The sequence below is a fragment of the Lactuca serriola genome, chromosome 5 (assembly GCF_051521515.1).
Source record: "Lactuca serriola cultivar US96UC23 chromosome 5, Lser_US96UC23_V15, whole genome shotgun sequence".
Taxonomy (NCBI): domain Eukaryota; kingdom Viridiplantae; phylum Streptophyta; class Magnoliopsida; order Asterales; family Asteraceae; genus Lactuca; species Lactuca serriola.
Window position 1 is genome coordinate 259,878,408 of NC_136412.1, and position 72,089 is coordinate 259,950,496.

Here is a 72,089-nt window from a genome sequence, read left to right on the forward strand (position 1 = left end):
ACGTTCATGGATTTGATGAATAGGGTTTGTAACCCGTTCCTTGATAAATCCGTGATAGTGTTCATAGACGACATTCTGATTTACTCGAAAAGCCAGGAGGAGCATGGCAGACACTTGCGAGAAGTGTTAGAAGTCTTGAAGAAGGAGAAGTTGTATGCAAAGTTCTCCAAATGTGATTTTTGGATTCGTGAAGTCCAATTCTTGGGTCACGTGGTCAACCAAGAAGGGATAATGGTTGATCCAGCGAAGATCGAAGCTGTGACGAAGTGGGAACAACCGAAAAGTCCCACGGAGATTCGAAGTTTTTTTAGGATTAGCCGGATATTACCGAAGGTTTATCCAAGGTTTTTCTTCGATTGCTACTCCATTAACAGCTTTGACCCACAAAGGAGCTACTTATGCTTGGAGTGATAAGCATAAAGAAGCATTCGAGAAGCTAAAGAAGAAGCTATGCGAGGCACCGATACTTTCTCTACCCGATGGAGTTGAAGACTTCGCTGTTTATAGCGATGCGTCTGGTGTTGGATTGGGTTGTGTTTTGACCCAAAGAGAAAATGTGATAGCATATGCGTCTCGACAGCTGAAAGAGCATGAAAAGAATTACCCGACTCATGATTTGGAGTTGGCAGCGGTAGTTTTCGCTCTAAAAATATGGGGGCATTACCTCTATGGCACGAAGTGCAAACTTTTCACTGATCATAAGAGTCTCCAATACCTCTTTAATCAGAAAGAATTGAATATGAGGCAACGACGCTGGCTAGAATTACTTAAAGACTACGACTGCGAGATACTTTACCACCCCGGTAAAGCTAATGTTGTTGCTGATGCTCTCAGTCGGAAAGTCAATATTGAAAGGAAGAGGCCAAGAGCGTTGAGAATTGAAGTTGTCTCGACTATTGTGGAAAGTATAAAGAAAGCTCAAGAGGAAGCTTCTGAGAAAATGACCGAAAGGAGGAACGTTTGGGTAAAACGTTGGTGTTTGGTACTAACGGTCATGGACTGAAGGTATTCCAAGATCGTATTTGGGTACCTAAGTCAGGAGGAATTAGGGACCTTCTGATGGAAGAAGCTCACAAAACCATGTACTCAATTCATCCAGGTAGCACTAAAATGTATAGGGACCTGAAACCCTACTACTGGTGGCCGACGATGAAGCTTGATGTTGCAAAGTATGTGGCCGAGTGTGTGACTTGTGCGAGAGTCAAGACACAAGATCAGAAACCTTACGGGAGTTTAGAACCATTGCCTGTGCCTATGGGTAAGTGGGAAGACATTGCTATGGATTTTGTCACTAAACTGCCCAGAACAAAGAATGGTCACGACATGATTTGGGTGGTCGTTGATCGATTCACTAAGAGTGCGCATTTCATAGCGGCCAGGGAGAAATGGTCTATGGAAAAGCTTGCGAATTCTTACGTGAAGGAAATTGTGAGGCTTCACGGTGTTCCGTTAACGATTGTATCGGATCGTGATAGCCGTTTCACCTCAAGGTTTTGGAAAAGTCTACAAGAGGAAATGGGTACCAAGTTATGTTTAAGCACAGCTTACCATCCGCAGACTGATGGTCAGAGTGAAAGAACAATACAAACACTTGAAGATATGCTGAGAGCATGTACCTTGGAATTCCTAGGTAATTGGGATGAACATTTACCGTTGGTAGAATTTTCCTATAATAATAGTTTTCACTCGAGCATTAAGATGGCACCTTTTCAAGCTTTGTATGGACAGAAGTGTCGTACGCCGTCTTGTTGGCTTGAGGCTGGGGAAAAGCAGTTTATGGGACCGGAGATGGTTCATCAAACTGCTGAAAAGTTGAAAATAATTAGGGAAAGAATGTTAGCAGCTCAAGATCGTCAAAAGAGCTATGCTGACAAGAAGCGAAGACCGATGACTTTTGAGGTTGGAGATTCGGTTTTGCTTAAAGTCTCGCCGTGGAAGGGACTTATAAGATTTGGAAAAAGGGGAAAGTTGAGTCCAAGGTTTATTGGACCGTTTAAAGTTCTTCAGAGGGTTGGGAACCAAGCTTACAAGCTCGAATTACCCGAAGAGCTGAATGGAATTCACAACACTTTTCATGTGTGTTATTTGAGGAAGTTCACGGGAGAAGTTCCCGATATAATTCCAATTTCTGAATTGAGAATTGATGAGAACAAAAGGTTGATTGAAGAACCAGAGGCAATTGTTGACCGAAAGACTAAGAAGTTGCGACGCAAAATGGTTGGGTTAGTGCTTGTCCGATGGAAACACACGAATGGGCCGAATCTCACCTGGGAGACGGAGAGTGACATGTTGAGTCGCTATCCGCATTTGTTTGTTGATGCGTGATTCCGGGGACGGAATCATTCTAAGGTGGGGAGAATTGTAACGCCTGTGTTTCCGGGCTTGCCACTTTTAGCAATGTAATAGTCTAGGTTAACTTTTGTAACCCGTTTTGAAATAATGAGATTTTATTATTTGAGTATTATGTGTTTTGTGCTTAATTGCTTAATTATGTGGTTTGATTAATTAAGAATAAAAACAAGCGTAAAAATTTAAGTGTAAAATAAACTTAATATATTTGGTTAATGTTGTAGTAATTGAAACGAGGTTTCCGAATATATATAGAACGCCCAAATCTGACTTCGTATGAAGAAGTTATGATTTATCGAAGTTCCGGTTTAGCGGTATACAACCTGTTTTACTCGATTTGAGATCGAGCGGTTGTTAGCTGAAGCAATCTAAATGAGAATCGAAGATCTCATTGTTGGAATCGAAACGATAAAAAGTTAGGCGAGAACGGACGTCAAACGAAGAAGTTATGAATTTATAACGAAAGTTTCTGTCCCGGCCTATTAAAAATAATTAATAAAAATAAATTCAAAATTAGCCAACGGAGTCTAAACGAAAGTCGTAGAGCGTGGTCTCACCTTTCCGTGGATATAAAGAACGTCGAAAACGGAGTTCGTATGAAGAAGTTATGAATTTCCGAAGTTTATTAATCATTTTGTATTTATATTTAAATCAAAATTCGGAAGCATTATCCGAAACGAGTCATTGATCTGATCCGAGGTACGCGCCGCGTACTCGAGTACGCCCCGCGTACTCCGAGGGTGTCGACATCACAGCAAGTGGCTTCGGATGACGCATGCGCTTACGAACTTGAAGCAGTACGCGCTGCGTACTGCTGTACACCCCGCGTAATTGAGGCTTCCAGCCTCCTATAAATAGGATGCGAGGGTTCCGGGTTCTTTTGCCAATTTCCTCTCATTTTCGTGTCGAAGCTCTGCGCAAAAACCCCCGAAGCTATCCCGAAGTCCCGGTATCATACTCTAGCCCCGAGGCAAGTCCCGAGATCCCGAAGATCCCGAGAAGTGCGGTTCCCGAGTCGAAGCTCTGCCCGCGAGAAGTTCGATTTTCGAGGAGATCTTCCAGATCTGCTGAGGAATACTACTTCTATAAGCCGTAGTGCTGTCGGATCATCTTCTGATCAAGTGAGTGTGTAGTTATTTTCTTTCTAATACAATAATACGAAGTATTTTATATAAAATACGTGCTATGTGTATATATTTGGTTGTGTTATGTGTGAATGTGTATTCATTCTCTTCTATCTTATAGATCTGATCATTTCTCTATGAGATATGTGTTATGTGTGTGTGCGCCTCATCTGTTATGTGATATATGTGTTGATTAAAGCATGCTATACAGTTTTTTTTAAAACTATGTATACAAATGTATATTTTTATCTACTAATATGTTGGGTAGAACATGGGTAGACAGTTGGTGTGTAATAAACAGATGAGAGGCCTCGTTGTTGTTTGATTGAGTCATCTAGCGGAGTTTAGATGACGACCACTGGCTATTCTAGACAGTCTTGTGGAAACATTAGCAGGTTCGCCACCTGTAGGTGTTAATGAACTTGGGTGTTCATTCGTTGTACTCCATCCCCCTCATGGTTGCCTTATTTGACTTATATTGCTGAGGTACCCCCGAAGCATGTGTTGTCGCCCCGATGAAATATTCTTAGACTAGGTCCCTTATGTTAGTTGTTTTAGGGACATTAAAGTGAGAATAACGGGAATGGGTAATTGGGTTATTGTTGGTTGGTGAAAATTAAATATGATATTTATTGTGGGTTGAAAACCCTATATGCTCACCAGGCTCCCAAGCCTGACCCACTCAGTTTTAAATTGTATTACAGGTAGTGGCGGAAGGGCATGAGATGGATGAACCATCAAGTTGTTTTGTTTACAAGTCTGCATATGTTTATATTTGTTATATGACTTGTAATGTATTCGTTTATGCTTATTGGTCTGTATCGGAACATGACACCCCGAGTTTTGATTATAATGAAAATACATTTCTTTTATGAAATGCTTCGATAAACAATGTTTTATCATGTTTTGTTTTGGGAACAAATTCCGCAACTCTTTCAAATCAAAAGGATTTACTTTGAAAATATTTAAAAGCATAAATGAAAATCGGTCTTTTCTGGCCGAGATTTTGGGGATGTCACATCTTTGGTCTTCATTCTCAAGATCAACAAAATCTTCTGGTGGTGGTTGTGTTTCACTATCTTCTGTGCGGTTAAAAGATTTGCCAAATACCATTTTCACACCAAGCAAATCAATAAAGAAAGAATATATTGGAAAGGGTCTGTGATGAAGACGTGTAACAGAAGAAGAACCGAGAGAGAGTGGGTGAACCGGTGAGTAGTGATGTGGGATAAGAAGCATCTTAAATAATTATTGGAATCAAGATTCACTGGACGAATTAGATGTAGGAATCGAAGAAACGTACCAGGAATCGATGAGATCGATACTTTATCGTAGCGTCACGGTTTTTACAAGTTCCCGCTCAAACCAAAATTGGCGATTCCAAGTCCAAAATTGGCGATCCTAATCGTGTTTCTGTGCAATCCGGATCGCCGATTTCATGGTTCCATGACCGAATTGAAGATTAAACGGGATCGCAGGGTACCCGTATCGGACAACGACTCGGCCGCCGACTGGAACGAAAACGAATCCCGTTTGGGAACGGGACGTTCGGAACGGAGATCGTGACTACCTTGGCGATCTATGTGACTATGGATTTGACTAAACATTTTTACAATTATTTGACATACCCATTGCTATATATTGTTTATATCAGTAAAAAAAAAGAAGCAAAGTACGTTGTTATTTTCTATGCCCTTTACTAAACAAAAGTTTTTAAACAAATATTCAAACTCAATATCCCTAAATTGAAACATTAATTACATCTCTAACTATAATAAATTATAAGAATACAACATTTCATTTCATTACATCTTGAACAATCTGTGGTTGCCACACCTTCAAGTCATCAATAACAACTTTTGATCTTATCATTCTCTTCAACCAATGCAAGTTGAATCTCAATGCTACAATCAACATATCCCCCTCTCTTCTTGCATGAATTCATTCTAATTGCAAAATCTTGAATGTTTCAATACACAAAGTTGTTTTTCCAGAATTCATTCCAATGCTACCCTTTTGGATATCTACCACTAAAAGCAAGGATTGATGTACATGAAAGCAAGGATTGATGTACATGAAACCATTTCACCATTGGCAACATTTATGTCATATTTTCCTTTTAACACCATTTTCACATCATTACCCCCAACATTTTCCATCCTTGAACACTCCTACATAGGAGATGTCTGAGCAAGAATCCAACATAAAATGTGACAAATTAAATACTCAATCTAAGAACAAAAGCAAACATCAAATTTAAGGTCTTAAGTGACAACTGAATTGATCAAATTTTAGGTCTGATTTCGAGAAGTACCAACATATTGATATACATAAATCCAACTTTTCAAAAAAAAAACAAAGAAATTAAAAGATCATCCGATTTCTGAAAACAAATCCGAGAAATACATGTACCTGAAGTGTGGTTGAAGGCGCTGGTTGAAGGCGTTGGCTTAGGAGCGGCGGAGGTCGATGGTTGTGCTTGAGGCGTCGGCCGCAACGAACGTGGAGATGGTGTCGCAAAAGAACGTGGAGGACTGAAGGTGGTGTCGCAGTTGAAATTGATACAATCGACAGATTTGATTTTGTGATACAGTCGGCACATTTGATTTTGTGAGATCGAGACAATTGAAATTGATAGAATCAGAAAAAAAATCGACAATCAATGGATTGCAATTGAAAAGAAATTGATGGAGGTGGTGCAGAAGAACGTCCAGAGAAAGGCGTGAGAAACAGTGTGGGCAAGGAGAAGGAGAAGGGAAAATAAGGGAGAATGAGATTTTGTTTCCAGTCAGCGACATTTTTTTGAACGACCGAGTCAGGAGTGTATGGACCGAGTCAGTGGCTTAAATGGTTGTATCAAACAAGCCGACCGGACCGAGTCAGCCAAAATAGTCTGACCGGACCGGGTCAGACTCAAATCAAACAGCCTCTTAGTGTATAACTCTTTAAGTAATGTTTTGAAGAGAGAAGTAGTACACTCATACTCTTTAAGTAATGTTTTGAAGAGAGAAGTAGTACCAGAATAATATTACCATAGTACTAACAATGTATTTTAGAGATCTTAACAAAATTAAAGAAGGTAATATGATATATCTTTCTATCCCAAAATCAAGGATCAAATCTAGTTTCTAAACTATCTGAATCACATTACCAAAATATTAGGAAACAACGTAGTGGGGCGGGGATTGTTGACCCTGCATGGAGGGTTTGGGTACCGTACTGGGGCAGAGTACGACATATTCTGATGGATGAAGCCCATAAGTCTAGGTTCTCCATCCATCCCAGGGCGACGAAGATATATAAAGATCTTCGTCCTGACTACTGGTGGCCCTGCATGAAACATGATGTACTTGGTATGTGGAGAGATGTTTGACCTGCAGGAAGGTCAAGACAGAGTACCAGAGGCCTTACGACAAGATGTAGCTATTAGACATTCCCGTGTGGAAATGAGAAGGTATCACCATGAATTTCATCACCAAGCTTCTCAGGACCGCACGTGGGGTTGATTTTATATGAGTCATAGTGGATCAGTTCACCAGAGTGCTTATTTTATCACGATTCAAGAAAGTATATCAGCCGAGATTTACGTGCGAAAGATAGTGGCACGACATGGAGTGCTTGTCTTGGTGGTGTCAGACCGAGATGTCCGTTTCACTTCCATATTCTGGAAGCGGTTTAATGACGAGATGAGTACTCGTCTCCACTTTAGCACTGCTTTCCACCCCCGGACGGACGGATAGAGCGAGAGGACGTTACAGACTCTCGAGGACATGCTTCGTGCATGTGTTTTGGATTTCGGTGGCAGTTGGGATACATATCGTCCATTAGCGGAATTTTCGTATGACAACAGTTACCACACTAGCATAGATCGACCAACTTTCGAAATGCTTTACGAGAAGAAGTGTAGGACCCCAATCTGTTGGGGTGAGGTTGGTCAGAGAGTCATGGGGAGTACTGAGGTAGTACTCAAGATTACAGAGCTGATCCAGCAGGTCCGGAGCAGGCTTCAGACTGCTCAGAGTCGACAGAAGAGCTATGCCGACAAGCGACGTTCAAAATTGGAGTTTCAGGTGGGCGATATGGTCCCCCTGAAGGTGTCACCTTGGAAAAGTGTCATCCGGTTCCAGAAGTGGGGCAAGTTGGGCCCCAGGTACATTGGTCCTTTCAGTGTTATAACCCGAGTGGGCAAAGTGACATATCGGTTGGACCTTCCAACAGAGCTCAGTCAGATTCACAACATTTTCCATGTTTCCCAGTTATGGAAGTGCTTAGTGGATGATTCAACGATTGTGTCCTTAGAGGATATTCAGGTTGACGACAACCTGAACTACATTGAGAGACCGGTGACGATTCTAAATCGCAAGACGAAAACCTTGAGGAACAAGTTTGTTCAGTTAGTGAAAGTGCAGTGGCAGCACCATAAGGGTTCTGAGTGGACTTGGGAGCCCGAGGAAGAGATGAGGGAGCACTACCCGAAGTTGTTTTCAGACGCAACAGACTTCGAGGACGAAATCTAAGACAAGTGGGGGAGAATTGTAACGCCTGGTTCCTGGTATGCATTTAACTCATTACTTTATTTATTTTGAAAGGATAACTCGACGAGTTGGTGGCCATAACTCGTCGAGTAGAGGGCATATTATACGTGGGGTTTAAGCTACCTACTCGACGATTCAAGAGCCCTCGACTCGGCGAGTAGATCGGCCAGAGTGAAACCCTAATTTCGGGGTTTTGCACCCTCTTTAAGCACCTTAACCCCCACCCCTTGGCCTCATTTCCAGCCTCCCTGTCCCAAACCCTAATCCACGAAACCCTAGAGTGTTATTTGAGAGGGTGAGCCATTTTTAGTGATCTTTGTGTACTTTTGAAGCTTATGGTAGAAGAAGAAGATAGAGGGCTCAAGAAGGGAAGAGTATATCTAGAAACTACACGCATTTGCTACATTTTCTGGTAATCAAGTTTCTGTATTGGCTATTAGTTCATTAGATTTCTTTATGTCCATCTTTATGAGGGTTTTTGGTCCAAGAATGATAACTTTTGGAGAATGATCGACCCAAGTGGGTATTCTTCAAGATCTAGGACCTAGAGGGGCTGATATGACATAAAGGTGCAAACTTTATGCCATTGGAGCCCCTATGCAAACCTTAGAGTGTAATATTGGCCTTTTTAGCCCCCAAAGGCCATGCATGTGGAAAAGGTGGGAACTTTACCTGTCCATTTAGTGTTAGGGGTGTAGATCTGAGGTTTTGTAAGCTTTATTTGGGTGTAAGGATGGCATAAGGACCAATTTCTAGGTCCTAAGGAATTAGGGTTTAAGCTAAACCTTTTAAGAAGAGGTACTAATGGGTAAAGTTATAAACTTTACCCTTAAAAGGGAATTGTAAGGGTTTTTCTAAAGTGTGAAGCTTGGATCTGAAGTGTAGGGGCTTAATCCATTAAGCTTGGATCTGTGAATGTGACAACCCAAAATTTCTATCTTGTACAACCATTCACTTCAATCAAAGTCAGACTTGTTTCTGCTAACTTTTAGCACTGTTTAGAGTCTGTTTGAGTGTTCTAAAGCCTAGTACCTTCAAAATATAATTATAGGAAGTATACTCTAGAGTTCAATGTGCAACATTCAAGTCTCAAAACTCCAAGAATTGGAGTTTACGGCCATAAAATGGAGTTTACGGCCGTAAACTCTATGGTGTATATATATATATATATATATATATATATATATATATATATATATATATATATGACACTTAGTCATTTTTAGTCACTTTTACCGTTTTGAGCCAAAGAACTCATTCTATCTGAAGTATCATTCGATTTTTCACTAAGATCTTCAAGATTGTAACTGTTTCTTCCCTTGATTTGTTGATATCCTTCAATATCTAGTGATTTTACATGATTTCATCCATGAAATCTCTTCATTTTGATAGATCTTCAAGTGTTCTTCATTTCACCAAGAACACCAAGAACACACACTAGTGTTCTTGGACCTTAATCACTCTTACACGCTTCTATATTGTAAGTACCTACCTCCTATACTTGTTAGTTAGTTAGGATGTTGAATTAAGGACTTGAAAACATCAAGAACTCAAGAACAAAATGTGTTTACGGCCAAGGCAATCTCCTTGGGCCGTAAACCCTAATTAGTGGTGCAATGTTGCCACAACTCCTTCCTAAGCCTTGGAACTAAGTATAGAACACTTCAAGGAAGAACATAGGACCTTAACACACAAAATGGTACAAGTTACCATGAGTTTACGACCGTAAACTCATTGGGCCGTAAACCCATGGGCCGTAAACTCCTATGTGAGGCCCTACACCCCTTATATGCAACCCTATGTGGTTTAACACTTCATAACAAGTGTTTCCTAGTCCCTAAGGTTGTTACATTTCATGATTAGATGTTATAAAAACTAATTAGATACACATATGTGTCATTATATGCTAAATATGATCCGTGTGTGATCAAGCCTTCACTTGACACTTAGCAATCCTTGTCGATCTTACATTCGAGTTACTCACTATAGGTGAGTTCATACCCCTTAACATATCTTTTATGTGATTTTAAATGCTTTTATGGAGGGGGGGGGATACAAGTAGAAAACATCTTAGTTATATAATCAATCACATGTGATTTATAACTATGTTTCAAATAAAGGATTTCATTTACTTCAAACTGTGTTTCAAACAAAGGATTTCTTATACTTTAAAATTGTATTATCAAACAAACTGCTTTTAAATCGTTTTATAAACTGACATCAAGCCATTAATATTTATTGTTAAACTCTTTAAATGTATTACAAAACCTTTTTTAAACTTATATGTTGTCAAAAGCATGTCTATATATGTATAGTTATATAAATAGTGTTTAAAGGACTTCGGACTGCTAACTCGCCTTATTTCCTTTTCCTTGTTTGGATGTGGACTTAGAGTATTGGTTATTTGTCTGAAGGTCGTCTAAATATTAGATATATATTATGTATACATATGTAGCTATAAAAGTACTATCAATCAGTTCAGTACCTTTGGGTAGCAAAGGTATACATTCAGTTATTTATTTAATTACAGAAATCACTAGTAAACTATAATAGGTATAGCTTAGGAGAATACTATCATATACAATTACTATAACAGAGAATATTAGACAGAAAATACTATACAAAGGATACTATACAGAGAATACTATAGATAAAATACTATTACTATAACAAGTATACTATAACATGGTTCAGAAATAACTTAATGTGAGATACTACTTCATGACACAATGACGATTTCGTTGTGTCACGTTTTGTAACCAGAATCTCCTGGAGGGAGGGCGTGAGTTTGCGTATAGATCTATACTGGATTGACTATCCTACACCTTGTTGTTTGCTATAGTGGGACTTGCAAGTCTACGGATGCCAAATGTCATTTCTTCCGACATCTTACATCGTCGTGTTATAGTCGGTTTAGTATGGTAAGAACCTCATCACATTTTACCTGATATAAGCCTTTTGGTTAAGGTAGTTATTACTACAGTAGTTACTACATGTAATATTGCAGTACACGTACAACTTCCCATGATATCCAAATTGTGATCTTCTCACATAAAGGGTAATATAAAACTATATTTTAGTAATGATAGTCATACTTGGGAAAAACATCCACTTTTACAGAGAAACAAACATACAAAACAGTCGGGTCTTGGTAGAAGACTACTTTTTATACTAGTAGAAAATATAGGATTTTCTAGGAGTTTTCAAACTTATACAAACATTTACATTGAACATTTACAAACATTTTTCATCAAACTTATACGAAAATTGACACTAAATACTTATGAACTCACCAACTTAAATGCTGATCTACGCTTTCAAAATATCTTGTATTCTCAGGTCATCAGCAGACAGATACAATCGACCAGGTTTTGAGAAGACAGAGCATGTTCAAGACTCGTCTCTTAATTTGATTATTCATTTTTGGTGTCTTACTACTTTCAAAGAACACACTTGTATTAAATTATCCTATTAATGCAATGGATGATGTTGTTGCTTGTTTACTACTTTGCATTGTTATGATACTGTACATGACGTCCTCCGCCCCTGAACGTTTCTGCCGTTTCGGTTTTAGGGTGTGACAGTGAAGGGACTCGATGAGTTGACTCGGTTGATCACGAGTCTGAGTAGTATAGGAACACGTCGAGTTAGGAGGTAACTTGACGAGTTGAGTCGACTCGGAATTGACCTTGACTTTGACTTTGACCAGGACGTTGACTTTGACCAGGGGTAAAATGACCATTTTACCCTAAGAAGGATTATCAGATTTTAATTAAGTGTTATTGTAAAATTGATTGTCGGGGAGTTGTTGAAGCAGCCGTTGGAGATTCCTCACACGAGATTTCACAACTAGTATACAAGGCAAGTTTCCTCCAGTAGGAATAGGTCTACGGCACCAAGGCCGACCCGTTTAGCTAGTAGTAGTTCCGGACTACGATCCGATGCCGGGTGGGGCTCGATGTAGGTTTATATGTTTTTCCGGATTTTGATCCGATGAAGGGGCGATCCTGAGGAATATTGCTTATATGCTTGATGTCTTTGTGATTCTTTCATGTGTTTGTACTTGTATGTTTCCAGACTTCGATCCGATGCCGGGGCGGTCCCGAGGAATTTTAGCATGTTTCCGGACTATGGTAAGATGTCGGGTGGGGCCCGAGGAATGTTTAAATGTTAATGATATATGCTTAGGTTTATGTGTATTATTTGACTGTTTTCTCATGTATTCCGAGATATGCTCGATGTCGGGCGAGGCCCGATGCTGGGAAAGCCGATGCCGAGCCTGACTCGATGTAGCAGGGGCAGGGCCCAATATATGTTTATGTGATATATGTATGGTATGTGGTAGTTGTGGAGACCCACTAAGCTTCGTGCTTACAGTTTTCAGTTTTGGTTTCAGGTACTCCCATTAGCAATGGGAAGAGCTCGGGATGACTGAATGACACACACCACAACTTTTAGCCTGGGAGGATTCACTCTGATATTTGACATATGATTTTGATGCATTGATACATGATATGAGATTTTTGAGATACATGATTTATGACATTTTGATACGTGTGGTTTTGTTGTTATGATGTTTGACAAATATGGTTTTTCTTAAATGATTTAAAACGAAATTTTCGGACTGTATTTTTAGGATGTTTCATATACACATAATAGCAACCAACTTTAGCAATGATTGTCAATAATAACAACCAACTCTTTCCTGCATAAAAAACAAACACCAAGATGTGCTCCATATATTTCAGATTTAAAAGTAAACCATGATTGGTATTCAAGAATAAAAATTAATACCAAATGATATGTTTAATCATTGAATACTTGGTTAGCTCCAATCAACTATAACACACAAACTAACATCATCATGGCACCAAGATAAAAAAACAACTACAAATATCCATATGTGCAAACACCAAAGGTATCAAACAATACACCATCTTATACGTGCATAACAAATATGTTATTAACAAAAACAACATAAGACGCATAATATATTTGTAAACGAAACACCGACCATAATACACAAATCACAATACAATACACCGAAAACATAAGTAACATCATCATGGCAACTTCATACGAAATAACTACAAATACCCATGCATGCAAACACCAAAGGCATGAAACAAATCTTACACATACATAACACATAACATATTGAGTTAGGCATCGAAGAGTGTTCCCAAAGTTTTTCTGGGGATGCCATGTCAGCTATAAATACACATGATGTGACAATTTTTGCTAACGTGGCAAGCATAGTCGATATGACACATAACTATAATCTATCGGTAACCGACCAAAGGCTAAAAGTCTAAAACTTATGAATTTTATGATATTAACCCAAGCAAATTAGATAACATCTGGGAAAAGATTCAAACACAACACGTCTTTGTTTTTCTAGACTGCACATAATTAGATAATTATCACTAAACCAACCATGTCTGATGTCTATTCATGGTTCCCAATATTCATTCATCAAGAACATCCGTATGATACAACGGTTTCAATTATATTACAATTTATCGATTATCGATTATATTCTTGAGACTTACAAAAAATGGGTCAATCTCGATAGTCCTAATGAATAAACTGTAGACAGCTTTCCACAGATTCTCATCCTATTCGTTTGGTTTTGTTATATACAGACACATTATGCCGGCCTAATCTCTGAATGCCTTATATGCGTTGTGCTTATTGTTCCTGCTTCCCATCGCCATTAATATCTAACCTCACCACACCTCGCAAACACAACAAATCTATCAACTTTTCTACAAATTCTCTTATTCAAAATGAACCCCGACTCAATCTTCGACGATCAGTTTCCGGCGCCAGAAATAGGGAACTTGGCCGTTGACGAAGAACTCCCTCCATTGGAAGACGTAGACCACACCATCAATAATTACTGCAATCCATTTGATGCGCAAGGATTGTCAGAGCAGGTCCAAGATCTTGATAACCATGATCAAACACCGTTTTCCATACCGGATTTCGACATTTCAACCATCGGAATATCATATTCAAAGTTAAAGTCAAAACTAGCGTATCCGGAGCAGAATTCTCCGGCGTCGCTAGAGCTTCTTAGTTACCGGAGAAAATTTAAAGGTTTACCAGAAGTTTCTACAGACGGAATTGTACTGGATTGTGTCGGAAAACTGTCGACGGTGGAAATCATCGAACTGGCGGCGGAGAAGTTTATAAAGTTTTCAACCCAACGGGGCAATGCGTACACCATGTTCACTCATCCGTATGGGTCGTCGGCGTTCACGAGCTTATCGATTGACGAGACCAGGGAGGTGGAGCTTGTTTTCCAGCTTTTGACCGCCGCCGAGAAAGTTGGCCGGAAGCAGTTTGATATCGCCAGCAAATACATAGCACGGTGTGGGAGCGTGGCGTGCGACAGCGGCTCTCCGGTTGAACGGCTGGTGTATCACTTATGTGAAGCATTACAGAAAAGAATCGGAAAAGAAATTGGTATACCCTTTGCTACGAAACTGGAAAAACAGGTGAGTGATTATGATTGGTCAAAAATAGATCTGTGAGGGTTGGAATGTTGGATTCATCAGTCAACTTCTTTTTTCTTTGAAATTAATAATTAACCAGTAAATTAAATATGAATACACAAACTACGAAAACCAAGTTTTAAATAACTGAAGGAGTGTCTTGGTGACGAGAAGAAAAAGTTAAGTCACGACAAGTCTTGATGAGTCATGATGTTTTTCAAAGCGTGACTTATATACATTAAAAGATATAAATTATATAATTATTGAATTTTATCAAATATATGAAGTTTTTAGAAGTGTTATATTAATATCTAATAGAAAAAGTTAACAAAAACTCATTTATTTTAGGGTCGATAAAAAGAATAAAACTAAAAAACAAAAAAACTTGCGCTTTGAAAAAAAACTCGCACCATAACGCGATAAGGTGCGCTTTGATACGTTATTTGGACGTCACGCTTAACAAACCCGCTTTGGAAGTTTTTGTAACGGTTACACCATGCCTCACGCTATGGCACGCCTTGAGGCACGCCATGACGCGCGTTTTAGAACCATGACAAAAACCAAACCTTTAATAAACTAATAATCAGGCTTTGTTTGAATAAAATTATCTAAACATTTAATTCTATAGACCGCGTTTTTGAATATTTGAATCGATTTTTGTTTTAATATTTCGGTTACTCATTTTACTCGGATTATGTGTCTTAAATTATCATATTGAAAAATAATGTATCTAGTAACTTTAAACGTTTTGTAACCTTTGTCATTAGTATTTCTTCGTATGTCTTATGTATTTGCGTAAACAAAGTACTTTGGTTAAAAAAGAAGAATTTTAATTTTTGAGGCCAAACTTATTATATGTAGGGTATAAAAAACGAAAATCCTATGGCATTGGGAACAAATATGACATTCTTGGCCGTTTATCAAGCCCTTCCGTTCAATCAAGTGTTGCATTTCACAGGCATACAAGCGATCCTCGATCAAGTTGGGACATCAAGCAAAGTGCATTTGATCGACATCCACATTAGGTGTGGCGTACAATGGACGGCTATGATGCAAGCATTTGCAGAACAAAGTCCACAACCCGAGCTTTTGAAACTAACCGCATTTGCAACAACCTTAGACTTTCAAAAAGTAGAGGAAACTGGAAGAAGATTGAAGAATTTCGCAAAAACTTTAAGTTTGCCTTTCTTGTTCAAAACACTCGTGCTATCAGACATCACCGAAGTGGAAAAACATCAGTTTGAGGTTCAGGATGGTGAAGCAATCGCAATCTACTGTAATATGATTCTAAGAGCTATGATTTCCAGACCCCAAAGGCTGGAAAATATGATGAGAGCTATCAAAACAATCAACCCTGCTATTATTGTTGTCGCCGAGGTTGAAGCCAACCACACTTCAACTTCTTTCGTGAAGCGGTTTACTGAGACATTATTCTTTTATGGTGCTTTTTTTGATTGTATTAACGTGTGTATGAGTCAAGATAATGCTCATAGAGCAGTGATGGAAGGTGTACATTTTGCTGGTGGGATGCAAAACCTAGTGGCGGCTGAGGAGGGTGAGCCGATGAGTAGAAGTGTAAAATTGGATACTTGGAGGTCATTTTTTGCAAGGTTTGGGATGGTGGAGTACGAGCTTAGTGATTCGTGTATATATCAAGCAAAGCTCGTGTTGCAACAATTTCCATGTGTGAGTTCTTGCATGCTTGAGAATAATGACAAGTTTTTGATTGTTGGGTGGAAAGGGACCCCATTGGTTTCCTTGTCAACATGGAAGTTCATTTAGTTTCAACCAACATGTTGTAATGCATTGGACGTCATAAGGACATAACTAGTTTAGGAACATGTACGTCTTTGTTTGTTATGATGATGTAATAGTTATGATGATATCATAGGACATAACAGGTTGTATTGCATTTAATATGTATTGAATATTTGGATTGATACATAAACTAATGTTAATAAGACAAAGATTGTAAAATTTTGTCCCTCAAAAAGGTTAAACTAGATAGAACAATGAATATCTTATGTTTCATTTGTACAAAAGACACAAATATCATCTTATTCATATGCCAACACCAAAAAAAAAATAGTAATGAACATTTTCTCTCTTCGTGTACTATATGTTGTGTTAGGCTAAAGGATGTTAGGTGGGCGTATTTCTTCGATGACGTCATTATCATCATTAAGATCAACGCCAATGTGACCATCCGATGATATTTGTTGTGAGCTCGAATATGAAAATGTTCGACTTCATTTTAGTGGATTAGCAATGTCTTCATATGTTGCAATCTCCTTCCACCTAATGCTTCTTTTCACAACTTCTTGCACAAGAATGAACTTAAAAGGCTTCAACATGTCATCTTGGAATGTCGCGTGCGTTTTTTTCAACAAACTTGCTTCACTTTCGCAGCTAGCCCATTGTTTTTCAAAGTTTATGTAAATTCCGTTCCATTGTGTCATGAGTTTGTTTACAAGATTCCATTTCAAGTTACATTGGTCGGACGTATGGTAATCTGGGTCTCGACCCATACCACTACAAAACCGCTCCATAACACGTAACCAAAATTGATCATGCGATTGGCCCTTTCCCATGCTGCAATCTTCAGATATGTCGACCTATGTCCTTGCTAATTTTGTCTCTTCTTTTTTAGTCCATCTTCTCGGATCGACATTTCCTTTTTTTTTGGTTGAGGTTGTTCTTCGGGCTCGAAATCAGAAAGAGTTTCGGTTGCGGGTGTGAAAGGCGGTTGAGATTGAAATTGGAATTAGGTTTGTGTTTGGGTTTAGGATGTTGTTCGGGGTAGTGGTGATTGAAATAGAAATTGTTGGGGCATTTGGAATTGTAAATAATAGCCTTGAACACCGCCTACAAAGTCTTGGTTTTGAGATGAATCCATTTGTGACCAGTAAGGTGGTGATGATGCCAGATCGTAACCAAAAAGTGCAAATGGGTTGGAAGCATTTTGGTTGTAATAGTTTTGGGTGTTGGAAGACATATTGATTATGTGTGTGTTTTGAAATATGTGTGTTTTCAAATGAATAGTAAAATGAATATATATATATATATATATATATATATATATATATATATATATATTGGTAAATTTGTAGATTAAAAAAATAAAAGTTAAAAGAAACGGTAATAAAACTGTTTGCCAAAATATGCTTAAAACACCACTCCATAATTGTTTGATTAAAAATCCAGGATCCTCGGAACACAACTCTTTCTCTCGTGTGTACAATCGAGCCACCGCCTTCCCAATATCCTAAAAAGTACATGAAACACATATCACATAACACGGTAAGCACGAAGCTTAGTGAGTTCTCCAAAATACGACACACATCACATTAGCCACTCGAGGCTAACTCAATACGATCCTCCGGTCAATGTGTCTCAGTGGAGACCCTCCGGTCCCACAACTCGGGTGGACCTTCCAGTCCTAACTCAGTAAGCTCAAAATAATACACGACATAAATCACAAAGACAATATGCAGGATATCACAATAGTCAATATAAACACATAAGACATCTCGGTCACACAAAGATACCAATGATGGTAAGTATAGTGAGAAGACTCACCTCGTAAGCAAGCAAGCAAATAATCTCGTACACAAATCTTCGAATTAGCCTCCGCCTAACACATAGGATAATTATTTCCAATTAATACTCTATTCACAACTCTAATAAACTAAAGGTTACTCTCTCTCTCTCTCTCACTCTAACTCTCGGAATGGTTAAAAGACCATTTTACCCCTCTATTGTCCCCATAATCCTTGTCTTGACCAAACCCTAAAGTCGACAGAAGTCAACAATCCATGTTGACCTGACACACCGAGTGCATCTATGTGACTCGTCGAGTCCCCTTGTTTCCTCTGAACATCACGATAACCCAACTTAACTCGTTGAGTTGTCTCATCAACTTGCCGAGTTACCCTTGCCCAGACTCATCGGGGGAAAACCCTAGCCGACTCGTCGAGTCAGCTCATTGATTCGACGAGTCCATTCAGTCTGTATTCTTATTCAGACGTTTTAAGGCAGATCCACCACTCCAAAATCTAGATCTAGTCTCCTAAGGCTCGAATGTCACGTAAAGCTTCGATCTTTATGTTCATGCATGACATATTTGCTCCATAATGCCAATATAAGCTCTAACAAGGGTTTGGTACTCATAGGCTTGCCTCTAACTCCATAAAGCTTGGGTCTTTGGGCTCCCAAGACCTCCTACAATCCAGATCTGAGGTTTCAACCTCAAGATCTACTCAAGGGACTCAATAACACAAGAAGGATAGGGAAAAACCCTAGAACTCCTCAAACTAAGATCTCACAAGAAAAATGATAAAGATAACATCTTTTTACCTCAAATAGTAGCTATCCACTAAGAACCTCTAGATCCAAACGTTCATCCTTGCTTCAAGCCTTGATGCATTCCTCTTCTTCTCTTAAAGTGCACCAAAATGCTCTAAATGCCCTCTCCTTCTCACACAACAAGCTAAAATTCGATTAGGGTTCTTCACAGTACTCAAGGGTGATGAGGGAGGCGGAAATGAGGGCTTAAGATCCTTTAAATAGGACTCAAACCCGGAAAATTAAGGTTTCCTCGCACAACCCCTACTCGTCGAGTCGGGGTCCTCCGACTCGTCGAGTAGACTCTAAAAGTCCCACGTCCAAATAGTCTCTACTCGGCGAGTTGGTGCTCCTCAAATCATCGAGTCGCCCTGTTCTCATGAATAAAATACATTAAATAAGACACATGAGAGTCGGGATGTTACAAAATTAAAGTTTTTATTTAAAATAATTTTTTTAAAAATAAAGTGGGGCACCACTCCTTGGGTGTGGCAAGGAACCACACTTTTGTGGTAAAAAGTGATGACTCCTATGTGACAGTGAAGGAAGTACGCTTTCAGTAGTGCCACTCCCTCCAAACTTATAGATTGATCAATAAACAAAGATAACGTCACCTCTGAACCACATACCCATTTGAATTCCCTACGAATGAATATTCACAAAAGTGATTAAACCTTTATTCTTATTTCTACAAGTAAATTATGGGCTTAAAATAGGGATAATGACTTACAAGGATAATATATTTTTCGATGTGTATACATATGGTCACTGAGTTTTTTTTTCGTCCACATTTACCCATTCAACTTGTTTAACTGTACACATTTAATCCTTATAACCGCCTACTCTAGGCAAGCCGAAAAAATGACTTAAAAGGGTAATATATTTCTCATTATGTACAAATTTAGTTCTTAATATATTTTTTGCACATTTAGTCCTTAATATTTTTTTTGTTGCAAAATAAGTTTTTGTTGTTTTTGTACACATTGAGTACTTATGATCAGGTTTTTTTTTAGGTTTTTCTCACGACATCCTATGCTGGACAATCATTAGTAAGGTGTTCGAGGTTGTTCATGTTTATGGTCACCGCAACCTCAGTTGATTGGTTATGAATGTATGTATGAATGTTTTTTTTATAAAATTGTAATATAAAATTGTAGTAAACTCAAATACAAACGTGTGAATATGAAAATCATTAAAATATGTGATCGTATAAAGTTCTCACGATGTCCAAAACAAAAGACCTAAGTCAAACGAACACAGGAATATAAAGATCATAAGTAATATATATATATATATATATATATATATATATATATATATATTGCTTTTTAATGAAAGTCATCTAAACGACTTAAATATGGACGTGTGGATATAAAAATCGTTAAAATTTGTGATCGTATGAAGAAGTTACGACGTTCAGAACATAACACCTAAGCCAAACCACAAGAACTAAGCAACCAAGCAGTTAAGGCCGCGATGATCATAACCACGAACAGTCTCGAACACCTTATTAATGATTGTGCCGTGAAAGATGACATGAGAAAACCCTAAAAAAACTTGTCATAAGTACTAAATGTGTACAAAAACAAGGACTTATTTTGCAACAAAAAAATACTAAGGACTAAATTTGCAGAAAAATATTAAGGACTAAATGTGTATAAAATGAGAAATATATTACCCTTTAAAGTCATTTTTTCCGGCTTACCAGGAGTAGCCGGTCATAAGGACTAAATGTGTACTGTTAAACAAGTTGAAGGGGTAAATGTGGATGAAAAAAACTCAATGACCAAATATATACAAATTAAAAAATATATTACTCTTTTAAGTCATTATCCCCTTAAAATTGTAACATCCATAAAATTTAAACTTTTCAAAACAACCCTTTTTCTATAGAAGTGTTTAGAAAAACCGTTGTTCCCAAAACATTATTTAAAAATCAGAATCTCTTTCAACATAGTTTTCAAAACATTCACATTATCAGAGTTTCCCAGAAATCATAAGTCCAAAATGCGAGGATGTGTACGGTCACGCCTTCACCTTGCCACGATCCATTTGAAGTACCTGAAACCATAAATCAAAACTGTAAGCATGAAGCTTAGTGACTTCCCCCGAAATTCCAACACCCAAACATATAACATATACAAATCTAAGCATGCATACAGTCCTTTAGCATGACTGGAACGCCCCACCGGTCTATAGTCCATCTTGTACACCACAGAGCCTTCAGTCTAACTGGAATGCCCCACCGGCCTACAGTCTATCTGGTATGCTCACAGAACCTTCAGCATGACTGGTACGCCTCATCGAGCCTTCAGCCTATCTGGACCATTCTACGGGCCTTTGGCCTAACTGTATGCCCCACTGGCCTTCAGTCTATCCGGGACGCCCTGGGTCTATTGGCCTTCATCACAAAGCAGGTCCGCCTCCACCCAACCACACACACAAAACATGTCGACATATACATAACAGATAAGCATACATATAATGTACCAATATAAACATTACCGGGTTTGTTGACTGGCAGCACTAAGCAGTATAGTCTCAACCCAACCTCACTACATCAACACATGCTACTGGAAAACATATAGCCAGAACAGATATCAGACAGATCTAACAGATAACTAAACATAGCAACTTCCAATCTACCAGGATACAAATATAACAGGTCATAACAGCATAACAACATCCTATCTACCAGGATACCGATCTAACAGATCGTAACAATACATGTCACAACTAGCAAAATTAAGGTTAAGATGGTGACTCTTGTACAAGATAATCTCCTTGTTTAATCTTACAACACTCCATTTAGTGAAATTCAAACTTCAATGCTATTAAGTTCATACTTTCGTACATTGTCATTCAAGTCGAAACAACCACGTATAAGCCCAAAACTCGATCTAATAAGCCAAATCCAATCATTTTTGGGCCTTAGCCCAAGAATTTTCGATCCAAATCCCCTATTGGACCAAGACATCCTTATTGGGCCGATAACTTCTCCTTTTGGTCTTTTTGGGCCGAAAACCCCTCCTTGGGCCCTAATGGGCCGAAAACTTCCATTAGACATTATGTTGGGCCAAAAACTCCTCTAATAGGCCTTTTTGGGCCGAAAGCTTCTAGTTAGCCTTTATATGGGCCGAAAACCCATACTAGGGCCTTAGTTGGGTCGAGAACCCTCATTTTTGGGCCCCTTGAACCGAAAACCCCTATTAAGCACCATTGGGCCAAAAATCTTCATTGGCCAAGCCAAATCAAAGGCCATGACATTTTTTTTGTGCTAACCCTGGGCCGAGACCCCTCTTGGGCCGGTTAGGGTTTGGGTTATTTAAAAAAAGAAAATAAAAAAAAGATAAGAAAAGAGATTAAGGGGATAATAGAGTTGACACCTCATCTTTAACCAACATATCTCCAAGTCCTTTAACTCCCATGTATCTAGATACTTCACATCATCTTTAAGAAGTCAACTCCTACTCTCTCCTCTCTCCTTCTCTACCTCTCGACCTATCTCTCTCACTCCACCCTCATTCAAACTTCACTTCCAACACATTATCCTCTCAAACACTCAAGAGTTCTCTCATCTCCTTTCACCAAGAATTCGTGTGTGTGTGTGTTCTTCAAGGAAGTCTTCATCCAAGGATCATAAACTTCGTAAGTCCATGTTTAACTCAAGTGTTTTTGCTTCATGTTAATGATTAGAACATTCATTTACACACTTTATTGTGTGTTAAACTCCTTAGAACACCCACATTTTCAAGAATATCCTCAAGAAGGCAAGCTAGGCTCGAAATCCTTTTTGGGGGAGAATACAAGTTAAGTCTTGTTGAAATCCTTGGATATTTGCATGTACTTGTATGTTTATATGTTTATGTGTGTTGAAATGTTGTTATTTCATGTTAGAACTCCTTAAACTCGAGATTTTTACAAAGTCTCAAGTTGTTGGAACAAAGTTATATTTGTGTAGTTTCACATATTTTGGTGTCATGTTGAAAATGAAACATGTTGCTAAGTGAAAGTGGTCTCTTTGAAATGTGTGTTAAAAATCACAAATAATGTCAAAGAAATGTTAAAGCATTTATGGTTATGAAAGCTTGAAAATGGTAAATATGAGAGTTTACACTAAAAAATGGTAAATTTTTGGTTATATAAACTTTTACCACTAACACTTGTAAAATTGTGGAAACATAATAAATCTCAAGGTTTTATGAAATTTTGTGTAAATTGTGACAAGTTCTAGCCACAACAAAATTAAAGTACTTTTAACTTTTGGTGCTACAAAACACTTTTAACAAAAATTTTGGTGTGTTAAAAACTCACCACAACATTTGAATATTTTACTAAATATAGTTTTTGTTAGTAAAATAATCGTAAAAGTTTGTACTATTTCAAAGGTATAAACCTAGAATATTTTGTTACGCTTACATCATATATGGTGAGTTGACAAGTTAATTGTAATTATTTGTAAATATCATTATAAATAATTTAATATAACCGATAATCAAAAGAGAGTTTTAGGACAGGAATATTCGCGTACCATAATCTGTCGATCATAAAGCTTCTAATACTACAAATATTAAGTTTGTATGTCATAAAGCTGTAAAACGCGTGTCATAAAACCACAGTCATGAATTTAACCTAGGAACGTCGTATGCATTATTCGATAAATTCGCGTAAATTTTATTGAGGCTCTTGTGAGACACTCCTTCACCGTATCTACCTAGCGTACACCGTAAGCCTTATAGTTGTAACTAGAGTCTCCTGGAGGGAGAGTGAGGTAATTGTGTATAGATCTATATGGGGTTGACACCCCTACACCTGAGTTGTTCGCTATAACTAGATGTGCCAGTCTAGGCTGGCAAATATCTTTTAGAAACCGATGCCTGAAGAACGTTAAGACAGTCGAGTTAGTCATATTAGCATGGTTGTAACGAATCGCATAGAGAATAAAAATATTATTGAATTTACGAAGGATATACACTCTACCAGTTTTATAAAATACACAACTATGTTTCGTCTATTTTGTAAACTAATTTCACCACTCCGGACTTAGGGTTTTAAGTCCACAACTCTTTTATATACAGAAAATATAAGTTTTTATGGGATCACACTCTTTTCAAATACAAAAAAAGGAGAAAAAAAAAAGAACATGCATGTACTTATACACAATTGTGGAACAAGACTCACAAACTACTTTTATAGAAAATATTGGATTTTCTGGAGTTTTACAACTTATTATAAACAAATATGTTACAAAGTTTTCTTAAAAATATACTTATGAACTCACCAACATTCTATGTTGATGCTTTTCAAAATGACTTGTATTCTCAGGGACTCAGTGAACAGGTACTTGTGCCTTGGATCTGGATATTTTGCTATCTTTTTTACACATCATACTTATTGTTATTTTTGTGTAATTGAAGAACAAGTAAAATTTGTAAACAATGAATGTTGGAATATTGTAATGTATGATGTTGGGTTGCTATGTATCATTTATATCCAATTGTTATGATATTACAAGATGAAGTCACCTGCTCTCGGATGTTTCCGCCGTCCTGGTTCGGGGGTGTGACAATACAATAGCATGCATAACTGGATATCAATCCAATGGGTCGACATTGGTGCCTTCGACCCGCAAGTAGAGTGAGGACAACTCACCTCGAATGCAGAAGCTCCCCGAAAGAAATCCTTACCTGCTGCCCTGCCGACTTCCAAGCTATCAAAACCAATAACACACCCAATTAGCAATTGGGTCCCACACTATAATCCATAATCCATACTTTGGGTAAAATAACCATTTTACCCTAACCCAACATGAACAAAAACTGAGGCTCAAAACCAAAAGATCCACGAAGGCCCAATAATGGCCCAATTTTCCGACTTGGGCCCAACCCCATATGGGTCTTATCTTAAGCCCATATTTTCCTTAAATCCAAATCAGGTTATCAAAAAAACCCCTCGGGACAAACTTGGTCAAATACATACGTCAAAAGTCAAAGTCAACAGTCCAAGTTGACCCAACTTGCCGAGTTGTCCTTCAACTCGTCGAGTTTCTCCATCAATCTGCACAGATCGGGCAAAAACCAAGTCAACTCGCCGATTTGACCAACCAACTCACTGAGTTCCCCTATCAGCCTGAAAATGTTGGGGAAAACCGAGTCAACTTGCCAAGTTTATCTAACAAACTTGTCGGGTTCGCCAGAAACCCACCTCTTAATACATTAAGCACTTAATCCATTGGGACTTGACTCCAAAACATAGATCTGACTTCCTTGAACTGGAAAACCACGTAAAGTTGCCAACTTTACGTTCATGCATGTCTAAATGAAGCTCTTAAGCTTGGAATGGATTTAATAATTGACTTAGTGCATGCATGACACCAAAATCCTCATAAAGTTTGCACCTTTAAGCTCAAGGGTACCAAAACCAACCCAAATATGGAAGAACAAACCCTAAAATGACTTTACTCTATCATCATCCCCAAAAGAGGCCAAAACACAAAAAACCCCAAAATAAGGAGATCTAATCAAATATTAAGCAAGGTTAGGACTTTATACCCGAAATGTGCTGGAGTAAAGCAAAGAACCCAGATATGAAAGCTCCTACTCGAACCACCCCTTTGCACCAAGCTTTTCTTCCTTTAATGATATTCAAACACACCAAAACACACCCACAATGAGCTCACAACACTCAAGGAGGTTCTAGGGTTTCGAGGTTAGGGTTAGGGGCCATGGAGGCTAGAAATGAGGCCAACACTTGGGACTTAAGGTGTTTATATAAGGTGCAACACCCTAAAATTAGGGTTTCCTTCTGAGTGGCTAACTCGCCGAGTTGAGGCTCCTCAACTCGTCGAGTTGCCTCATTAAACTTCGCGGTCAAGCTAACTTCTACTTGCCGAGTTAAGGCTCCTCAACTCGTTGAGTAGACCCATCAAAACCCCCATGATTCTTCATCTTGAACTCACCGAGTTGGCTCCTCCAACTCGCTGAGCTCAACTTGAAATTGGCATAAATCCACAATTAACCTTCTAGATTCCCGATGTTACAAAAATATTCTCAGGAAAACTGTATAAAAGTGTCATGTGTGAGATGGGCTAGAGTCGGCAAGCTAAATGGGGATACTCTGAATTTCAAAAGACTTTGAGTGGTATATCTTTGAACTAGTTGTCAGACCCATGTATTACATGAGTTAATTAAAAAAAAGTTAAATATAAAAGTATAAATATTTGAAAACTTTAAATTTATAAGAAAATAAGAAAAATAATGAATTATTATAATGAAAATGTTTTTATCTTTTAAATTTAAACAAATAATTTAAATAAATAAACAAAAAAACTGATAAACTTTAATTTTGGAAAATTTTAAATAAAAAGGTAAGTTAATTAATGAAATTAATATCCATTTATTGCAATTATTACATTAAGATATTATGTTGAATTTAATAAAATAGAAAAACTTATAAAATGACGTGTGAAAAAAATTAATTCAAAATAACCATAAAATAACATTTGGCAAAATGAATGAGAATGTGACAAGTGACAAAAAAAAACCTTCATTTATTAGTGTAGATTTTGAGTACTAATTTGCGGAATCCTTAATTGATTCTGGGGGTTGAATTTCGACATAGAAATCATTATATTATTATAATAGTTTTTCTTTCTAGATTTATGAAAATAGAATTGTATATAATGTTTAATATAATATAAATTTCAATTCTTGATGTAATTATTAAACTTAAAATATTTTTATTTGATTATTTTTTATGTTAGATCATTAGATATTAATTTTTATATACCAACTAATGTTATTAAGGAAACGTATACTTTTATTTTATTTTAGAAAAAACATCATAAATGTCCCTGTGATTTTCTCATATATGTAGTTTAGTCTCTATGGTTTAAAAACATCATAGATGGTCCCCATGCTTTCAAAACTTTTGACGATTGGTCCTTATTGCTAACTCTGTTAAGTTTTGTGTGTTAACTGAATGACATTTTCGTCATTTCACTACCATAGGGACCATTTATGATATTTTCACTTATTTTTAAAAAAATGATGCTTCTGGTGTGCTCACAGCTAAGTCACCGATGATCGATCCCGTTAGTTGGAGTGATGAAGATCTCAAATTAGTGATCATGATCTGTAAGTCCCAAATTTGCGTGAAGTATTAATCAGATCCAATTGATGGTGCAGAATCTCAATCAATTGGATGATGCAAGATCAAAATAGAGAAGAAGGAGAAGAAAAATAAGATGAATCTTGAATGATTTGATGATTAGAATAAAGTTCCTTTCAAGATTCACACACACTCTCTTTTTCTCTCTAATTTCTCTCTCTATCACACCTTGAATTACACACACTTAAGCTCCTCTCTCTCTTGGCCGTACAGACTCACACATGCACTCCTCACCATTACATTTATTTACGTGAACCAGTTTATGGCCGTGACACTTCCAACCACATGGGCCGAAAAGCCAATTGCCTAGAAAAGCAAAGTATAAACCATATTTTTGACCCAACAATATCCCCCTTGGTTTATAGCTTTCTTTTCTAACTGACTAAACAAACTCCCCCTAAAAATGTATCTAGCTTTTCTTGTCAATCTTCATTCGGAGCTTGGCTTGAGTGTTCATCTTCGATTTCTTCACAGATTCAAGATTAACTTGATGAATCTTCAATAAATGACTTCATCTTGAGCAGTTGAGCTTTTCTTCAAAATTTGACTCTGAACGCACATTGGGTGATGAGGCTTGATGTACTGATTCTTGAAAGATAGCGCTTTCAGCTTAAGAATCTTCAGGGAGAAAATCAGAGAGATCTAATCTTCTGGATCACTTCAGGAGGTACAAGATAGCAGCAAATTGATTGAGAAGGCTTCAATGCAATATTTCACATAATCTTCATGTCACCTTCACCTTGCTTATGGGGTTGAAAGATTGAATGTTGAAAGAATAGTCTTTGTTTCTTGTTCCTTCGAATAAATATTCTTCGATGATCACAAATGAAGCCATGACTCAGAAATTATTTGATACAGTGTAACACCGTAAAAATTAAAACAATTTTTCACTTTTGAAAAACACATTTTTAATTAAACAATTCGTTCACAAAACGTCATAACATCAAGTTTTCAAATCACAATGTCTCCCAAGATCAAAATACATCCAATTCCCATATGTGTGTACGAATCAAGCCGACGCCTTCCCGCGGTCATCACTGGTACCTGAAACACATAACACTGAACACTGTAAGCATAAGCTTAGTGAGTTTCCCCAAAACACCACAATAATCACATAATAGCCACTCGAGGCTGTAAATCTGTTGACCCTCTAGTCAATGTGTCTCAGTGGGGCCCTCCAGCCCCAACTCTCTGTGGGCCCTCTGGCCCTAACTCTAGGGACCCGAAAGTCCCAACTCTGTAACTCTGAATCATGCATATCACATATCACAATAAATCACAACACATAATAACATGCAATCACACTGGCATATAACTCTATAATACTCTGTCTCTTAACTCTGTTACCACACTAGGTAAAGTATAGTGAGAAGACTCACCTCGCGTATCTCGATATCTCGTAAATCCCGGAAATCACTCGCGATCGATCCCCCAAGCTATAATCCTCCTATAACACAATATATCTCTAATTAACACTTTCACAACTAAGGTTGACTACCCCTATCAAGTCAACACAGGTCAACTCTGGTCAACGGTCAACGGTCAACTTGACCGGACTCGACGAGCGACTCGGCGAGTCTATACGTGTTCACTGACTCCCTAGGATCCTCTCTTGACACGTCGAGCACTTCCCTAACTCGACGAGTTCCACCTGGCATGAATCGCGGGGCCACCACGACTCAACTCGCCGAGTCTCAAGAACAACTCGGCGAGTTCCAGCTTGACTCAGTCCACCTGTCAACCCTCTTTGACTTTCCCTGACTCACTGAGTCAACCCCTTAACTCGGCAAGACCACTCGCTGAGTGGTTATGGACAATCTTCATGCTACTCGCCGAGTCTGTTCTTCAGACTCGGCGAGTCTATGCCATGCATAAACTCAAACTCACTCCTGAGGTCAGATCCGTTCCAATAACTCATAGATCCAGTCCTTCCAAGCACATACATCACGTAAAGTTACAATCTTGGTGCTCATGCAAAGGTCCAAAGGCCTTATTTGATGATATGGTCTCTAGAATGCTATTCTAAGCTCATGGCCTCCATTAACACCCATAAAGCTTGAGGGAAAAGAGTCTCTGGACCTCTTTGGGTCCAGATCTAAAGCACCAACACGAGAAGATGCCAATTACTCCATGGATCATTCCACAAAGAAACTCTAACTCTAAGATTTACACCAAGGACTGAGAAAGGAACGAATGGTTACCTCAAATGAAGTCTCTGAGCTCAGGAATGACTGGATTAGCACCCTCTTTGGTCTCCTCTTTCCTTGATCCTCTTCTATATGAAAAAACACCCAGAAATAGTCAAGGATCTTCCTTTTCTCTCTCACAAAACGCTCAAAGACTCCTTAGGGTTCTCTCTGGGGTTGGTGGCCGCAAATGACGACCATAATCCCCTGTAAATAGGTCTCATATCCTGGAAATTAGGATTTCATTAAACAGCATGGACTCGCCGAGTCCACCTTTTGGACTCGCCGAGTCCGGACGCGAACCCATGCCCAAGCCGCGATCATACTCGGCGAGTTTGAGCTCCAACTCGCCGAGTCTCCTCACAAATCACCAAAATTATAAGAATAAATAATACCTGGGAATCCGGGCTGTTACAATTCTCCCCCACTACAACTAGACTTCGCCCTCGAAGTCTCGCTCTGCAAATAACTCCGGATGCTGCTCACGCATCTCACGCTCCGGCTCCCAAGTCATCTTGGACCCCTTCCGATGCTGCCACTGAACCAAAACCAAGGGTACCTCCTTGTTTCTCAGAACCTTGATTTTGCGATCTCTGTTTGCCACTGGTCTCTCAGCATAATTCAGGCTCGTATCCACCTGAATATCCTATAATGGAACCACTACTGACTCATCGGCTATACACTTCCGCAGTTGCGACACATGGAAAGTGTCGTGAATCTGCCCCAACTCTGCTGGCAAATCCAAACGATAGGCTACCCTGCCTACCCTCGCGATCACTCAGAATGGACCAATATATCGGGGACCTAACTTGCCCCTCTTCCTGAATCGAATCACTCCTTTCCAAGGAGAGACCTTCAGGAGTACAAGGTCGCCGACCTGAAACTCAAGCTCGGACCGGCGTCTGTCTGCATAACTCTTCTGACGACTCTGAGCGGTCAACAACCTTTGTCTGACCTGCTGGATCTGCTCTGTCGTTTGAAGCACAATCTCTGTACTGCCCATCACACGCTGTCCAACCTCTCCCCAACAAATGGGGGTCCGATACCTCCTCCCATACAACAGCTCAAAGGGCGGCATACCAATGCTCGAATGATGGTTGTTGTTGTAGGAAAACTCTGCGAAGGGTAAGTACGTATCCCAACTTCCCCCGAAATCCAACACACATGCCCGGAGCATGTCCTCGAGCGTCTGAATCGTCCGCTCACTCTGCCCGTCCGTCTGGGGGTGATATGCGGTACTAAAATGCAGCCTAGTACCCAACTCCTCATGAAACTTCTTCCAGAATCTGGAAGTGAAACGTACATCCCGGTCTGAGACAATCGATATCGGCACCCCATGCCGAGATACCACTTCCCTCACATACATCTATGCTAACTTCTCTGCGGAAGAACTCTCGCTGATGGCAAGAAAGTGAGCGTTCTTCGTCAACCTGTCCACAATCACCCAAATTGCATCAAATCCCCTGGCAGTCCTTGGCAATTTGGTGATAAACTCCATGGTGATCTGTTCCCACTTCCATTTGGGAACCTCCAACGGCTGCAACTTACCATGCGGTCTCTAGTTCTCGGCCTTAACCCTACGGCAGGTCAAGCACCTCTCAACAAACCACGCAACATCCCTCTTCATACAGGGCCACCAATACTCCTTCCTCAGGTCCAAATACATCTTAGTGGCCCCAGGATGGATCGAAAATTTCAACCGATGAGCCTCTTCCATCAAAATGGTACGCGTTCCTCCCACAAACGACACCCAGATACGCCCCTGGAATGTCATAAGCCCCCGACCATCGGTAACGAACTCTAAAATCAATCCAACAACTCGCTCTTTCTTCTGCATCTCAGGTTGCACAGCCTCGGCCTGTGCCCCACGAATGGCGTCCAACACTGGAGCTATCACGGTCAATCTCAAACATACATCCCGCAAGGGGGTGCTCTCCGCCCTGCATCTCAGTGCATCAGATACAACATTAGCCTTGCCTGGGTGGTACAGGATCTCACAATCATAATCCTTGACCACATCCAACCACCTTCTCTGTCGCATATTTAGGTTGGGCTAATCCATCAAATACTTCAAACTCTTATGGTCCGTGTATATCGTACACCGAAACCCATACAGGTAGTGACGCCAAATCTTCAGGGCGAACACCACTGCCCCCAACTCTAGATCATGGGAGGGATATCTCGTCTCATGAGGCTTCAGCTGCCTCGATGCATATGCTATCACATGCCCTCTCTGCATCAGCATCGCCCCCACCCCCAAAATTGATGCATCACAGTACACCACAAAGTCCTCCATCCCCTCCGGGAGGGCTAACACTGGGGCTTCACATAGCCTTTGGCGAAGCGTCTCAAAGGAGGCCTGCTGCTCGGGGCCCCATGAAAAAGCCACACCCTTCCGGGTCAACCTGGTGAGTGGCACGACGATCTTGGAGAAATCCCTGATAAATATCCGATAATAGCCTGCCAACCCCAAGAAACTCCTGATCTCGGACGGTGACCTCGGCACCTCCCAACTCATCACTACCTCCACTTTGGCCGGGTCGACCAATATCCCTTTTTGGTTAACGAGATGACCCAGGAACTGGACCTCTCGCAACTAGAAATCACACTTGGAGAATTTGGCATAAAGCCTCTCCGATCTCAGAACTCCGAGGATCTCCCTCAAATGCTCCTCATGCTGCTCTCTAGATCTCAAATACACCAAAATATCGTCGATGAACACGATCACCGACCGATCCAACATCGGCCTGCACACTCTGTTCATGAGATCCATGAACACTGCCGGGGCATTGGTGAGTCCGAAAGGCATCACCACAAACTCATAATGCCCATAACGAGTACTAAACGTTGTCTTCTGGATGTCCTCATCTCGCACCCTTACCTGATGATACCCAGACCTCAAATCGATCTTGGAGAACCAAGATGCTTCCTGCAACTAATCGAACAAATCATCGATCCTCGGCAACGGGTAACGGTTCTTGACCGTCAGCTTGTTCAACTCCCGGTAATCAATGCACATCCGGTGTGAACCATCCTTCTTCTTGACAAAAAGGATAGGCGCTCCCCACGACAAGCTGCTCGGCCGAATAAACCCCTTCCCCAGCAGCTCCTGAAGCTGCGAGGATAACTCTTGCATCTTTGGAGGTGCAAGGCGATAAGGAACCTTAGAGATAGGCGCGGCCACCAGAACCAAATCGATACTGAACTCCACTTGCCTCACAGGAGGCACACCCGGCAACTCCTCTGGAAATACATCCGGAAACTCACGCACTATCGGAACCTCCTCAACTGACCTCGGTCTCTCGGAATCCACCCGCGTATCCATCACATACGCCACAAAACCCTTACAACCCTGTTGTAGACACTGCCTCACCCTAGCGGCCGAACAAAACGCTGATCCAGAACGTGTACCCTCGCCGTACACCATAAGAACTCCCCCACTAGGGTCTCGTATGGTCACCAACTGTCACTCGCAGTCGATAACCGCACCGAATCTGCTCAACCAGTCCATGCCCACAATGACACAGACATCACCCATCGCAATAGGAACCAAATCAATCGGGAACTCAACACCGAAAATCTCGAACACGCACCCCCGGAGAATCTCCGTGGCATATATCACCCTCTCGTCAGCTATGGAAAATCTCAGAGGCCGACTCAATGCCTCACGACTAACACTGATATGCTGACTAAAAGCCAAAGATACAAAAGACCGACTCGCACCTGAGCCAAATAACACCAAGGCAGGTACAGAATTCACAAGAAAAGTACCTACGCATAACATAATATAAGCATAATATCTCGACATCAAAATAAATACACAAAAGAATACATACCAGCCACGACATCAGGCGTTGTGCGGACCTCCTCTGTGGTCAACTGAAAGGCTCTTCCTCGTGCCCTCGGCGCTTCGGCCTTCACTGGCCGACTCTCGGTAGCTCTGATGGCGGCAGGGGCAGATCCCTGAGGTGCTCCCTGTGCTGATCCCCGCAACTGCGGACACTCTGCCTTCCGGTGTCCGGTCTAGTTACAGTGAAAACATATTGCAAACCCCTTAGGGCAGTCCTTGGCCATATGCCCCTTCTTGCCACATTTGAAGCAAGACCCTGCTCTGCACACTCCGTCGTGGCTCTTGCCGCACTTTCCACAAGTGCGGCCCCTCTGGTTCCCTGATTTCGAATCGGCGGGCTTGGCCCGCTTGGCTACCGGCTGGGACTGCACCGGTCGCCGATCCCTCCCCTGAGACTCAGCCTCCTCCCTAGCCTGAGTCTCCAGCTCTATCTCCCTCTTCTGGGCATTTGCCTGAAGCTCGGCAAATGTCCGGTACGTCGAGTTCGCCACGAACTCCCGTATGTCCCTCCTCAGAATGCTCAAATATCGACTCATACGTGCCTACTCAGAGGACACGTGCTCTGGGCAGAACATCGCCCGCTCATGAAACATCCTCGTGATCACAGTAACAGACTCAGTACCCTGCTTGAGGGTCAGAAACTCCTGGGCCAAACGCTCCCTCTCCACCTGGGGAACGTACTCATCTCGGAACATAGCAGTGAACCTCTCCCAGGTCACTGCTGCAAGCTCAGCAGGCGTATAGTGTGCCGTCACAAATTTCTACCAGTCCTTCGCCCCCAAGCGAAGCTGGTTCAGCGCGAACCGGACTCTCCAATGCTCAGGAGATGAGCAAGTGAAGAAACACCCCTCTATGTCTGAAATCCATCTCATCGCCGCAATCGGGTCCTGGCTCCCATCAAACTCCGATGGTTTCGTGTAGCTGAACTCTCGGAACAACAACGCATCACCACCCTGCGGCCTCGTCGCAGCTATGGCTGCAGTGGCTGCAGCAACAGCAGCCTCAGAAAGAGCAGCGTACTTCTCATCAAATGTCTCTATCAACGTGGTCTTGATAGACCTGAACATCTCTGGTATCTCTGCCCTGATGGCCGCAACCACCTCCTCCTGGATGATCCTACGGATCTCCTCATCCCTCGTGTCACTGGTCCCTGATGTCTGGCGAGTCCCAACCATGATCTCTCTCTCTGAAATACAACATAAGAATAATATCAGGGACTCGCTCGAGTATGCTCACACTCGAGTATTCCATCCTACTTGTTCCCTGGTACTCCAAAGATTCTTACTTGGACTGTGCACTGACCCGGTGTCTTCAGTAGTACGGGCCCAATACTACCGTCCACACCGCATCAACATCCAGCCCAAGTCCTCCTCCCAGAGTCCCAAGTCCCAAGCACTCTACTCTCTCTAATCATATGATACTCGCAACAGATCTCTCAAAATCTCCTCGCTGCTACCTAACCACTTTGAAATATTGGTAGCAGTAAGACTCCTAGACTCAGGCATCACATATCAGGCCATTCTAGTCCTAATAAGAATACCTAGTCTACTCTAGCATGCATATCATAGCTCATCAAATAACATATTATATCATATATTATAACACTTATAATGATGGTATTTTGGGAAATCATCGTTTGGGCGCTGGCTGTTCGTACACACGACTCTGCTCTGTTTATCTCGCAAGTTCTTCTTTTGAAAACTTGTTTTATTATCAAAATTTTTCTCAAATCCTCGGTTTGAGTTCAGATACGCCCGAAGGTGCACCCGAATCCCTCAAACCTAGGCTCTGATACCAACTTGTAACACCGTAAAAATTAAAACAATTTTTCATTTTTGAAAAACACATTTTTAATTAAACAATTCGTTCACAAAACGTCATAACATCAAGTTTTCAAATCACAATGTCTCCCAATATCAAAATACATCCAATTCCCATATGTGTGTACGAATCAAGCCGACGCCTTCCCGCGGTCATCACTGGTACCTGAAACACATAACACTGAACACTGTAAGCATAAGCTTAGTGAGTTTCCCCAAAATACCACAATAATCACATAATAGCCACTCGAGGCTGTAAATCTGTTGACCCTCTAGTCAATGTGTCTCAGTGGGGCCCTCCAGCCCCAACTCTCTGTGGGCCCTCTGGCCCTAACTCTAGGGACCCGAAAGTCCCAACTCTGTAACTCTGAATCATGCATATCACATATCACAATAAATCACAACACATAATAACATGCAATCACACTGGCATATAACTCTATAATACTCTGTCTCTTAACTCTGTTACCACACTAGGTAAAGTATAGTGAGAAGACTCACCTCGCGTATCTCGATATCTCGTAAATCCCGGAAATCACTCGCGATCGATCCCCCAAGCTATAATCCTCCTATAACACAATATATCTCTAATTAACACTTTCACAACTAAGGTTGACTACCCCTATCAAGTCAACACAGGTCAACTCTGGTCAACGGTCAACGGTCAACTTGACCGGACTCGACGAGCGACTCGGCGAGTCTATACGTGTTCACTGACTCCCTAGGATCCTCTCTTGACACGTCGAGCACTTCCCTAACTCGACGAGTTCCACCTGGCATGAATCGCGGGGCCACCACGACTCAACTCGCCGAGTCTCAAGAACAACTCGGCGAGTTCCAGCTTGACTCAGTCCACCTGTCAACCCTCTTTGACTTTCCCTGACTCACTGAGTCAACCCCTTAACTCGGCAAGACCACTCGCTGAGTGGTTATGGACAATCTTCATGCTACTCGCCGAGTCTGTTCTTCAGACTCGGCGAGTCTATGCCATGCATAAACTCAAACTCACTCCTGAGGTCAGATCCGTTCCAATAACTCATAGATCCAGTCCTTCCAAGCACATACATCACGTAAAGTTACAATCTTGGTGCTCATGCAAAGGTCCAAAGGCCTTATTTGATGATATGGTCTCTAGAATGCTATTCTAAGCTCATGGCCTCCATTAACACCCATAAATCTTGAGGGAAAAGAGTCTCTGGACCTCTTTGGGTCCAGATCTAAAGCACCAACACGAGAAGAGGCCAATTACTCCATGGATCATTCCACAAAGAAACTCTAACTCTAAGATTTACACCAAGGACTGAGAAAGGAACGAATAGTTACCTCAAATGAAGTCTCTGAGCTCATGAATCACTGGATTAGCACCCTCTTTGGTCTCCTCTTGCCTTGATCCTCTTCTATATGCAAAAACACCCACAAATAGTCAAGGATCTTCCTCTTCTCTCTCAAAAAACGCTCGAAGACTCCTTATGGTTCTCTCTGGGGTTGGTGGCCGCAAATGACGGCCATAAGCCCTTTTAAATAGGTCTCATACCCTGGAAATTAGGGTTTCATTATACAGCGTGGACTCGCCGAGTCCGGACGCGAACCCATGCCCAAGCCGCGATCATACTCGGCGAGTTTGAGCTCCAACTCGCCGAGTCTCCTCACAAATCACCAAAATTATAAGAATAAATAATACCTGGGAATCCAGGCTGTTACATATAGTCTCCACGAGTCTCATATACATCTGAATTCACTTTTTCAAGACAAAACAAAAGTAAAAGAAAAATTAGCACACAATTTTTTTTGATTTTTCTGAACATTAAAACAGAAACAACACTATTTTTGGATTTTTTTTTAATTTTCTGATTTTTGTTTGATTTTTTTGAATTTTTTGATTTTTGTTTGATTTTGTATTTCAATTTTGTCTTATATATTGCTACTAATCAGTTCTACATAAGAACTTCAGGGCAATTTCAATTCATTCATACAGAGGAACGGAAAATAGATATCGTGAATTGAGTATTTACCTGAATTATCTGGACTTCCTCCAACATTTCGAAGATTCCAGATAGTCAGAGACAATGAAATCCCTTCATTTTCCTCATCATCACCACCTCATTCACATCTGAAAACTAACGAAACGCCGCCACAGATCACCACACCACGATGTCGTCCCCCTCGGACATTGATGTGTGCAACAACTCCTGTAATCCTCCATGCCACATACGCGACTTGTAGGATGTAATGAGTCCACTTGGAAGCATGAGAGTGGCTACACTACCATTGTCCAATCCCATCCTGACAACACAACTTTTCAGAGGCTTGTGAAAGAAGTTCCATGGTTGCTGAATTCCGTTTGAGGTAATCGACGTTGATAGGTGGGTGTGAAATCAAAGTGACTCTTGGCAATTGGAAATTTCTGGTGGAGGCGTTGAAGTCATTGTGAGGTGGAATGAGATTAGAGGTGATTTTGGTGATGGGGTTGTTGAAGGTTGAAGATGGATGATGTTGAATGAGAAGATGAATTTGTTCATTTGACCCCTGTATTATTTAAAAGGGTATGTTCTTTTTAGGAAGAAGACGTATGAGAGAGAGAGAGACCCTTTATATATTTTTCATTTAAAAAAATATCATAAATGGTCATTGTGGTAATGAAATGACGAAAATGCACTTCAGTTAACGGACAAAACTTAACGGAGTTAACAATAAGGACCAATCGTCAAAAGTTTTGAAAGAACAGAGACCATTATTGATATTTTTAAACCATGAAGACTAAACTTTAGATCTTTATGATGTTTTTTCTTTATTTTAATTACAGGTAAATGTAATTTTTAAGTAATCGTATGAAAAAAGGCAATTCTATTCAAATTTATTAATTATTTTCTAACATATAGTTTAAAAGTTAAGAAATGATCAACCTAATGATTTCAAGAAGTGCTATAACTTCATGAAAGAATATAAAACCAAAATTTTGAATATGGTTACTTATAGCTAGACGAAATCACAATGCATATGGTCGTCCGTGACATTTTCATGATTAATTTTTTTTTTTCCCAAACAATGGGCATAAATTTCCAGCTATTATATAATTATATTACAGGAGGGTTCCAATTGAACAGTTCTTGAATCCTATTGGTTGTTTTTTTTTTTTTTCTAATTTTGCTTTAAGTGATGATTTTCTTATTCTGCTTTAAGTATCTTAAGTGATACTGATGGATGTTGGCTACGTGTCCTGTGTTTTCCACATACTCTGCTCCTTATCCTTACACGTCTCATTCACCGCTCAAACCAATCCACCGCTGGCCTCCTCGAACCTTCTTCTACCTTTCTTCAGTTTACCACCACTGCTATTGCTTCAATATGCGTTCCACCGAATCTTTCTATGATGCATCTCACCGCCACCATCAATTTATTCTCCTATCGGAAGCATCCTAATCCCCTAATACGTTTCTAAGAACCGTAAGTTTTCCGGCAATCTCATCACTGTCCACCTTCCCCCACCGTATGTTCTGATAATCCAAGGTTAAGGCACCGCCTTATTCTTCCAATCAGATTTCTGCCTTTCCACCGCTTCATTCTTCACCGATGTATATCATCGCGCGACTTCCAATTCTTTCAACATCAAAACCGCTCTTCGTATTCTCCGGTCGTGAAGTCGGCAACACGATGACGACTGTCACTCATCATCTCCACACGTCTGCAAGTGCTGAGTTAAAATTCTGCACTTGAAGCTATCAATTTTGATTTTTCTGTATTCTTCAAGCAGGTAAATCGAACCCACAAGCCACACCCCGATTCTTTCTCTGAATACACTTCTGCTTAAAGTTTTAAAGGTCATCGGCTTCTTCTGTTGTCACTGCTATTTCTATTTTCCTTAAATTCCACACTTTGTTTCAGCTGGACCACAAAGACCACTATGCACCTCCCTCCCTGTGACGACGTCGGAAAGGAAAGCCATCATAGTAAACATGGGTTTCCGTTATCAGAATCGAGGGTGGTGGTGGTGATTGCTGTAGCGATCAATGGAGGCGGTTAAAAGGATATTGAACGGAACTCTGTAGGGTGATGTCCAGGTACATCTGTTTTTTTTCTTACCGATATGTTTCTTCTTTTGATTGCTTAACTTTAGGGCTTTTAAACCTCGTGATTGATTGTTTTCATTGATTTTTTCTAACACTTCATGATTTTCCAGTACAATGAACTGACAGAAGAATGTAATGGCTGTTGGATTCAATTGACAAATGGCACAGGTACAAGATCCAATGTCAAACATGCTTATTTTTTTTTTTAATTTTAAAATATCCAAGAAACTCACATGGAATAGAAAATATAGTTTGGAATAGGATGCTAAGTTTGTTAAATGTTGAAATGTTTGCCTACCAGATGTTTGTTAAAAGTCCTTATTGAACTTTTAAAATCTTATATGCTCTATGATTTATTGGTTTGTTACTAAATGTTGAAATGGGACTTACGTTTTGTTCTGGATAATGACATGACAGATAGGAAGATGAAAGCTTCCAAGAATGTATTTGATGTAATTATTGATAATGATAATACTTGGTTCAATACAGTTCACATTTATGGAATAAAGGTGAGTATAAATTGCACATTATAATTGTACTTATCTTCAATGGATTCTTGAAATAATCCTAATTGGAGGCTCAATTTTCTAAACTTTTAATGTATAAATCGCATGAAATAAATGACTATAAAGATAGGACCCTCCCACTGCATATAAATGGAAATATGGGTATGATTTTCATTTGAATTTGAACTTCAATTTGAAAATGTGGAAGCTTTGTGGAGGTTTTTGTATTGGCATTATGGTTTATACTTTTATCAGAACGAAAGAATTAAACCCTCCTAATTCTGAATCTTTAAATTTGAGTCTAAATTTTTTAATTGGTTAATGTTGTTCATGAATATATTGTAATAACTAATAACCTCATTCTTTTTAAACTTTTGCAGAGTTTTCTTGGTATTTCAGATTGGGTATCCACCACTCTTAGATGCAACTACACTTCTGTTTTGGGCACAAGTAGCACAAGAATATGGTGAAGAATTGAGCGACTTCTGACTCAGGTTACCAAATTTGTTTATAGTCAACGGTAGAAAATGCTAATTTTGTTTTGAAATACTTAAAATGAATCAAGTAATAAGAATTACCTTACAGGAAACACAACGGATAAAAATATTCAGACCGAAATGGGGTGTGTCATTACTTATAATTGACACAAAGAATTACCCCCATCTTGCAATTTTGGTTCTTATAGAAGGTTTTATATTGAGTTTGGTCTTTTACTCATTAACTTTCAAAATCCTTTTGTTAAATTTGTACAGATGACCATTTTGCCCTTTTTTTGTTTTTGCGGTATGTGATTTTTCCTTCGTGCAGTACAAACATAAATCCTTTTGCCATTTTTACGGTTTCAGTACAAAAAGAAAGGCAAAATGGTGATTATTATTGCTATCAATTGAACTTTTTGAACTTTGCTCTTTTTCTGTGTATATGGGGTTTTTTTTGCCTTTTTTTCCATTTCCTTCAAAATATAGACAAACATATTTCTTTCTATATCATAATTTAATGTAAGGAAAGTAAATGAGATTGATAAAATTAGACAAACATATTTCTTTCTATGTCATAATTTAATGTAGGGAAAGTAAATGAGTTTGATAAAATTAAAAAATTACAGGAAAATAGGAAGTACCAAAAGCATGGATAACAATCAATTGAACTTTTATTTTTTTCTATGAAAGCATGAATACTTTTTGAACTTTTATGTTTTAGGTTTTAGTCATTTTACAGCAGTAGGCGAACAAAAGTACAAAACTTGAAGAGGCAAAATCAGATGACCAATCCATGGGAGACAACCTGGCATTCATGAGCGGATCAATCCATAGGAGAATCGCAACTTACAAATGTCTTATGAAAGAAACATGCACAGACTAGATGAACTTTACCTTCCGATTAACAAATGAATGAACCATGTATCGTTAGCTCCTGTTGATGATGGTTTAATCCAAATCTAACCCCCCACTACGCCGGGGGCTCTTTTCTAGTTTTCTTTAAAACAATCAGAGAATTTGGTTAAATTATTTTTTTTTCTTTTATTTTTTTATTTATTATTTTTAAAAATTACTAATTTGATTTTTTAATTATTTTAAAAATACTCATTATTAGGACAATTTTTTAAGAGTAAGTTGTAAATTTGATCCCCAGGATTCACAAACAATTATGGATATAATGTAAAATCTTTTCAACTCTAAAATGAAATTTTTTTGTTTTTTTTGGTTTTGATCGATGAAAAAGTTGAAAAGACTGTTTTATCTTTTTTTTTTTTGTATTTTTTTTTTATTTTAGTACCATTTTAATTTAAAAATAAATCTCTCTCTTTATATATATATATATATATAATCTTTTCAACTTGCACCATTAGTCTAAAATGAGATTTTTTTTTTCGGTTTTGATCGATGAAAAAGTTGAAAAGACTGTTTTATCTTTTTTCTTTTGTATTTTTTTTTTTATTTTAGTACCATTTTAATTTAAAAATAAATCTCTCTCTCTCTATATATATAGAGGTGAGATCCGTTGAAAACTTATAGTTTCCCAAGAGCCTGATAACTAAAGGTGAAGCGTTAGATCAAAATTAACTCATTAAGGGCATGATCGTCATTTTTCCGATCTCATTTAATGTTTAGTTTTTTTTGTTATTGAAAATATTAATAAAAAGTTCTAAAAATTAACATAATAAATCAAATTTCAGTTTTTTTTAATAATTTTTGATTTTTTTAAATGGAGTTTTTTTAATTTTTTAAAAAAAACATTAATTTTTAAAAAAATTGGAAATAATTAATTTTTTAAAAAAAACTGCAATTTTTCAAAAAAACTGTAATTTTTTTTTAAAAAAATTGCATTATTTTTTAAAAAAAATGCAATTTTTTAAAAAAATAAAATTTTAAAAATCAGTAAATTAAAAAAAAACTAGAATATTTATAAGAAAAACCTTAATTTTTTAACAAAAAAATCAATGTTTTAGGTGTATATATGCATATTTTTTCAGATGGATATATGCGTATTTCTTATATTATAATATTCGTAAGTAAATCATAAAAAAATATCATTTTTATTAATCAATCTATAAACATAATAGTACAAGTATTTTATTCGATACAAAATTAAATAAAAAATAATAAAAAATACTACAAAGATTCACAATGTTATCATTTTTTCATATCAAGATTTTCATATTTTCTTCAATTTATCACTTTTGACTTCTTCAATATTTTCCACAAAATTTTAAAAATCTACACGAAAATTAAAAAAAAAAAATTGATTAATGCAAGAACATTAAAAAAAATGCACCATGTATATATCATGTAAGATTCGCTTGTGATTATATCATGTAAAATTCACATGTGATTGTATCTTTTAAGATTCAAATGTGAAATTTACAAGAAAATTTTAAAAAATAATAAACGAACAACACTCACATAGGCATGGATTGGCTGAGCCCAAATGAGCGGTAATCGACTATAAGCAACAGTTGGTTAGTGTCAGGACCCCAAGTGGGGGAGAGCTGGTGATTTACGGCGAGAGACCGCAACATGGACCAACTTTATGTTCAATAGCAAGCACTTGGCGCTACCTTCAGTAGGGTTGTGCACGTTATGTCGCCTACGTCATGGATACCCGAGAGGTGGGTAAGGTGACCATGAGCGTTGTGTCACTTGTACGAGAGTACCTGGATGTATTCCCAGAGGAGTTGTCTGGGATACCTCCGGAGAGACAAATGGAGTTCCGGATCGACCTAGTCCCTGGTGCGGCCCCGATAGCCAAGGCACCATACCGGTTGGCTCCTCTCGAGATGCGTGAGTTGTCTACACAGTTGCAGAAGCTATTAGAAAATGGATTCATCAGGCCGAACAGTTCGCCTTGGGGAGCCCCGATCCTGTTTGTGAAGAAGAAGGATGGGTCACATCGGATATGTATAGACTACCGGGAACAAGGTAACGGTGAAGAACCGTTACCCACTCCCGAAGATTGATGATCTCTTCGATCAGCTTTAGGGGGCATCTTGGTTTTCCAAGATTGATTTGCGTTCAGGCTATCATCGAAAGAGAGTCAGAGATGAGGATGTACATAAGACTGCTTGTCGGACTCACTATGGCCACTACGAGTTCGTGGTGATGCCCTTTGGGCTCACCAATGCCTTTATTGTGTTCATGGACCTCATGAATCGCGTATGCAGACCGATGCTAGATCGGTCTTTGATACTCTTTATTGATGACATCTTGGTTTACTCCAAGACGTAGGAGCAGCAGGAGGAACACTTGCGGGAGGTGTTAGATACCCTGAGGAGGGAGAGCTTGTATGCCAAGATCTCCAAGTGCGGGTTTTGGTTGCTGTAGGTGTAGTTTTTGGGGCACCTTGTCAACTAGAATGATATTTTGGTTGACCCGGCCAAAGTAGAGGCCGTGATGAGATGGGAGGTTCTGACGTCTCCATCTGAGATTTGGAGTTTCCTCGGGTTAGCAGGCTATTACCGAAAATTCATACAGGACTTCTCCAAGATAGCAGTACCCTTGACCTGACTAACAAAGAAAGCCGTTGTATTTCGCTGGGGGCCTGAGCAGCAGACATCGTTCAAGACGTTGAGGCAAAAGTGTGTAAGGCGCCGATCTTAGCCCTGCCAGAGGGCGTGGAGGATTTTGTAGTATATTGCGATGCGTCCATCTCATGTATGGGTGCAGTGTTGATGCAGTGAGGGTACGTCATCGCCTACGCCTCGAGGCAGCTGAAGCCTCACGATGCGAACTACCCAACGTATGACGTGGAGTTAGGGGCGGTTGTTTTCGCCCTCAAGATTTGGCGACACTACCTCTATGGGGTCTGTTGTACCATTTACACGGACCACAAGAGCTTGAGGTACCTCATGGATCAGCCGAATCTGAACATGAGGCAGCGACGGTGGTTGGATGTGGTGAAGGATTACGGTTGGGAGATCTTGTACCACCTAGAGAAGGCCAATGTTATGGCTGATGCACTTATCCTCAAGGCATTCGCAGCCTCGATCAGAGACATCTGTCTGAGGATGACAATAGTGACTCCGCTTCTGGAGATGATCCGGGAGGCCTAGTAGGAGGCTATGAAGAAGGAACATCGGAAGAGTGAGCATATAGTGGACCCGATTTCCTCCTTCGACTATGATAGCCACGGGCTGTTGACACTTCACCATAGAGTGTGGGTTCCGTATGCAGGCAGTGTGTGCCAGATCCTGATGGAGGAGGCGCATAAGTCCAAAATTTTCATCCATCCCGAGGCAACGAAGATGTATATAGATCTTCGTCCTGATTACTGGTGGCCCTGCATGAAGCGGGATGTAGCCAGGTACATTGTGAGGTTCTTGACCTGCAGGAAGGTCAAGGTCGAGCACCAGAGGCCTCACGGAAAGACGCAACCGTTGGATATACCTGTGTGGAAATGGGAGGATATTACTATGGATTTCATCACAAAACTTCGTAGGACCACACAGGGAGTGGATTCAATTTGGGTCATCGTGGATCGGTCGACCAATAGTTCCCATTTCATACCGATTTAGGAGAGCATTTCAGCCGAAAAGCTAGCCGACATCTACATCAGAGAGGTAGTAGCTCGACATGGAGTGCCAGTTTTCGTGATTTCTGACCGAGATGTACAATTTACTTCCAGATTCTGGAAGAAATTTAATGACGAGTTGGGTACTCGTCTGCACTTTAGCTTGACTTTTCATCTAAAGACGGATGGTCAGAGTGAGCGGACCTTCCAGACCTTGGAGGATATGCTGCGGGCATGTGCTTAGACTTTGGTGGTAGCTGGGATACCTACCTTCCCTTGGCATAATTTTCTTATAATAATAGCTACCATGCCAGCATCGACCGTCCTCCATTCGAGATGTTATATGGGAGGAAGTGCGCAACCCTGATATGTTGGGGTGAGGTTGGACAGAAAGTCACAGGGAGTACCGAAGTGGTACTCAAGACAACCTAGAGGATCTAGCAGGTCCAAAGTAGACTCCAGACGGCCAAGAGTCGGTAGAAGAGTTACGCCGACCGACGACGATATGGTCCTCCTGAAGGTGTCACCTTGGAAAGGTGACATCTGGTTCAGGAAGCGGGGCAAGGTGGGCCCCAGATACATCGGACTGTTCAGGGTTATAGCCTAGGTAGGCAAGGTTGCGTATCGGCTGGACCTACTAGCTGAGCTCAGTCAGATCCAAAGCACCTTTCATGTCTCCTAGCTGCGGAAGTGCTTGGTAGATGACTCTGTAGTGGTACCCTTAGAGGATATTTAGGTGGATGACAGTTTGAACTCCATCGAGCGACCAATAGCCATCCTTGACAGGACGACAAAGGATTTGAGGAACAAGAGGGTGGAGTTGGTGAAGGTGCAGTGGCAGCACCGCAAGGGCTTGGAGTTGGTTTGGGAGCTGGAGGATGAGATGAGGGGGGACTACCTCGAACTATTTCTGGGTGCAGCAGACTTCGAGGACGAAGTCTAAAATAAGTGGGGGAGATTTGTAACATCCGGTTCCTGGTATGTATTTTAAATAAGATTTATTCATTTTTGTTCACGAACTCGAAGAGTTGGAGGCCCCAAACTCGTCGAGTAGGAATGGATTTTGGACACGGGTTATGAAGTCTACTCGACGAATTGAGAGCCTCAACTCGATGAGTAGGCCTGGCTGAATGAAACACTAATTTTAAGGGTTTTGCACCCTATTTAAACACCTTAACCTCCAAAGGCTGGCCTCATTTACAGCCTCCATCGTCCCAAACCCTAGCCAAGAAACCCTAATCCACTTTTGGAGAGTTTTGAGCCATTTTTGTGCATTTTTTTGTGATTTTGAAGCTTGTAAGAGAAGGAGAAGCTCGGGGATTCAAGAGGAAGCTTGTAGATCCAAAGTTTGAGCTGCATTTCTGACTCATTTGAGGTATAAATTTGATACATTGGCTTTCTATTACTTAGATCTTCATTTAGGGAAGTATGTTGTCACTTTTGGGCCATATTGAAGTCATTTTCGGGATTTGAGTATATCATGAAGTTGTGACTTCAGATCTAGGCACTCATGAGCTTATGAGGCTTAAAGTTGTCAGCTTTATCAAGCCTTGGCTCTTCTCCATGCCCCAAATCTAGGCACTCAACGTAAATCTAAGCAACCAAGGGGTAGTGTTGTAACTCATTTATGTTGGTAGTGATTGCTCATATTTATGTAATTCATAAGTAGCAATTATGTATAATCTTTGGTTCACTCACTTCTATATAAAGGTTGCTATGTCCTCTTGTATTACACATTCATATTATCTAATAAGAATCTTTACACATTCATATTATCTAATAAGAATCTTTGCATGATCGTTAAGTTGAGCTAATTTTTCTTAGGATAGTTATCATATTAATTTTTCACATAGTTATCTTATTAATCAATAATTAATTTTTCAACTATCGTTTAATTTTCATCTAACAACTAGCTATTTAGTTCCAAAAAAATGTCCAGATTTTATTGTTTTATCATTTCACACCTAAACCAATATGGATAACATGATTAACATCTAGCAGGAGTCAAATACAACGCCTTTTTCTTTTTCCAGGGACTCAGGGAGTGTAGTATACCTAACCAGAAAATTATCGCTAAAACCATGGATATTCATTCATCGATTTAAGGATGTCCATATGATATGATAAACGGCTTCAGTCATATAACATTTTATCGATTATATTCTTGAAAGACGTATAAAAATGTGTCAGCATTGCTAATGAATAGAAACTTTTAGACCAATTCTCTACCTATTCATTTTGTTTTGTTGTATACAAACAAATTATGCCGGCCGAATTTCTTAGGAATGAAAGTCTCATTTGCTTTGTGTTAATTGTTCGTGCTTCACATCGCCATTAATCTCCGATCCCACCACACCTCGTCACTATCACTTTCCACTGTTTCTTGATTCCTCCAATAATCACACAACTAAAAAAAATTCATCGACTTTTCTACAGATTCTCTCATTCAAAATGTACCCAAACTCCATCCTCAACGAAACCCAATTCCTAGATTATAATCCCTTGGAAAGGTATGATTATGAACAGGTGGACAATCAGTTTCCGGCGCCGGAAATAGAGAACCAGGCAGTCGACGAAGAACTCCCTCCGTTAGAAGACGTAAACAACACCATCAATCAGTTTGATGCGCAGCGATTGTCAGTCCAGGTTCCAGATCTCGATAACCATGATCAGACACCGTTCTTGATACCGGAATTCGACCAATTAACGAAGGGGATTGCAAATTCAAAGTTAAAGTCAAAATCAGCGAACCGCGATCTGAATTCTCCGGCGTCCCTAGAGCTTCTGAGTTTTTCCCGGAGCAAATTTAAGCGTTTACCAGACGAAATTGTACCGGATTGTGCCGGGAAACTGTCGACGGTGGAAATCATCGAACTGGCAGCGGAGAAGTTTATAAAGTTTTCAGCTCAACAGGTCAATGGGTACACCATGTTCACTCATCCGTACGGGTCGTCGGCGTTCACGAGCTTATCGATAGACGAGACCAGAGAGGTGGAGCTTGTTTTCCAGCTTTTGACTGCCGCCGAGAATGTTAGCCGGAAACAGTTTGATGTTGCCAGCAAATTCATAGCACGGTGTGGTTGGGTGGCGTGCGACAGCGGCTCTCCGGTTGAACGGCTGGTGTTCTATTTATGCGAAGCATTGCAGAAAAGAATTGGAAAAGAAATTGATATACCGGTTGCTACGAAACTAGAAAAACAGGTGAATCATACTACTATTCATACAAAATTACAAATGTCAAATTTAAAAAAATAATAACAATTCTATTTTAATTAGTTTGGTTTCACCAAAAAAACGAACAGTTCTTACTTACCCTAGTTTCGAAGATTTTTTAGGCTTTTGGACAATTTTCTAAAAATTAAGACAAAATATATGAAGTTTTATATGATTTGGCATACATATAATTTTTACTTGTTAGAAAAATGCAAAAAATAAAATAAATAAATAAAAAATCCAACAAAATACTTTTTTTAACAACTTTTTCTAAATTAAACAATTTTTTCTAACAAAACAAAAACACCGCATAACGGTCAAATAAGAAAAATGTGTTAAAGTTAGCTGCTTTAATCGCGAAAAAATGTGATATTTTCATGGTTACCCGCTAAATTGACAAATACGAGTGGTTTTTAGAATAAAATCAAATAGCGTGCTTAAACCGAAATTGACCAAACTACAATGATTTTTTTATTACTTGCCCTAAGAATAATGTAAACATCTAATTATGGACGAGTTTATGAATTTTTTTGATTCGGTTTTTATTTGATTATCTCAATGTTACTTATTTTACTTTATAACAACAAATATAACTCGAATGTACTTTCTTTTACCAGTTTTAATTCATCATTTTAAAACATACGGTCTCTTGTGAGACAAACTTTTTGTGACATCTATCGCTAGTACTTCATCATCTGTCTCACGTGTTTGGAAAAATAAAGTATTGAAGATTTTAACTTTTGATATCAAACTTATTACATGTAGTGTCTAAAGAATGAAAATCATATGGCATTGGGAACAAATATGACATTCTTGGCCGTTTATCAAGCCCTTCCGTTCAATCAAGTGTTGCATTTCACTGGCATACAAGCAATCATCGATCAAGTTGGGACATCAAAGCAAGTGCATTTGATCGACATCCACATTAGGAGCGGTGTACAATGGACAGCTATGATGCAAGCATTGGCAAACCAAAGTTCACAAATTGAGCTTTTGAAACTTACCGCATTTGCAACAACCTCAGATGTCCAAGAAGTCAGGGAAACCGGAAAAAGATTGGAGAGTTTTGCAACAACTTTGAGTTTGCCCTTCTCATTTAAAATGTTAGTGCTATCGGACATCACCGAGGTGGAAGAAAAGCAGTTTGAGGTCCAGGATGGGGAAGTAATCGCAGTCTATTGTCATATGATTCTAAGAACAATGATTTTGAAGCCCCAAAGGTTGGAAAATATGATGAGAGCTATCAAAACGATCAACCCCTCGATTGTTGTTATAGCTGAGGTTGAAGCCAACCATACTTCAACTTCTTTTGTGAAGCGGTTTACTGAGACGTTATTCTTCTATGGTGCTTATTTTGATTGTTTGGATGCATGTATGAGTGGAGATAATGTTCATAGATCCGTGATGGAAGGTGTTCATTTTTCTGATGGGATACAAAACATAGTGGCATCCGAGGGGGACGAGCGGATGAGTAGGAGTGTGAAGATGGATACATGGAAGTCGTTTTTTGCAAGGTTTGGGATGGTGGAGATTGAGTTAAGTGATTCGTGTCTTTATCAAGCACAACTTGTGTTGCAACGGTTTTCATGTGCAAATTCTTGCATGCTTGAGAATAATGGCAAGTGTTTAATTATTGGGTGGAAAGGAACTCCATTGCATTCTCTTTCGACATGGAAGTTCATTTAGTAATGATGGATTGTAATACTTTTGGTTTCCTAAGCCTATAATTGTTTTAGGGACATTTAGACGGCAGAACAATGTTAATAAGATATAATTTGCAATATTTTGTCCCCCGTGAATACTAAACAAGGTGGGACAAGTCTATCGTGTTTTTATTTGTTAATATAAAATAGGGGAATACCCTCATCGTACTAACCAAACAAAATAATCCTAAAAAACAAAAAAAAATTGTCCAAACTATCCAGCAAACCATGGGCAGCCTTCTGTATTCTTAATATTTTTAATCCCTTTACATGATTGATTATTATATCATGTACACCAGCATGGGGGGCTTAGAGGGAGGGCAAAGTGGGTAGCTACACAGGGTCCAATTTTTTTCATTATATATTTTTATTTAAAAATACAAATTTATAATAAAGATAAGGGCCTTTTGTTTCTTGTTCGTCCTGAGCCTTTAAGAATATTTCATTTTTCAGGACCGGCCTTGTACACCAGCATGGACTTGTTGTAACATGTGATGAAACTATTTAAAGCCTTTAGTTAAGAGAGTAAAAACTAAATGTGTCTAATATTGAAATTACTTACTTACTTTCCAAGTGATTCCGGTTTAAAATGGACTTTGAATCTTGTACACCAATGTTCTTCCTCTTTATTCTTTGCAGTCACAATCAAATTGCTTCATGATATAAAACTTCCTCTCTTTATTAAATAAGAGTTTAATAAGGTTTCTACCCTAATGATATCAAGTATTATCATTTATTTTAACATCGAGGTTTAAGTCTCAACTAAGACAATTAATAGTAGTTTAGAAATAAATTAGATTTTTTGTTTCAAAATAAACAATTAAAAGTACGTTGTATGTGTGAAATTTTGAAAAAGTATACAGTTTTGCTTTTAAATAAGTAGTTAGCCGACTTTTCCAGTCATAAAAACGTAAGGAACTTGATTATGAATTTGAAGAAATAGTAATGATTATTCTAACATTAATCATTTCAATTAGACAAAACTGCACAAATGGTCCATGTGGTTTGCTGAAAATTGTCACTTTCGTTCAAAAAGTTTTGGACTAGCACCAATGGTCTAAAGTTTTCATTTTGTTGCGAGTTTGGTCCAATTTACTTTAAGCTTTTTTTCTAATGACGATTTTACCCTTCTTTTTTTGTTTTTTCAATTTTATTTATTTATTTAAATATTTTTATAGTTAAAAAAAATACATCTCTCTCTCTCTCTCTCTCACACACACACACACACACATCTAAATTTTTTCAGAAAATTGGTTACCACCATCATTCATGAACTCAAGAACATGTCATAAACTCAAGAACATCTTCCCCACCACCATCGTTAGACTACCATCCGCCACCACCAACATCTGTCACCACCAAAGACTATTGCCACCACCATCTGCTACCTCTATCTCCGCCTGAATTTTTTCTACTTCATCTACGCCTAAAAATCATCCAAAAAACAAAAACCTTACACAAAATATGGTTTTGTTCATGATTTCACCCCTCTCCGTCTATAGGATAGAAAACCCTTCTCGAATGTGTTCATCTCCGTCGCACACCCAAAAAATTATCCCAGGAATGGATGATTCCATTTCCGTTGTTGATGGTAAAGAATGTCTAGGGTTTGTCGTTTCTGAACCAATGATCTGAAACTTGAATCTTCACCAGATTTGTCGTTTCTAACCTTATCAACATTCGAATCAAGAAAAAAATGGTGGATCTCCAAGTTTAAATGTTAAATTAGTCAGTTTTCTTGCTCAACTCATCCAGATCTTACACTAAGCATCTTCTGAATCGGTGTTGAAAAACTCTAAAACGAATTGCAAAAATGAAAATTCATCTGCACACAATTGGAATCGAGAAATCGATACTAGTGATTTGCAAAATGTGAAGTAAAAATCGGATTTGTGGGTTCATAAATCTCAACCTTCGTTCGTAAATCTAACCTTGAACCAAACGACATGCTCAATTTCTCCACCATTTGAACGTTTGGTTTCTCCACCTTGAACCAGATCTTGTTTGCAGATTTCACCTGTGAGTAAGAATCTACAGATCGGTGGTGATAGTGGTTCATGATGGTCACGTTTTGAGCTAATGATAAAGAAGAAGATGATGATGGGGAAATCGAGTTTTTAGATGAAGATGATGATGGGGAAATCGAGTCTGAAATGCGCGCGCGCGCGCGCGAGAGAGAGAGAGAGAGAGAGAGAGAGAGAGAGAGAGAGAGAGAGAGAGAGAGAGAGAGAGAGAGAGAGAGAGAGAGAGATGAAGTATTTTCTTTTAATCATAAAAATATTTAGATAAATAAAAAAAACTGAAAAAAACAAAAAAGAAGGGTAAAATCGTCATTAGAAAAAAGTTTAAAGTAAATTGGACCAAACTCGCAACAAAATGAAAACTTTGGACCTGTGGTGTTAGTCCAAAACTTTTTGGACCAAAGTGGCAATTTTCAGCAAACCACATGGACCATTTTTGCAGTTTTATCTTTCAATTATACAAAGTATAAATAATAAATATATAATATAATTATGGATGTCTTCAGGACCGGACCATTTAAACCTTTAACACAAAGTATGAATACTTAGGTTACATATAACCATTTGGGTTGTGATAATTTGATAAGAATTTTTTTTATCTACTCTAATAAATTAATTTTTTTTGCCACTTGTCAAACTCTCATTCAATTTGTCAAATGTCAGTTTGTGGATATTTTGATTTTTTCCCACATGTCATTTTATGAGTTTTTTCTATTTTATTATATTTTACATAATATTTTAATGTAATATTTGCACTAAATGAATATCAATTTCATTAATGAAATTACCTTTTAATTTCAAAATTTCTAAAATTAAACTTTATTAGTTTCTTTTGTTTATTTATTTAAACTATTTGTTTAAATTTAAAAGATAAAAAACATTTCAATTGTAATAATTCATTATTCTTCTTATTTTCTTATGAAGTCAAAGTTCTCAAATATATAAACCTTAACTTTTTATTTTATACATTAAACCATGTAATACATGAGTCTCAAAACTAGTATCCTAATAAATAAAAACCTATTTTGCCACTTGTCAGATTGTCATGAGTTTTGCCACATAATTATGTGGTTTTTTTGAATAAAATTAATTCCACATGTCAATTTATGATTTTTCTCAATTTTAATTAACTAAAAAAGTACCATATAATACTATGTAATGTAGTAATTATAATAAATATCATAATAAATGAAATTCTTTTTCATTAATGTGTTCCAATTTCAAAAATCATATATTTAAGCTGAATTACACTGATAGTTTCCAAGGTTGTATAACGTGTTCCCTTCTTTCTAAAAGCATTGGAAGTCATTCAAAGAACTGACACAGTCTGGAATAGATATGATTTTCAACATGAAAAATCAGCAACTGAAATTTGGAGATTCCATTCGTTTTCTCTCTCACACCCTAGAACTCGAGAAATTCGACACCATCTCTTTGCTGGATCGCACTAATCACCACCGCCATGAAGATATCACAACTCAAAGCTGTAACATCCAGAAATCAGGAATAACTATTTAATCCCTCTTCTTTTCCAAGTTGTCAAAACTAGTCCATGAAGGGAAATGGTAGCAAATGAGTACGCTGGACGTACTGAAGAGTACGCTGCGCGTACCCATGAGCCTGATCTTGTCGCGGGTGCTACCCAGTATGCTGGGCATACCATAATGTACGTTGGGCGTATTGGGCTCAGTCATGAAACCCTAAATGCGACTTGTGCACTATAAAAGGAATGTTATGGCCTCCACCCCATCCACCATGTCCAGTGAGTGAAACCCTAATGGAGCTAAACCTTCGTTCTAAACTTATGTGTGTGTGTTTTTTTGAGCTTGAAAATGTCTTTGTGTGCTTGTAAAGAAGAAGAGAAGGCCTTGAAGAGGAAGGATTGGAGTCCAAGCTTTTAGATCTGAGCTTAAATGAGTGGGGAGCTTCTCACAAACATAAAAAGCTTCAAACTTTACCACTTTTTTGTTATAAACATCATATAGGAGCATTTTTAGGGTTTAAGTACCAAAGGTGGAGACTTTTTGAGCAAAGGAACTCCATGGACCTGGATCTACCCCATTTCAGTGTATTTTATGTTGTAAATACATAAAAATCCAATCTTGGTCGTTAAGATTAAGTCATGCATGAGATTAGGGCTTAATGGGGAAAGAGGATATGTGTTTGAAGTGATTGGTGACCTTTACAGTCATGCAGAGGCTTAAAGGTTTTGACTTTATGGCTTAGGAGACAGTAGAGTGCCTGGATCTGAGATATGAGCTTATGTCTTAATCTATTCAGACCAAAAATCATGAAAGTGTGAAATTGGGCATTACGTTGGGCATAAGCCCAGTACGCGCCGCGTAGGGGGTCGAGTACCGCAATTCTGGATGACCACAGAGTACACCCCAGGTACAGAGCTAGTACGCGCAACGTAATTCCCTGTAATTGACTTTCGTTGACTTTTAGGGATTGGTCAAAGTGTGGACTTTTGGACCATTAGAGGGGTAAAATGGTCTTTTAGCCTTCTGAAAGAACATAGGGAGGGATTGGTCTAGCCTTGAGACCCGTTTTTTATTTATGATAATTACTTTATGTAATTAGGTGGGGGCTAGGTCATTGTTTTGAGTTTGGGGATTCGAGCACGTGAGTTACTAGACATCATACGAGGTGAGTCTTCTCACTATACCTTACCTAGAGTGGTTTATGTGTGACCGGAAGGTCTTATGTGCTATGACGAGTATGTGTTAGATGTTTCTATGTGATATGTATATGTTATGTATGTTATGAGTAGTATGGTATGGACCGAAAGGTCAACAGGGTATGGACCGAAAGGTCAGCCATGGAGGGACCGGAAGGTTAATATGGTATGGTCGGAAGGTCAACGGAGTAGGACCAGAAGGTCTACTCAGATTATGGGACCGGAAGGCCCTTGAGACACATTGACCAGAAGGTTTCATAGAGTTATAGCCTCAAGTGGCTTATGTGTTGTATGTGGTATTTTGGGGAACTCACTAAGCATTTATGCTTACCGTGTTATGTGATTTGTGTTTCAGGTACTAGCGAGGATCGCGGGAAGGCGCCGACATGATTTGTACACACTGACAGAGGATTTTGTATATGAGATTCTGGGATATGTTTTATCGTGATAACATTTGATACACTTGAGTTTTGACATGTTTTATATGAGATATGTTATGTTTGAAAAATGAAAAAAAAATGGTTTGAATTTCCACGACGTTACAAGTTGGTATCAGAGCCTTGGTTTGAGGGATTCGGATACACCTTCGGGCATATCTGAACTCAAACTGAGGATTTTAGAAAGGTTTTCAAAAGAAACAATTTTCTAAGATAAGTAAAAGATTTTCAAGAAAGCGAAAAAGAGCAGTGTGTACAATCAGCCAGCGCTCGAACGGTGATTTCCCAAAATACCCTTACGTTATATGTTATGAGATATTATGTGATATGTTATGCATGCTAGAGAGTAGGCTAGGTATTCATATCTAGGACTAGAGTGGCCTGATTTGTGATGCCTTAGCCTAGGAGTTACTGCTACTATGAGTTACTACGAGAGTGAGTAGGTAGCAGAGAGGAGCTTACGAGAGGTCTACTGGAAAGTGGCATGTGTGATAAGATGTAGAGTACTTGTGAATTGGGATCCTATGAGGAGAACTTGGTGTGGATACGGATACGGTGTGGAAGGTAGTATTGGGCCTGTACTACTGAAAGCACCGGATCGGTAGACCTTCCAAGTAAGAATCCTTAGGGTGCTAAGGAACAACTAGGAACGGTTGATCGAGTGTGAGTAATCTCGATCAAGTCTCTGGTTATTTTATGCCATATTTCAGGGGCATCATGGTGGAGACATGCCACAACCCAAGAGGCAGTGGTACCAGTGGTACTAGCGATGAGGAGATCCGTAGGATGATCCACGAGGAGGTAGCCGCAACCATTTTGGCAGAGATTCCGGAGATGTTTGGGTTTATCAAGACCACGTTGATTGAGACATTCGACGAGCAATACGCTGCTCAGATCGAGGCCGCTGCTGCTGCAGCCACTGCAACTGTCGTCGCTGCTAGGCCGCATGGGGTGACTTGTTGTTGTACGAGAGTTCAGCAACACGAAGCCACCAGAGTTTGATGGGACATAGGATCCGATAGCCGCGATGAGGTGGATCTCTAACATTGAGGGATGTTTTTACACTTGTTCCTCTCTGGAACATTTGAGAGTACGGTTCGCGCTAAACCAGCTTCACTTGGGAGCGAAGGGCTGGTGGAAGTTTGTGACGACAGATTTTACTCTTGCAGAGCTTACTGCGGTGACTTGGGAGAGGTTCACTACCATGTTCAGAGAAGAGTATGTTCCCTCGGTGGAGAGGGAACGTTTGGTCCAAGAGTTCTTTTCCCTCGGGACGGATTCTGTGACGGTGATCACACGGATGTTTCATGAGAGGCATGGTTCTTCCCTGAGCACGTGTCTTTTGAGCAGGCATGCATGAGTCGATATTTGAGCATACTGAGGAGAGATATTCGGGAGTTCGTGGTGAACTCGACGTACCGAACATTTTCCGAGAACCAGACAAATGCTCGGAAGAGGGAGATTAAGCTAGAGACTCAGGCCAGGGAGGAGGCCGAGTCTCAGAGGAGGGACAGGCGGCCGGTGCAGTCTCAGCCGGCAGCCAAGCGGGCTAAGCCCGCCGATATGAGATCTGGAGGCCAGAAGGGCCGCACTTGTGGGAAGTGCGGTAAGGTACATGATGGAGTTTGTCGAGCAAGTGTTTGCTACAAATGTGGCAAGGAGGGGTATATAGCCAAGGATTGCCCCAAGGGGTTCATGGTTTGCTTTCATTGCAACTAAACTGGCCATAGGAAGGCCAAGTTCCCGCAGTTGATTCAGGGACCAGCGTAGGGATCTGCGCCTTCTACCACTCGAGCTACAGAGAGTCGGCCTGTGAAGGCCGAGACGCTGAAGGCTCGTGGCAGGGCCTTCCAGTTGACCTCGAAGGAGGTCCGCGCAGCACCTGATGTTGTGGCTAGTATGTGATCTTTTGCTTATTCTTTTGTTTATATATATATGGTGCTTATATGTGATATGTTTAGGTACTTTTCTTGTGAATTCGGTACCTGCTTTGGTGTTATTTGACTCGGGTGTGAGTCGATCCTTCGTGTCATTAGCGTTTAGTCAGCATATTAGTATTCAACGAGAGGCGTTGAGTCAACCTCTGTGAGTTTCTATAGTCGACGAGCGAGCGGTGTATGCTACTGATGTGATTCGAGGATGTGTACTCGAGATTTTCGGTGTTGAGTTCCCGACAGATCTGGTACCGATTGTGATGGGGGGTGTCTGTGTCATCGTGGGCATGGACTGTTTGAGCCGATTTAGAGCTGTTATCGACTGCGAGTGTTAGTTGCTGACCATTCGAGACCCTAGTGGGGGAGTACTTATGGTGTATGGCAAGGGTACCCGATCTGGGTCAGCATTTTGCTCGGCTGCCAGAGCGAGACAGGGTCTACAAAAGGGTTGTAGGGGGTTTGTAGCTGATGCGACCTTGAACTTGACCTTTCGCTTGCTCTACGGTCTGGTGTTAGAAGGTGTCTACAAGGCCACACAAAAGAACATCTGTCAGCCGTTTCCCTGGAGGAGGCTCCCGGATGAACGCTCCAACAGTCAAGTTAGATGGGGTTTTAGGTGTTTCTCAGGGAGATTAGTCTTAGAGAAGATGGCTTACCTTTAGGGCTCCTGAGTGCGCCCCTTTATACTTAGCGACCCTACTTGTCCGTACGGGACAGGATAGATTTTAGGGGACAAGGTCAGAGGCGCTGATTGGAGGGTTGTGCGCCTCATTATATCAGAGTACTACCATTGGCTCCGGCGGTAATGCTCTGACCCTCGGTCTTGTCGCTTGACCATAATCTTTGTCTTGACATTGGGAGCGTCTCTAGCGGGCGCAAGCCATTCGCCGGGGCGCCCTGCTCTTAGGGGCGCTAACGGGCGCTGAGCCCGCTCCTCTTGGCTCGGCCGGGGCACTAGGTATCTTGGGCAGGCGTGACTCTTCCATGCCGACTTAGGCACGTCATCAAGTCCCCCAGTCCAGTAGTCGTAGCGTTGTGCTGCTAGATACGATGTTCTGTGCTTGATTACTTTAGACGTCTTTCTTCCCTGTTCGTTCGCCATTTCGGTTTTAATTGTGACGTGACCGCTCATGATGGCTAGCGGTTACGTCAACGTGTCAGACATTTTGAACATCCTGCCCTTTCTGTTTTCTTATAAGGGTACTTATCATGCCTTCTTATCTACGTTTCCTCTTTCTTTCTATCCTTCTTCCTCAACTCCATTTTCTTTCCTTTCTTTTCATGGAGAGTCCCCCAGGCATTGTGCCCTCTGCTTCTGAGTACTTATTTCTAGAAACCACTTATGGCCTTCCTTCTCTTGATGGTGTGGAGTTTCCTTCATTTGGTTCTTCTATCGTTCCCCCCCTCCCTCGGGAAACTCGGAATTTATGAGAAAACCCTAGATGTCGGCCTCCGTCTCCCCTTGAATGATTTCCAAGAGGAGGTGCTCCAGAAAGACGGTTGCAGCGTTCAAATGTTGACACCCAATGCTGTAAACAAGGTTGTTGCTTTTGAGATGATCTGTCAGGCTAACAGTTATCTTCCTGATTATTTTGTGTTTAAATACATCTTCCGCTTTTGTTGCACTGGTGATAATTTCATGTTTTCCGTTCGTCGGGGAGGACATACGCTAGTGCCTGATGGCCGAACGCCCAAAAATTGGCAAGATAGGTGGTTTTGGGTTAATTAGGGCTTGGTGGGTAGCGGACGCTACCGTGCCAACAATTCTGCTAATATTACCACCAAACTCTTTCCCCATAACCAGGGTGTGGCTGATTTTCTCAAGAACATCCAAGTGTCCCCCGAGGACTATTCTGGGGTCCTTCTCTCCGGTGTAGGAATGAGCCCGTCTTGGAGACGTCGCGGTAAAATGACAGTTTTCTTCTTCGTCGTGGATGGTAAGTGTCTGCGTTCTTGCTTTGTTTATCAATGTTAGGGTTTTGTTATATGAAGATCTTCCCTTTTTTATTTTCCTTAATGCCTTAAATTCCCCAGGTAACGACTCTCCTTTGTCTATGGATGAGGTGCTTCGAAAAAGCTACAGGGGTAAATTGGAGTATCGGGAAGTGGATCTAGTCGATCGTCTCCCCTCCCCCCCCTCGCCGTTTGGACTAACTTGCTCTTACTACCGCTATGCCTACTCCTCCGTCGACAAGTGAGGATTCGCCGTCTGTCGGGGTAGATCCCTTTGCAGTTCGCCCACTTTCCTCCGTTATGCCTTTAGGTGGCGTTCATACTACTTCCCACCGAGGGTGACGAAGACAGCAAATATGGCGTCATTGCTGATGTTCGGCGACTGGAGGCCAAGCGGAAGGCCGTTCTGGCCATGGGAGGGACTATGAGTAGTGCACCCAATGTCGCCAAGCGAGTTCAAACCAGGCGTAGCTTCTCGCTCCTTCTAAGCTCGATCTCTTCGTCGTCGACACCTGTTGTTGTTATCCCTGATGATGACGTTCAACAATCTGAAGGGATTGGTGGGGCGCATAAATAACTCGTAGTTCCTGCTTCTGTTGTTCCTCCTATTTCTACTAGTTCTTCTCCTTCAAAGGACCTTTGTGACCCGGATCCCACCCCTGTTTCCCCCATCAAGAACTTAGGTGGAGGTTCTTCAGGACCCTCTCCTTTTATCCCCACTTGGAATCTTCACAATGAGTCTCGTCTCTCTATTCGTGCTAATCCTTTAGAGTTTGCCCGATATGCTTTTACTCCTGCCACTACTGCTGATATGGAGGCTATGGGCAGTCCTGCCCTGTCCCATAACATGACCTGTATCATTGTGCAAGCCATGTGTCACACCCCGGCCGCCGGCAGAAACACCGGGCAGTGTAACGTCATTTCTCGTATCATAGTTATCAACTTCCTGAAAACACATGCATTTAAAATACGTCAACATAATGTTGGTGAGTTCACATGTTTTGACTCCATATAAAAATAATACATATTCCGAGTTTCAAAAGTATAGTTTTGAAAGTATAATTTTGATTCTCCAACGTTAACTATATATATCCTAGGTATAAAAGTTTACTTACCAAATAAGTATATACCTATAAGTCTCATATACTATGAATATAAGTGTTTGTAATTCCATACAAACGAAAATTGCTACGTATAAATCTTATTTCAGTTCTATACGAGTAAAACCACAACGTATAAATCTATTTCAATTCTATGCGAGTATGTGTGCTAGGTATAATTATCTACTTAATATACAAGTAGTACCTAGGGTATAAGTAGGGGAAACTTATACTTAACATTAATACTTATATAGCGACGAAGTATAATGTTTCTAACAAGTTGCTACCATGAGTCTGTAACTGTGCTTGACAACAAAACCTCTGACAAAACAATACACTCATGATTTACCATGAGAAACAATACACTCATGATTTACCATGAGAAACAACACCACATGCTTCATCGACGCCGGAATAAAAATAAAAGGAACGAATCGTCACTCGCTTGTCTTGGGTTGTAATTAACAACCACGAGTGGGGTCGTCAACCCGTATCTTATTCATACACGACTTCCTCGCTCACACGGGATTAACGGTTACAGGTCAGAGGACTTCCACTATGTAACGCCCGTAGATCCGGGCTAGGCAATTTAGAGGCAATAGGGGTCGAAAACGACTTTTCAACAAAAGATTATTTAGAATAAATAATCTTAACCAAGTTGTGGAATATGTCACAAGGTTTCCGTACATATAAAGAACGCTGAAATCCGAGTTATAACGAAGAAGTTATGGCCCGTCGAAGTTTTACGGCAAAACCGGCACGGCACCGGGAAGCGTAAATAGTGAATTTACGCTAGAGTGAGATTTATCCTTAGCAATCTAAATGAAAGTTGTATAATATGTTAAACTAAGAGCGTCGATAAAAAGAACGCCCAAATCTGACTTCGTATGAGGAAGTTATGATTTTTCTAAGATTCGGCTTAGCAGTGCACGGCCCGAAACTCGAATTTTAGTTCGAGCGGTTTTTGGCTTACGCGACCTAAATGAGAGTTGAAGATCTCATTAATAAGAACTCAACGGTAAAAAGATGGACGAAAACGGAGTTCGTATGAAGGAGTTACGAATTCTTCGCGGTCATTTAACAGTCTAAACTCCTCCTACTGTTAAATTTGAGATCGGTCGAGAATTAGCCAACGGAATGTAAACGAAAGTTGTAGATCTTGATTTTACCTACGCGTGGATATAAAGAACGTCGAAAACGGAGCTCGTATGCGAAAGTTATGATTTTTCTAAGTTCGAAGGCTGATACGCGATAGGGGGTGACGTGGCACCACCAGAATTGGACACGTGGCACCACCAGAAGGTTGCCACATGTACCAACTCGGCGAGTCATGACTCAGACTCGGCGAGTCCATCAGATTTCTCCCCTATAAATAGAGGTGCCGGGTTCCCTCATTTTCTCACCCCTCAACCTTCTTCTTTCTCTCTCTATACTCTCTCTCTAAGCTCCCTAACCCCCCTAAAAGCCTAGGTAAACCCCCTAGCACCCGAAGGAAGCCCCGAGGCTCCCGGAGTCCCGAGAAAATAGCCTTTCGGCTCGGGAAAGCTGCTCCAGCGAAGCCCGGTTTTGCGAAAAACCCGCTGTAAGTGAGCTGTACCTACCCTATCTTTAGTATAGCTTATGTTTTAATATAGTAACATTATTAGGAACTTATAATGAGTATTTGGGCTATTATTATGAGTTATATTGAGTGTTATTTAACGCTTATATAATAATAATAATAATAGCTAGACTATTAGTTTGTCGCGGTTATCGTTAGACTAAACCCTAGTGGTATTGATACTAGGTTTTCTCGAAGGAAATTGTTTTGAGAGTATCGAAGCGCTGTTCGAGTGTTGAGTCACCACCTACTCAGGTGAGTGCATAGTCCCTTTCATCTTACACATAGATATGAAGTATTTTATATAAACTACGTGCTATGTGTGCTTATTGTCTGAATACTTGCTGTCTATGCTGGATGAACGTTTTATACATGTTTTAAATGATTTAAACTGTATACGTATTTTATATATACGAATATGATGGGTATGATATGGGTAGATGAACGATGAGAGATATAAGGTGATGAGAGTATACATTGGCAACTATAGACTTAGTATCTGTTAGACGTTGGTAGCTATGTATTTAGTACATGTTAGGAACTGGTAGCTATGGATTTAGTACCTGTGAGGAGCTGGTAGCTATGGACTTAGTACCTGTTAGGAGCCGGTAGCTATGGATTTAGTACCTGTTAGGAACCGGTAGCTATGGATTTAGTACCTGTTAAGAATTGGTAGCTATGGACTTAGTACCTATTAGATGAACACTGGTAGCTATGGATTTAGTACCCGATGAGTAGACTATAGCAGCTATGGCATTAGTGCTTTACGAACGAACATTGGCAGCTATGGATTTAGTGTCAGTCCTATGACCCTAGAAGTAAGGGACTTTGGAATAAATGAATGTAGGATAGATGACTCTTAGGTTAAATCCTTAAGAGTAAAGAAGATAATGGGGATTGGGTAATTGGGCTGATTGTTTGATTGTATAAACATAATAATTATATTATTGTGGGTTGAAAACCCTATGTACTCACCAGGTTTCCCAACCTGACCCACTCAGTTTATTTATATCACAGGTGTTGATACGAAGTCACATTATACTGAGAGATTAAAGAGATGTAGATCACTAGTGTAAATAAATGTAAGTTCCGTTTATGCTTATGTTCCTGTATTGACAATGACATCCCAAAAGTTTTAAAATGAATAAAATACGTTTCTTCGAAAATGTTTTGATAACGCATTTATCGTATTTTTCTGGGAACAAATTCCGCAATATTTTTATAAAAAGAAGTACTCTGATTTTATAAAGCATAAATGAAATCGGTCTTTCCTGGCCGTAATTTTGGGGATGTCACACACTAAGATCCCCAATCTTCGTTAAAGAATGAGGTAGCTCATGTAGACTCTGACGGCTTCCTATAGCTCTAACAACAAAAGCATTTTCAGGTATAAAACCCTAAGTCACTAGACTATGCTTTTAAACATTACTCCTAACTTCATTACATTTAGGCAGTATAACAGCTATATCTTGAAGTATAACCAAGTTTTATCTTGACCTAAAACCAATAATAACAACACATAATGTTCCTAGTTTTATCTTGACATAAAACTATCAATAACAATACTAAGTTTTATCTTAACATAAAACTAACAATAACAACATATAACATATCTAATTTTATCTTGACATAAAACCAATAATAGCAACATATAACATTCCTGGTTTTATCTTGACATAAAACCAATAATAACAACATACTTATCAATTCACATATAGAACTTCCAAGTATAACTCTGGAACTATATCGCACACAATATATATATATATATATATATATATATATATATATATATATATATATAATCCTAAGTATAACTCAAGATCTACATTAGTATGACAATAACATGCTAACAACTTTACGATAGTTGTATACTTTCAAATACGAAATAACTATATCTCGGTTATTATAACTATCTATGTTGATACTGATATATATTATCATATAGACATAATAATAACATATATATAATATTTAGCATGTGTTTTCCCCCCGAAAATATTAGAAAGTGGGCCCGTGAAACTCACCTTAGCAGGGTGATTTTATGTAATCTAAGCAGAAACGGTCAGCGGTACGTGGTCATCGGGGCTCGAGAAGCGAAACAGCTTCAACAAACGAGAGAGAGAGAGAGAGAGAGAAAAAAGAAATGGTGTAAGGAGAGAGGAGTCTGGACTTGCTATTTATAGGCTGATTTTTGGCCTCTCACGACGGGAGAATGATAGATTCACGTCGTGAGCTATGGAAAGAGTCATCCCGTAGCTTTAACGTGTGTTTTCTAGCCTCGAATAGTGTCCTGCAACGTCCTCACGTCGTGAGAAAACCTAGCTCACGTCGTGAGCTTTTGGGTTATCGTTACCTAGACTTTTAGCTTTGAAATGTGGCGTTTTGACTCCTCACGTCGTGAGTTTTGATGCTCACATCGTGAGTCCAGTCAGATTAGCGTTTCTTACACGTGTCGTGCTCTCAGATAGCTATAACTTCGGAAGCTCGTAACTTTTGCATACGAACTCCGTTTTTGACGTTCTTTATATCCACGCGTATGTATTTAGGAGTACTACAACTCTCTTTTAGACTCCAAAAGCTAATTCTAATTCTATTTTAAATTTCTCTTATTATAGAGATTTATAGTGAGGGTTTATCATAACTTCTTCACGCGAAGTCAGATTTAGACGTTCTCTATAGCTTTGGAATCATATGGACGTATACTTTGAGTTGTATCATGAAAGTTCATACTTTAACATGAATTACATAATAGGTTTATCACATTACTAGTTTTACAAAATCACATTACATGATTGGCATAATCACATGTGATTGTTATTGACCTAATTTTGACGGGTGTTACACCATGTTTTATCTTGTTGCTGGGGCTCAACGTATTCAGAAGCTCAATGAGATGGAAGCTATGCATGCCGGTTGTGGGGCCTGTGTGACTGATTTAGAGCAGCGTATTTCAGAACTTACTGGTGATCTGCAGCGTGCAGAGTAAAGGTATCAACTTCTGGCTTCTGAAAAAGTTGTGGTAGAGGAAATCAGGTCCGGTTTGGAAGCTAAAGTTGATTCTCTTTCTCAGGTTAATGAGGGTTTAATGATTCAGGTCGAAAGCCTTGAACGTGACGCAGCCGATCGTGATAGGGTAGTTGATGACTTGCAATCGAATGTGAACGTTACATAGCATGATCTAAATTGGTTATTACATGTGGGGCTTGTGCGAGTTGTGGATAATCTAATCGAGCATCCGGTGTTTACGGGGGCGATGAGTCTCATCCATCATGCCGCCTTTGTTGCTGGTGCGGAATCTGTGTGTGCTGCTCTGGTCACTGCTGGTCACCCAGGTCTTGTGGATAACCCTGCTACTAGCCCCGTTACTAGTGTCAACGAGGCTCTCTTAGAATTTTCTAGTATGGATCATGCTTCATTGTTGGGGTTAGGAAAATTGGACATGCAGGGGGTTCGTGATCTTTGTGCTTTCTCTGGTTCCGATGGTACTCCTCAAGATGTGGTTGACGGCAACGATGGAATTGATCATGGTAAGAGCATTGTTGGTAGTGGTGGGAGTGTTGTTAATGAAAGTGATGGTGATGGTGGTGCTGGTGAGCGTTTGGATGCCAACCTTTGTCTGGGTGATGAGTGTAATGATGTTGTTCCTGAGCCAGGTCGTGTTGATGACATTGTTGAGAATGCTGGATATGTAGAGATGTTGTTGTGCATGGAGGTGGCAGCGCTAATGCCGAAGGGAATGAAGATGACAGTGATGGTATGATGTAGGTTTCACGTGCTACCCCTATAGGGCATGAAGACTCTTGTTTGTTTGCTGTTTTGATGTTTATGGCTTGAACTCTCGTGTGTGGTTATTTTGGCTTTTGTGTTGGCGATGTTATCCTTGCTGTGATATTTGATGATATATGCAATGTAATCGCTATGTGTTTATTATTCCATATATCGTTAATTGCTAAATTTATTAATGCTACAGGGCCACGCACTAAGCGATCGACCTTGTGTTGAGCATAAGGTTGATGCCTTGATTAATTCGACGCACTAAGCGTCCGCATGAGCCAGTGTGTCGAGCCTTATATGCGTTGATCATAAGGTTTAATACTCTAAGTATTACGGCTGAATGCACTGGGTTTTAATATACTGAGTATTTAATACACTAAGTATTATCATTGAATGCACTAAGCATTATAATTTAATACGCCAAAATTTAAGACTTAAATGCACTGAGCATTACGCACGTTAATCATTAAGAGTTCAGTACACTAAGTACAAATGTCATCATTTTAACTGTTTAGATTTGTACACTGAGTACAAGGCTTTAAACACATTGACTATCAGAACCTTCTTTAGTGCTCACGTACTCGGGTTTTGATATTGGATTCTTGCGCTTTGACGCTTGAATTATCCACCGGTACTTGCTCCAACTTCGTTGCTTTCTTGTGGGAGCTTTCTTCTAGAAGTAGAATTTCCTCAAATTCCTTGCTTTCCATGCTCTTGGGATCTGCCTTCCTTCCATTGTTTCTAGTGTGTACGCCCCATTCTGGTTTGCTTCTACAACATTGTGTGGACCCTCCCATACGGGTCCTAGCTTACCCTGAGGCTGAGCCCGACTAGCCTTGTCCTTTCTTAGCACGTACTCTCCCACTTTAAATGCTCTTTCCTTGACTCTTTGATTGTAATATCTCTCTGTCGCACGTTTGTATGTCGCCTGGTGTATACTTGCCTTCTCTCGCCTTTCCTCAAGGATATCTAGGTTCAGCCTCAGGTCTCGGGAATTGGCTTCTTCATCGGTATGGCTTTCCCTTAGCGTGCCTATCATCACCTCCGTTGGGAGCATTTCCTCTGCTCCATATGTCAAACTGAATGGTGTCTTCCGCATGCCTGTTCGCGGGGTGGTCCTATACGACCATAGCACCGTCGGTATCTCTTCTGCCCAGTTTCTTCTGGCCTTTCCTAACCGCTTCTTAATCCTGTTCACAATTGTTCTATTGGATACTTCTATCTGTCAATTTGCTTGTGGGTGTGCCACTGATGTGAATCGCTGATTTATCCCCTTGCTAACGCACCACTCCTTGAACGGGTTTTCAGCAAACCGACGCCTATTGTCACTTATCAAAGTTTTAGGTGTGCCAAACCTAGTCATGATATTCTTCCAGACAGACTTGATCATGTGCCTTCCTGTTATGCATGCCAACGGTTCTGCTTCGATCCATTTCGTAAAATAGTCCATAACCACGACCATATATTTTAACCTTCCTGGCGCTTCTGGGAATGGTCCCACAATGTCTATTCCCCAAAATGATAAATTGGACAGGGGCTGGATATATTGGATAATGGTGCCGGTGGATTCGCTTGGACCGGGGAGAACGCTTGGCACTCCCCACATGCTTTTGTCAGCTTTGCTGCGTCTTGGTGCACGGTGGGCCAGTAGATCCCCATCCGAAGCACCTTTCCTGTTAAAGCTCATGCAACCTAATGTGCGCCTGCTTGACCTGCTTGTGCTTCCCGCAACTCCTCTTTCCCTTAGATCTCGTCCACGCATCTTAGCCATGGGGATGTGACCCCCTTCCGGTATAGCTCCCCCTAGATTAGAGCGTATGAAGGTGCCTTTATGCGTATTCTTCGGGCTTAGTCATGAGTATCAGGTAGGACGCCTTGCTGTAAGTAGTCTATTAGTGGGGTCATCCATGTGGGTACCGCTGTCGTGAGTGTGCTTACCTGCCGTTCCTCAATGCTTCTTTCCTTGAGCACTTCGACCAAAACCTTCTTTGATAAGTAATCAGAACATGTCGACGCCATTTTGCTTAGGGCGTTTGCTCTCCTGTTCTCGCTCCTTGGAATTTGCTTGATAGTGAACTCCTTAAAGGATTTGGTAAGCTGTCGCACTATCTTAACGTATCTATCCATTCTTTTGTCTCTTGTCTCAAAGCTTCCATTAACATGGTTGGCAGGCAGTCTTGAGTTTGTCAGTGTAGCTACGACCTCTACCCCTATTTGTTTGGCCAAGCGTAGGCCGGAAAGCAATGCCTTGTACTATGCCTCGTTATTTGAGGTGTGGAAGTCGAAACGGAGGGCATACGTAACCTCTTATCCTTCCGGGCTGGTTAAGAGTAGGCCAGCCCCCGAGCCCTTCCTACTAGATGCTCCATCGGTATACAACGTCCATTTTGTATTTCCCTATGGAATTTCTTTTACCTCCAGATCCCTTCTTTGATTACATCTCCTTCCCCTGGGACTTCAAGTAGAAAATCTGACAACGCCTTCCCTTTGATGCTTGTCCTTGGCCAGTAACTAATATCATGTTCACCCAATTCGGTCACCCATTTTGCAAGCCTTCCTGAGGTTTCGGGCTTGAGCAAGATTTGTTTGATCGGGCAATTCGCCAGAACCTCTATTTGGTGGGCCTGAAAATACCGTCTCAGCCGTCTCGCAGCATAGATCTGCGCTAGCACCAGCTTTTCCAGGGTGGGATTGTTAAGCTCAGGGCCTTGTAATGTTCTGCTCACGGAGTACACTGACTTCTGTTCCTAATCTCTTTCCACAACTAGTACAGAGGATATGGCTTCGGCTGAAGTCGATAGGTATACCTGCAATATCTCACCCGGAATGGGGCTAGCTAACATGGGTAGTTTGTGTAAAGCTTCCTTGATTCCATGGAGTGCTACCTCTGCCGCCGTTGTCCACTGGAAATTATTTTTCTCAATACAGCCTTTCAATGTGTTGAATAGCGGCATAGCCGTTTCAGCTGACTTTGAAATGAACCTACTAAGCACCGTGATTTTCCCATTCAGGCCTTGTGTGTCCCTTAGAGTACTTGGGGGTGGTGTTTCCATGAACTCGTCCACTTTTATTGGGCTGGGCTGGATGCCTTGTCTGGTAACATAGTATCCTAGGAACTGGCCTTCTTCCACCCCAAACGTGCACTTGCTCGGATTCAGCTTCATCCTTGCTTTCTCCAACGTTTTGAAAGTTTCTTCGATATCCTGCAACATCTTTACCTCATCCTCACTTTTAATGACCATATCGTCGACATATACTTCAATGTTTCTCCCAATTTGGCTTGAGAACATGGAGTCGACCAGGTGTTGGTATGTTGCCCCCGTGTTTTTTAAACCAAAGGGCATTTTGGTATAGCAAAATGTGCCATGGTCGGTGTAGAAAGCTATTTTCTCCTCGTCGTCCTTACTCATTAGGATCTGGTGATACCCTTTTATACGTATCCAGAAAACATTTTAATTTGAAACCTTGTAGTGATTATACCTTTTGGTCAATTTCCAGGAGGGGGTAGCAATCTTTAGGGCATGCCTTCTTAAGGTCGGAGAAATCGATGCACATGCGCAATGATCCATCATGTTTTCATACCATGACAGGATTGACTATCCAAGTTGGGAAAACTGCTTCCTTCACGATCCCTGCCTTTGTCAGCTTAGCCACCTTCGCGTTGATCGCCCTATTACGGTCTCCCCTCTGGACCCTCTTTTTCTATTTAACTTCCTTTGTACCCGGTTTAATCATGAGTTTATGTTCAATGATTTTCCGGTCAACACCTACCATCTCTGTGGGAGTCCACGCAAATATGTGCTTGTATCGCCTGAGGAGATCGACTAGTGCCCGTCTGGTGTACCCTGGAAGGTTGCAACCGATGCTGATTGTCTGATCAAGGTGTTCTTCATTGACCACCTCTTTCTCGTAAGCCGATTCACCCCGTGCTTTTTTGGTTTCTCTTGTTATCTCCGCTGACTGCATAATTGTATAGCACTGCAGTGTCTTGGCGGTGTGGCCATGATTGTGGTCGGACTTCCGCTAGTACTGAACTTCACTATCCCGTGCACTGTTGATAGAATCACGCCTAATTTGAACAAAGCTGGCCTCCCTAGAATGATATTATGCTCTGCTGAATGTCAGATCACAACGAAATCGACCAGGATTGTTTTCCTTCGTTGCTTGTCAAGACTAGTCAGTGTAAGAGGGAGGTGGATCATGCCTAGCGGCCATAGACTGTGCCCATGAATCCGACCAACCTTCCCGTTGTAGGTCTCAGGCCGTCCTACCACCTATCTGGAAGGAGGCAGAAGCAATGCTCGTAGATGATGTATGCAGAGCTACCTGTGTCGATATACACTATGTGTATGACCACGTCTTTAATAGAGGTCTGTATTATGATAGGGTTATCACATGTCCAGCCTTCAGGTCTGGGATCTTGTGTTGAGAATGTGAGCTCTTGTGTCATGGGCGTGAGGTTCTCTTGATGTAAAGTTCCCTCGTGTCTGCTTCTCTTGGCTCGTATCATGAATATTTCTTTGGGCCGAGTACCTTCTGTCGGAGCTCCATTGGCGTTTTCTACATCAAACTTGGTGCGCAGGCTGCGTGTTACCTCCACAAGATCTCCCTTGAGCTTTTTCCCCTCCATTTATTTTTTAAGGACTGAGCAGTTGGTAGTGTCATGTGTTTTGCTTTTGTGTTATTTGCAGTACCGTCCTTTTGGTGCTCTCTCTTGCTTCTTGTCCGCGACCACATATACATCTGGACGACGACCCCATCTGTCATCCTTGATGAACGACCTGAAGCGACACAGTGGTCTCTTCCCTCGTCCGAAGTGCCTGCCTACCCCTGATGTTTCTGTGTAGGTTGGGTTAGAACGCTTGACGGCCATGACGTTTAAGTATGCTTGTTTTGCTGCTTCGCCTTCCTCCTGTCTTAAATATCTTTCCACCCTTACTTTAGTTCAGCTCTTGTCTGTGGTTTTTTGCCTATGAGTTTCTGTGACAGAGGGTCCGGGAGGAGTCCCCATGTGAAAGCTCCTGCTATAAGACCCTCGTCATGACCCAGCACGTCCAACGTGGCATTTGTAAACCGTGTGAAGTACTCTCTTACGCTTTCCCCTTCCTTTTGCTTACATCTGATGATGGAATGGGAATCGTCTTTGTACTTTCGTAGTTACATGAAGTTGGTGAGGAAAAGATACTTAAGTTGGACAAAGTTGTAAATGCTACCTGGGCACAGCGTCTTGAACTACGTGCCTTCGTTTTCATCTAGTGTCGTTGGGATATGTGCACCAGAAACGCTCGTCTAGCTTTAATGACATCATTGTCCATTCATATGTGTCGATATGACTATCCGGATCAGTGGTACCATTGTAAGTTTTCAAGTTGGGGAGCTTTGCTGTGTTTGGGATCTCGTAGTCTAGTAGTTCCTTGGCAAACGGAGATGTGACACTCCGTGACAGGCAGTCCTAATTGGGGATGGTTAGCTATCCCTGTACATTATACTGGTGGGGTGTGTTGTACGGATGTCCTCCAGGGTGATCGTAGAACACTTGGTATCCTAGGTTAGGACCATAGAAGGCCTGCTATTGGAATGACAACTGCAATGAGTATCCCGAGTGTATAAGTTGAGGTTGAGCCAGGGATTGTGTTGGTGCAGGCTGTTGTTGACTTGTGTTGGTGGTCACTATAGGCTCACTCCATGTGCCTGTCAAGAGGTGAGGGATCAATGATGGTGTTATCATGGCTTGCGCGAGCGGTGGGAGCATCAGAGGTGTGCTCGTCAGTATTTGGCTCTATGGTGACACGTGGAGTGACGGTTGGGTGTTTGGTGCTTGGCGTGATGGCATCGTCGCTGGAAAAAGGGGAAGCTGGTGTTGTACCATCGGGGTAAAAAAGGGTGATGTTTGGTTTACTGAGAGTTGTTTCGCCGTTGGCTGGAATGTTAACGGTGTCGGCAAAAGTGTGGCTAGTGGTACCGTCCCCATAGGTGGCCTTGATTTTCGGGATGACGGTTGGACGATGGCTTCTATGCTTGTTGTTAGCAGCGAAAGATGTGGTTGAGCTAAGTGTTGGGTTATCGGGGGTGTTGCAGTTAGCATAGAGCTTCCTTCGTCGGTGGGTTCATCGTTGGCTGTTATGTATGGCAGTACGTCGTCCAATGGTGTCATGGAGTGTATAGGGCTGTTTTGGATTCCCTCAACCCCACCGCCGCCGTTACAAGCTATTGATTTTGATGAAACAGTGTTTTTTGCTTCGTTCTACGTCACAAAAAACACATGGTGCCAAATGATACGACCTTGAACTTGACCTTCCGCTTGCTCTCCGGTCTAGTGTTAGAAGGTATCTGTAAGGCCACACGAAAGAACAGCTGTCAGCCGTTTCCTAGGAGGAGGCTCCTGGAAGAACGCTCTAACGATCAAGTTAGATGGGGTTTTAGGTGTTTCTCAGGGAGATTGCTCTTAGAGAAGATGGCTTACCATTAGGGCTCTTGAGTGCGCCCTTTTATACTTAGCGATCCTGCTTTTCCGTACGGGACATGATTGCTTTTAGGGGACAAGGTCAAAGGCGCTGATTGGAGGGTTGTGCGCCTCTTTATGTCAGAGTATTGCCATTGGCTCCGGCAGTAATGCTTTGACCATCTTCCTTATCGCTTGACCATATCCTTTGTCTTGACATTAGGATCGTCTATGGATGGCGCGAGCCTTTCGCCAGGGCCCCCTGCTCTTAGGGGTGTTGGCGGGCGCTGAGCCCGCTCCTCTTGGGTCAGCTGGGGCGCCAGGTATCTTGGGCAGACATGACTCTTCCGTGCCAACTTAGGCACGTCATCAGTAGCCTATGTGATGGATACACGAGTTGCCATAGAGAGGCCGAGTTTTTTCGTTGAGGTTCCGATAGTGCGAGAGTTTCCGGATGTTTTCCCCAAGGAGTTGTCGGGTGTGCCTCCCAAGAGGTAGGTGGAGTTTCGCATCGATTTGGTTCCGGGGGCGGCGCCTATTGCCAAGGCACCCTATTGCCGTGCGCCACCGGAGATGCATGAGTTATCCTCGTAGCTTCAGGAGCTGTTGGGGAAGGGATTCATCCGACCGATTAGCTTGCCGTGGGGAGCGTCAATCCTTTTTGTCAAGAAAAAGGATGGTTCACACCGGATGTGCATTGATTACCGGGAGTTGAACACATTAACGTTCAAGAACCTTTACCCACTACCGAGAATCGATGATCTGTTCGATC

At 40.5% G+C, this 72,089-nt stretch overlaps 3 protein-coding genes, 1 long non-coding RNA gene and 1 pseudogene across 9 annotated transcripts; 3 read left to right on the forward strand and 2 right to left on the reverse strand.

Annotated features, from left to right (window-relative positions):
• The first annotated feature begins 13,797 nt into the window (after nt 1-13,797).
• On the forward strand, nt 13,798-16,290 carry LOC145050419 (DELLA protein RGL1-like). Its single transcript, XM_078998677.1, has 2 exons — nt 13,798-14,511; nt 15,370-16,290. The coding sequence occupies exons 1-2, from the start codon at nt 13,798-13,800 to the stop codon at nt 16,288-16,290; spliced, it is 1,635 nt and encodes a 544-aa protein (XP_078854803.1).
• A 10,543-nt stretch (nt 16,291-26,833) lies between these two features.
• Nucleotides 26,834-37,506, reverse strand: LOC145050420 (protein NDH-DEPENDENT CYCLIC ELECTRON FLOW 5-like; annotated as a pseudogene).
• A 588-nt stretch (nt 37,507-38,094) lies between these two features.
• Nucleotides 38,095-40,937, forward strand: LOC145054133 (uncharacterized). 5 transcript variants are annotated; one of them, XR_013684704.1, is made up of 6 exons: nt 38,095-38,628; nt 38,760-38,935; nt 39,055-39,112; nt 39,362-39,453; nt 39,831-40,138; nt 40,651-40,937. It is a non-coding gene; the product is annotated as an uncharacterized LOC145054133 (long non-coding RNA). The 5 variants fall into 5 exon arrangements; XR_013684702.1 differs by having other exon boundaries at nt 38,096-38,628; nt 39,831-39,944; nt 40,036-40,937; XR_013684700.1 differs by having other exon boundaries at nt 38,096-38,628; nt 39,831-40,937.
• A 1,240-nt stretch (nt 40,938-42,177) lies between these two features.
• LOC145054134 (scarecrow-like protein 18) lies at nt 42,178-49,463 on the forward strand. Of its 2 annotated transcripts, XM_079002276.1 has the most exons (4): nt 42,178-45,435; nt 45,751-45,832; nt 46,894-47,658; nt 48,436-49,463. In XM_079002276.1, exons 3-4 carry the CDS (start codon nt 46,909-46,911, stop codon nt 49,354-49,356), a joined length of 1,671 nt encoding a protein of 556 aa, XP_078858402.1. In that variant the 5' UTR covers nt 42,178-45,435; nt 45,751-45,832; nt 46,894-46,908; the 3' UTR covers nt 49,357-49,463. The 2 variants fall into 2 exon arrangements, with proteins under 2 accessions (XP_078858402.1, XP_078858401.1); XM_079002275.1 differs by lacking the exons at nt 42,178-45,435; nt 45,751-45,832 and having other exon boundaries at nt 46,391-47,658.
• Nucleotides 49,464-65,548: 16,085 nt separating this feature from the next.
• LOC145050421 (uncharacterized) lies at nt 65,549-66,894 on the reverse strand. The gene is made up of 2 exons (XM_078998679.1): nt 66,814-66,894; nt 65,549-66,097 (listed from the first exon to the last, which is right to left on the reverse strand). The coding sequence occupies exons 1-2, from the start codon at nt 66,892-66,894 to the stop codon at nt 65,549-65,551; spliced, it is 630 nt and encodes a 209-aa protein (XP_078854805.1).
• Nucleotides 66,895-72,089: the final 5,195 nt, after the last annotated feature.

Excerpts from the sequence above, each read along its gene's own strand:
- LOC145050421 (XM_078998679.1), bottom strand. The coding sequence starts at position 66,894 with ATGGCGTCGACATGTTCTGATTACTTATCAAAGAAGGTTTTGGTCGAA. Across the intron at positions 66,098-66,813 it reads GAAGCATTGAGGAACGGCAG|ATAGAAGTATCCAATAGAAC; the intron begins GTAAGCACACTC and ends GCAAATTGACAG.
- LOC145050419 (XM_078998677.1), top strand. The coding sequence starts at position 13,798 with ATGAACCCCGACTCAATCTTCGACGATCAGTTTCCGGCGCCAGAAATA. Across the intron at positions 14,512-15,369 it reads CTACGAAACTGGAAAAACAG|GGTATAAAAAACGAAAATCC; the intron begins GTGAGTGATTAT and ends TATTATATGTAG.
- LOC145054134 (XM_079002276.1), top strand. The coding sequence starts at position 46,909 with ATGTACCCAAACTCCATCCTCAACGAAACCCAATTCCTAGATTATAAT. Across the intron at positions 47,659-48,435 it reads CTACGAAACTAGAAAAACAG|TGTCTAAAGAATGAAAATCA; the intron begins GTGAATCATACT and ends TATTACATGTAG.